Source organism: Phyllobates terribilis, unplaced genomic scaffold (genome assembly GCF_046119375.1).
Source record: "Phyllobates terribilis strain yellow unplaced genomic scaffold, ASM4611937v1 Scaffold_121__1_contigs__length_5197421, whole genome shotgun sequence".
Classification (NCBI taxonomy): Eukaryota; Metazoa; Chordata; class Amphibia; order Anura; family Dendrobatidae; genus Phyllobates; species Phyllobates terribilis.
The window spans coordinates 4615692-4687630 of record NW_027362881.1 but is presented as its reverse complement, the minus strand read 5'-3'; positions in this window follow the sequence as shown (position 1 = coordinate 4687630).

Below are 71939 nucleotides of genomic sequence, written 5' to 3'. Positions count from 1 at the left end.
CTACTGCGACCTCCACTGCTCTTCCAAGTGGCATTTAAACCATCTTGTTAATCTACTGCGACCTGCACGTCTCTTCCAAGGGGCATTTAAACCGTCTTGTTAAGCTAACGCAACCTGCACGTCCCTTCCAAGGGGCATTTAAACCGTCTTGTTTAGCTACTGCGAGCTTGACGTCTCTTCTAAGGGGCATTTAAGCCGTCTTATTAAGCTACTGCGACCTGCACGTCTCTTGCAAGGGGCATTTAAACTGTCTTGTTAAGCTACTGCGACCTCCACCGCTCTTCCAAGGGGCATTTAAACCGTCTTGTTAAGCTACTGCGACCTGCACGTGTCTTCCAAGGGGCATTTAAATCGTCTTGTTAAGCAACTGCGACTTGCACGTCTCTTCCAAGGGGCATTTAAACCGTCTTGTTAAGCTACTGTAACCTCCACCACTTTTCCAAGGGGCATTTAAACCGTCTTGTTAAGCTGCTGCGACCTGCATGACTCTTCCATGGGGCATTTAAACCGTCTTGTTAAGCTACTGCGACCTTCATGTCTCTACCAAGAGACATTTAAACCATCTTGTTAAGCTACTGCGACCTGCAAGTCTCTTCCAAGGGGCATTTAAACCGTCTTGGTAAGCTATTGCGACCTGCACGTCTCTTCTAAGGGGCATTTAAACCATCTTGTTAAGCTAATGCGACCTGCAAGCCTCTTCCAAGGGGCATTTAAACTGTCTTGTTAAGCTACTGCGACCTGCACGTCTCTTCCAAGGGGCATTTAAAGCGTCTTGTTAAGCTACTGCGACCTGCACGTCTCTTCCAAGCGGCATTTAAACCGTCTTATTAAGCTATTGCGACCTGCACGTCTCTTCCAAGTGGCATTTAAACCGTCTTTTTAACCTACTGCGACCTGTATGTCTCTTCCAAGCGGCATTTAAACCGTCTTGTTAAGCTGCTGCGACCTGCATGTCTCTTTCAAGGGGCATTTAAACCATCTTGTTAAGCTACTGCGACCTGCACGTCTCTTCCAAGGGGCATTTAAACCGTCTTGGTAATCTACTGTGACCTGCAATCCTATTCCAAGGGGCATGTAAACCCTCTTGTTAAGCTACTGCGACCTGCAAGTCTCTTCCAAGGCGCATTTAAACCGTCTTTTTAAGCTACTGCGACCTGCACGTCTCTTCCAAGGGGCATTTAAACAGTCTATTTAAGCTGCTGCGACCTGCACGTCTCCTCCAAGGGGCATTTAAAGAGTCTTGTTAAGCTACTGCGTCCTCCTCCACTCTTCCATGGGGCATTTAAATCATCTTGTTAAGCTACTGCGACCTGCACTTCTCTTCCAAGGGGCATTTAAACCGTCTTGGTAAGCTACTGCGACCTGCAAGCCTATTCCAAGGGGCTTTTATACACTTTTGTTAAGCAACTGCGACCTGCACGTCTCTTCCAAGGGGCATTTAAACCGTCTTGTTAAGCTACTGCGACCTGCATGTCTCTTCCAAGGGGCATTTAAACTGTCTTGTTAAGCTACTGCGACCTCCACCTCTCTTCCAAGGGGCATTTAAACCGTCTTATTAAGCTACTGCGACCTGCACATCTCTTCCAAGGGGCATATAAACCGTCTTATTAAGCTACTGTGACCTGCACTTCTCTTCCAAGGGGCATTTAAACTGTCTTTTTAAGCTACTGCGACCTCCACCGCTCTTCCAAAGGGCATTCAAACAGTCTTGTTAAGCTACTACGACCTGCACGTCTCTTCCAAGGGGCATTTAAACCGTCTTGGTAAGCTACTGTTACCTGCAAGCCGATTCCAAGGGACATTTAAACACTATTGTTAAGCTACTGCGACCTGCCCGTCTCTTCCAAGGGGGATTTAAACCATCTTGTTAAGCTACTGTGACCTGTATGTCTCTTCCAAGCGGCATTTAAACCGTCTTGTTAAGCTGCTGCGACCTGCATGTCTCTTTCAAGGGGCATTTAAACCATCTTGTTAAGCTACTGCGACCTGCACGTCTCTTCCAAGGGGCTTTTAAACCGTCTTGGTAATCTACTGTGACCTGCAATCCTATTCCAAGGGGCATTTAAACCCTCTTGTTAAGCTACTGCGACCTGCACGTCTCTTCCAAGGGGGATTTAAAAAGTCTTGTTAAGCTACTGCGACCTGCTCGTCTCTTCCAAGGGGCATTTAAACCATCTTGTTAAGCTACTGCGACCTGCTCATCTCTTCAATGGGGCATTTAAACCGTCTTGTTAAGCTACTGCGACCTGCACGTCTCTTCCAAGGCGCATTTAAACCGTCTTTTTAAGCTACTGCGACTTGCACGTCTCTTCCAAGGTCCATTTAAACGTCTTGTTAAGCTACTGCGACCTGCACGTCTCTTCCAAGGGGCATTTAAACAGTCTACTTAAGCTGCTGCGACATGCACGTCTCCTCCAAGGGGCATTTAAAGAGTCTTGTTAAGCTACTGCGTCCTCCTCCGCTCTTCCAAGGGGCATTTAAACCATCTAGTTAAGCTACTGCGACCTGCACGTCTCTTCCAAGGGGCATTTAAACCGTCTTGGTAAGCTACTGCGACCTGCAAGCCTATTCCAAGGGGCTTTTATACCCTTTTGTTAAGCTACTGCGACCTGCACGTCTCTTCCAAGGGGCATTTAAACCGTCTTGTTAAGCTACTGCGACCTGCACGTCTCTTCCAAGGGTCATTTAAACTGTCTCATTAAGCTACTGCGATCTGCATGTCTCTTGAAAGTGGCATTTAAACTGTCTTGTTAAGCTACTGCGACCTCCACCGCTCTTCCAAGGGGCATTTAAGCCGTCTTGTTAAGCTACTGCGACCTGAACGTCTCTTCCAAGGGGCATTTAAACCGTCTTGTTAAGCTACTGTGACCTGCACGTCTCTTCCAAGGGGCATTTAAACTGTCCTGTTAAGCTACTGCGACCTCCACCGCTCTTCCAAGGGGCATTTAAACCATCTTGTTAAGCTACTGCAACCTGCACGTCTCTTCCAAGGGGCATTTAAACTGTTTATTTAAGCTGCTGCGACCTGCATGTCCCCTCCAAGGGGCATTTAAACTATCTTGTTAAGCTACTGCGACCTCCTCCGCTCTTCCAAGGGGCATTTAAACCGTCTTGTTAAGCTACTGCGACCTGCACGTCTCTTCCAAGGGGCATTTAAACCGTCTTGGTAAGCTACTGCGACCTGCACGTCTCTTCCAAGGGGCATTTAAACCAACTTGTTAAGCTACTGTTACCTCCACCACTTTTCCAAGGGGCATTTAAACCATCTTGTTAAGCTACTGCGACCTGCAAGTCTCTTACATGGGGAATTTAAACCGTCTTGCTAAGCTACTGCGACCTGCACATCTCTTCCAAGGGGCATTTAAATCGTCTTGGTAAGCGACTGCGACCTGCAAGCCTCTTCCAAGGGGCATTTAAACTGTCTATTTAAGCTGCTGCGACCTGCATGTCTCCTCCAAGGGGCATTTAAACCGTCTTGTTAAGCTACTGCGACCTCCTCCGCTCTTCCAAGGGGCATTTAAACCGTCTTGTTAAGCTACTGCGACCTGCATGTCTCTACCAAGAGACATTTAAACCGTCTTGTTAAGCTAATGCGACCTGCACGCCTCTTCCAAGGGGCATTTAAACAGTCTTGTTAAGCTGCTGCGACCTGCATGTCTCTTCCAATGAGCATTTAAACTGTCTTGTTAATCTACTCCGACCTCCACCGCTCTTCCAAGGGGCATTTAAACTGTCTTGCTAAGCTACTGCGACCTGCACATCTCTTCCAAGGGGCATTTAAATCGTCTTGGTAAGCGACTGCGACCTGCAAGCCTCTTCCAAGGGGCATTTAAACTGTCTTGTTAAGCTACTGCGACCTGCAAGTTTCATCCAAGGGGCATTTAAACTGTCTTGTTAAGCTACTGCGACCTCCACCGCTCTTCCAAGGGGCATTTATACCATCTTGTTAAGCTACTGAGACCTGCACGTCTCTTCGTAGGGGCATTTATACTGTCTTGTAGGGCTATTGCGACCTGCACGTCTCTTCCAAGGCGCATTTAATCCGTCTTTTTAAGCTACTGCGTCTTGCACATCTCTTCCATGGCGCATTTAATCCGTCTTTTTAAGCTACTGCGACTTGCACGTCTCTTCCAAGGGGCATTTAAAGCGTCTTTTTAAGCTACTGCGTCTTGCACGTCTCTTCCAAGGGGCATTTAAACCGTCTTGTTAAGCTACTGTAACCTCCACCGCTTTTCCAAGGGGCATTTAAACCGTCATGTTAAGCTACTGCGACCTGCACGTCTCTTCCAAGGGGCATTTAAACCGTCTTGTTAAGCTACTGCGACCTGTATGTCTCTTCCAAGCGGCATTTAACCCGTCTTGTTAAGCTGCTGCGACCTGCATGTCTCTTCCAAGGGGCATTTAAACCATCTTGTTAAGCTACTGCGACCTGCTCGTCTCTTCCAAGGGGCATTTACACCGTCTTGGTAATCTACTGTGACCTGCAATCCTATTCCAAGGGGCATTTAAACCGTCTTGTTAAGCTACTGCGACCTGCACGTCTCTTCCAAGGCGCATTTAAACCGTCTTTTTAAGCTTCTGCCACTTGCACGTCACATCCAAGGTCCATTTAAACCATGTTTTTAAGCTACTGCGTCCTGCACGTCTCTTCCAAGGGGCATTTAAACAGTCTATTTAAGCTGCTGCGACCTGCACGTCTCCTCCAAGGGGCATTTAAAGAGTCTTGTTAAGCTACTGCGTCCTCCTCCGCTCTTCCAAGGGACATTTAAACCATCTTGTTAAGCTACTGCGACCTGCACGTCTCTTCCAAGGGGCATTTAAACCGTTTTGGTAAGCTACTGCGACCTGCAAGCCTATTCCAGGGGGCTTTTAAACCCTATTGTTAAGCTACAGCGACCTGCACGTCTCTTTCAAGGGGCATGTAAACCGTCTTGTTAAGCTACTGCGACCTGCACGTTTCTTCCAAGGGGGATTTAAACTGTCTTATTAAGCTACTGCGATCTGCATGTCTCTTCCAAGGGGCATTTAAACTGTCTTGTTAAGCTACTGCGACCTCCACCGCACTTCCAAGGGGCACTTAAGCCGTCTTGTTAAGCTACTGCGACCTGAACGTCTCTTCCAAGGGGCATTTAAACCGTCTTGTTAAGCTACTGCGACCTTCATGTCTCTTCCAAGGGGCATTTAAACGGTCTTGTTAAGCTACTGCGACCTCCACCGCTCTTCCAAGGGTCATTTAAACCATTTTGATAAGCTACTGCGACCTGCACGTCTCTTCCAAGCGGCATTTAAACCCGCTTGTTAAGCTCCTGCGACCTGCACATCCCTTGAAAGTGGCATTTAAACCATCTTGTTAAGCTACTGCGACCTGCACGTCTCTTCCAATGGGCATTTAAACTGTCTTGTTAAGCTACTGCGACCTCCACATCTCTTCCAAGGGGCATTTAAACCATCTTGTTAAGCTACTGCGACCTGCACGTCTCTTCCAAGGGGCATTTAAATCCTCTTGGTAAGCTACTGCGACCTGCAAGCCTATTCCAAGGGGCATTTAAACCTTCTTCTTAAGCTACTGCGACCTGCACGTCTCTTCAAAGGGGGATTTAATCCATCTTGTTAAGCTACTGCAATCTGCATGTCTCTTCCAAAGGGCATTTAAAGCGCCTTGTTAAGCTACTGCGACCTGCTCTTCTCTTCCAAGGGCCATTTAAACAGTCTTGTTAAGCTACTGCGACCTGCACGTCTCTTCCAAGGTGCATTTAAACCGTCTTTTTAAGCTACTGCGACTTGCACGTCTGTTCCAAGGGGCATTTAAACCATCTTGTTAAGCTACTGTAACTTCCACCACTTTTCCAAGGGGCATTTAAACCATCTTGTTAAGCTACTGCGACCTACACGTCTCTTCCAAGGGGCATTTAAACTGTCTTGTTAAGCTACTGTGACCTCCACCGCTCTTACAAGGGGCATTTAAACCATCTTGGTAAGCTACTGCAACCTGCACGTCTCTTCCAAGGGGCATTTAAACTGTCTTGTTAAGCTACTGCGACCTGCACGTCTCTTATAAGGGGTATTTAAACCGTCTTGTTAAGCTACTGCGACTTGCACGTCTCTTCCAAGTGGCATTTATACCGTCTTGTTAAGCTACTGTAACCTCCACCACTTTTCCAAGGGGCATTTAAACCGTCTTGTTAAGCTACTGCGACATGCACGTCTCTTCCAAGGGGCATTTAAAATGCTTTGTTAAGCTACTGCGACCTGCACGTCTCTTCCAAGGGGCATTTAGACCGTCTTGTTAAGCTACTGCGACCTGCACGTCTCTTCCAAGGGGCATTTAAACTGTCTTGTTAAGTTTCTGCGACCTGCATGTCTCTTCCAAGGGGCATTTAAACCGTTTTCTTAAACTACTGCGACATCCACCGCTCTTTCAAGGGGCATTTAAACAGTCTTGTGAAGCTACTGCGACCTGCACGTCTCTTCCAAGGGGCATTTAAACTGTCTTGTTAAGCTACTGCGACCTGCACGTCTCTTCCAAGGGGCATTTAAACCGTCTTATTAAGCTACTGCGACCTGCACATCTCTTCCAAGGGGCATTTAAACCGTCTTATTAAGCTACTGCGACCTGCACGTCTCTTCCAAGGGGCATTTAAACTGTCTTTTTAAGCTACTGCGTCCTCCACCGCTCTTCCAAAGTCCATTTAAACAGTCTTGTTAAGCTACTACGACCTGCACGTCTCTTCCAATGGGCATTTAAACCGTCTTGGTAAGCTACTGTGACCTGCAAGCCTATTCCAAGGGACATTTAAAACCTCTTGTTAAGCTACTGCGACCTGCACGTCTCTTCCAAGGGGGATTTAAACCATCTTGTTAAGCTACTGCGACCTGCATGTCTCTTCCAAGGGGCATTTAAACCGTCTTATTAAGCTACTGCGACCTGCACGTCTCTTCCAAGGGGCATTTAAACTGTCTTTTTAAGCTACTGCGTCCTCCACCGCTCTTCCAAAGTGCATTTAAACAGTCTTATTAAGCTACTGCGACCTGCACGTCTCTTCCAATGGGCATTTAAACCGTCTTGGTAAGCTACTGTGACCTGCAAGCCTATTCCAAGGGACATTTAAACCCTCTTGTTAAGCTACTGCGACCTGCACGTCTTTTCCAAGGGGGATTTAAACCATCTTGTTAAGCTACTGCGACCTGCATGTCTCTTCCAAGGGGCATTTAAACCGTCTTGTTAAGCTACTGCAACCTGCTCGTCTCTTCCAAGGGGCATTTAAACCGTCTTGTTAAGCTACTGCGACCTGCACGCCTCTTCCAAGGTGCATTTAAACGGTCTTTTTTAGCTACTGCGACTTGCATGTCTCTTCCAAGGGGCATTTAAACAGTCTTTTTAAGTTACTGTAACCTCCACCTCTTTTCCAAGGGGCATTTAAACCGTCTTGTTAAGCTACTGCGACCTGCACGTCTCTTCCAAGGGGCATTTAAACCGTCTTGTTAAGCTACTGCGAACTGCATGCCTGTTCCAAGGGGCATTTAAACCGTCTAGTTAAGCCACTGCAACCTGCACGTCTCTTCCAAGGGGCATTTAAACCGTCTTGTTAAGCAGCTGCGACCTGCATGTCTCTTCCAAGGGGCATTTAAACCATCTTGTTAAGCTACTGCGACCTCCACCGCTCTTCCAAGAGGCATTTAAACCATCTTGTTAAGCTACTGCGATCTGCACGTCTCTTCCAAGTGGCATTTAAACCATCTAGTTAAGCTACTGCGACCTGCACTTCTCTTCCAAAGAGCATTTAAACTGCCTTGTTAAGCTACTGAGACTTCCACCGCTCTTCCAAGGGTCATTTAAAATGTCTTATTAAGCTACTGCGACTTGCACATCTCTTCCAAGGGGCATTTAAACCGTCTTATTAAGCTACTGCGACCTGCTCGTCTCTTCCAAGGGGCATTTAAACTGTCTTTTTAAGCTACTGCGTCCTCCACCGCTCTTCCAAAGTGCATTTAAACAGTCTTGTTAAGCTACTACGACCTGCACGTCTCTTCCAATGGGCATTTAAACCGTCTTGGTAAGCTACTGTGACCTGCAAGCCTATTCCAAGGGACATTTAAACCCTCTTGTTAAGCTACTGCGACCTGCACGTCTCTTCCAAGGGGCATTTAAACCATCTTGTTAAGCTACTGCGACCTGCATGTCTCTTCCAAGGGGCATTTAAACCGTCTTGTTAAGCTACTGCGACCTGCTTGTCTCTTCCAAGGGGCATTTAAACTGTCTTGTTAAGCTACTGCGACCTCCACCGATCTTCCAAGGGGCATTTAAACCGTCTTGTTAAGCTACTGCGACCTGCACGTCTCTTCCAAGGGGCATTTAAACCGTCTTGTTAAGCTACTGCGACCTGCACGTCTCTTCCAAGGGGCATTTAAACCGTCTTGTTAAGCTACTGCGTCTTGCAAGTCTTTTCCAAGGGCCATTTAAACAGTTTTTTTAAGCTACTGTAACCTCCACCACTTTTCCAAGGGGCATTTAAACCGTCTTGTTAAGCTGCTGCGACCTGCATGTCTCTTACAAGGTGCATTTAAACCGCCTTGTTAAGCTCCTGCGACCTGCACGTCTCTTCCAAGGTGCATTTAAACCGCCTTGTTAAGCTACTGCGACCTGCACGTCTCTTCCAAGGTGCATTTAAACTGACTTTTTTAGCTACTGCGACTTGCATGTCTCATCCAAGGGGAATTTAAAACATCTTATTAAGCTACTTTAACCTCCACCACTTTTCCAAGGGGCATTTAATCGTTCTTGTTAAGCTATTGCGATCTGCACATCTCTTCCAAGGGCATTTAAACCGTCTTGTTAAGCTACTGCGACCTGCATGTCTCTTCCAAGGGGCATTTAAACCATCTTGTTAAGCCACTGCGACCTGCATGTCTCTTCCAAGGGGCATTTAAACCGTCTTTTTAAGCAGCTGAGACCTGCACGTCTCTTCCAAGGGGCATTTAATCCATCTTGTTAAGCTACTGCGACCTCCACCGCTCTTCCAAGGCGCATTTAAATCATCTTGTTTAGCTACTGCGACCTGCAAGTCTCTTCCAAGGGGCATTGAAACCGTCTTGGTAAGCTAATGCGACCTCCACCGCTCTTACAAGGGGAATTTAAACCGTCTTGTTAAGCTACTGCGACCTGCACGTCTCTTCTAAGGGGCATTTAAACCATCTTGTTAAGCTACTGCGACTTGCACTTCTCTTCCAAGGGGCATTTAAACCGTCTTGTTAAGCTACTGTAACCTCCACCACTTTTCCAAGAGGCATTTAAACCGTCTTGTTAAGATAGTGCGACCTGCATGGCTCTTCCAAGGGGCATTTAAAACGCTTTGTTAAGCTACTGCGACCTGCATGTCTCTTCCAAGGGGCATTTAAACCATCTTGGTAAGCTACTTTGACTTGCAAGCCTATTCCAAGGGGCATTTAAACCCTCTTGTTAAGCTACTGCGACCTGCACGTCTCTTCCAAGGGGCATTTAAACTGTCTTTTTAAGCTACTGCGTCCTCCACCGCTCTTCCAAAGTGCATTTAAACAGTCTTATTAAGCTACTGCGACCTGCACGTCTCTTCCAATGGGCATTTAAACCGTCTTGGTAAGCTACTGTGACCTGCAAGCCTATTCCAAGGGACATTTAAACCCTCTTGTTAAGCTACTGCGACCTGCACGTCTTTTCCAAGGGGGATTTAAACCATCTTGTTAAGCTACTGCGACCTGCATGTCTCTTCCAAGGGGCATTTAAACCGTCTTGTTAAGCTACTGCAACCTGCTCGTCTCTTCCAAGGGGCATTTAAACCGTCTTGTTAAGCTACTGCGACCTGCACGCCTCTTCCAAGGTGCATTTAAACGGTCTTTTTTAGCTACTGCGACTTGCATGTCTCTTCCAAGGGGCATTTAAACAGTCTTTTTAAGTTACTGTAACCTCCACCTCTTTTCCAAGGGGCATTTAAACCGTCTTGTTAAGCTACTGCGACCTGCACGTCTCTTCCAAGGGGCATTTAAACCGTCTTGTTAAGCTACTGCGAACTGCATGCCTGTTCCAAGGGGCATTTAAACCGTCTAGTTAAGCCACTGCAACCTGCACGTCTCTTCCAAGGGGCATTTAAACCGTCTTGTTAAGCAGCTGCGACCTGCATGTCTCTTCCAAGGGGCATTTAAACCATCTTGTTAAGCTACTGCGACCTCCACCGCTCTTCCAAGAGGCATTTAAACCATCTTGTTAAGCTACTGCGATCTGCACGTCTCTTCCAAGTGGCATTTAAACCGTCTAGTTAAGCTACTGCGACCTGCACTTCTCTTCCAAAGAGCATTTAAACTGCCTTGTTAAGCTACTGAGACTTCCACCGCTCTTCCAAGGGTCATTTAAAATGTCTTATTAAGCTACTGCGACTTGCACATCTCTTCCAAGGGGCATTTAAACCGTCTTATTAAGCTACTGCGACCTGCTCGTCTCTTCCAAGGGGCATTTAAACTGTCTTTTTAAGCTACTGCGTCCTCCACCGCTCTTCCAAAGTGCATTTAAACAGTCTTGTTAAGCTACTACGACCTGCACGTCTCTTCCAATGGGCATTTAAACCGTCTTGGTAAGCTACTGTGACCTGCAAGCCTATTCCAAGGGACATTTAAACCCTCTTGTTAAGCTACTGCGACCTGCACGTCTCTTCCAAGGGGCATTTAAACCATCTTGTTAAGCTACTGCGACCTGCATGTCTCTTCCAAGGGGCATTTAAACCGTCTTGTTAAGCTACTGCGACCTGCTTGTCTCTTCCAAGGGGCATTTAAACTGTCTTGTTAAGCTACTGCGACCTCCACCGATCTTCCAAGGGGCATTTAAACCGTCTTGTTAAGCTACTGCGACCTGCACGTCTCTTCCAAGGGGCATTTAAACCGTCTTGTTAAGCTACTGCGACCTGCACGTCTCTTCCAAGGGGCATTTAAACCGTCTTGTTAAGCTACTGCGTCTTGCAAGTCTTTTCCAAGGGCCATTTAAACAGTTTTTTTAAGCTACTGTAACCTCCACCACTTTTCCAAGGGGCATTTAAACCGTCTTGTTAAGCTGCTGCGACCTGCATGTCTCTTACAAGGTGCATTTAAACCGCCTTGTTAAGCTCCTGCGACCTGCACGTCTCTTCCAAGGTGCATTTAAACCGCCTTGTTAAGCTACTGCGACCTGCACGTCTCTTCCAAGGTGCATTTAAACTGACTTTTTTAGCTACTGCGACTTGCATGTCTCATCCAAGGGGAATTTAAAACATCTTATTAAGCTACTTTAACCTCCACCACTTTTCCAAGGGGCATTTAATCGTTCTTGTTAAGCTATTGCGATCTGCACATCTCTTCCAAGGGCATTTAAACCGTCTTGTTAAGCTACTGCGACCTGCATGTCTCTTCCAAGGGGCATTTAAACCATCTTGTTAAGCCACTGCGACCTGCATGTCTCTTCCAAGGGGCATTTAAACCGTCTTTTTAAGCAGCTGAGACCTGCACGTCTCTTCCAAGGGGCATTTAATCCATCTTGTTAAGCTACTGCGACCTCCACCGCTCTTCCAAGGCGCATTTAAATCATCTTGTTTAGCTACTGCGACCTGCAAGTCTCTTCCAAGGGGCATTGAAACCGTCTTGGTAAGCTAATGCGACCTCCACCGCTCTTACAAGGGGAATTTAAACCGTCTTGTTAAGCTACTGCGACCTGCACGTCTCTTCTAAGGGGCATTTAAACCATCTTGTTAAGCTACTGCGACTTGCACTTCTCTTCCAAGGGGCATTTAAACCGTCTTGTTAAGCTACTGTAACCTCCACCACTTTTCCAAGAGGCATTTAAACCGTCTTGTTAAGATAGTGCGACCTGCATGGCTCTTCCAAGGGGCATTTAAAACGCTTTGTTAAGCTACTGCGACCTGCATGTCTCTTCCAAGGGGCATTTAAACCATCTTGGTAAGCTACTTTGACTTGCAAGCCTATTCCAAGGGGCATTTAAACCCTCTTGTTAAGCTACTGCGACCTGCACGTCTCTTCCAAGGGGGATTTAAACCGTCTTGTTAAGCTACTGCGACCTGCACCTCTCTTTCAAGGTACATTTAAACCGTCTTGTTAAGCTCCTGCGGCCTGCACGTCTCTTCCAAGGGGCATTTAAACTGTCTTATTAAGCTACTGCGACCTGCAAGTCTCTTCCAAGGGGCATTTAAACTGTCTCGTTAAGCTACTGCGACCCCCACTGCTCTTCCAAGTGGCATTTAAACCATCTTGTTAAGCTACTGAGACCTGCACGTCTCTTCCAAGGGGCATTTAAACCGTCTTGTTAAGCTACTGCGACCTGCACGTCCCTTCCAAGGGGCATTTAAACCATCTTGTTTAGCTACTGCGACCTTGACGTCTCTTCTAAGGGGCATTTAAGCCGTCTTATTAAGCTACTGCGACCTGCACGTCTCTTGCAAGGGGCATTTAAACTGTCTTGTTAAGCTACTGCGACCTCCACCACTCTTCCAAGGGGCATTTAAGCCGTCTTGTTAAGCTACTGCGACCTGAACGTCTCTTCCAAGGGGAATTTAAACCGTCTTGTTAAGCTACTGCGACCTTCATGTCTCTTCCAAGGGGCATTTAAACGGTCTTGTTAAGCTACTGCGACCTCCACCGCTCTTCCAAGGGTCATTTAAACCATTTTGATAAGCTACTGCGACCTGCACTTCTCTTCCAAGGGGCATTTAAACCCGCTTGTTAAGCTCCTGCGACCTGCATATCCCTTGAAAGGGGCATTTAAACCCTCTTGTTAAGCTACTGCGACCTGCACGTCTCTTCTAAGGGGCATTTAAACCATCTTGTTAAGCTACTGCGACCTGCACGTCTCTTCCAAGGGGCATTTAAACCATCTTGTTAAGCTACTGTAACTTCCACCACTTTTCCAAGGGGCATTTAAACCATCTTGTTAAGCTACTGCGACCTACACGTCTCTTCCAAGGGGCATTTAAACTGTCTTGTTAAGCTACTGTGACCTCCACCGCTCTTACAAGGGGCATTTAAACCATCTTGGTAAGCTACTGCAACCTGCACGTCTCTTCCAAGGGGCATTTAAACTGTCTTGTTAAGCTACTGCGACCTGCACGTCTCTTATAAGGGGTATTTAAACCGTCTTGTTAAGCTACTGCGACTTGCACGTCTCTTCCAAGTGGCATTTATACCGTCTTGTTAAGCTACTGTAACCTCCACCACTTTTCCAAGGGGCATTTAAACCGTCTTGTTAAGCTACTGCGACATGCACGTCTCTTCCAAGGGGCATTTAAAATGCTTTGTTAAGCTACTGCGACCTGCACGTCTCTTCCAAGGGGCATTTAGACCGTCTTGTTAAGCTACTGCGACCTGCACGTCTCTTCCAAGGGGCATTTAAACTGTCTTGTTAAGTTTCTGCGACCTGCATGTCTCTTCCAAGGGGCATTTAAACCGTTTTCTTAAACTACTGCGACATCCACCGCTCTTTCAAGGGGCATTTAAACAGTCTTGTGAAGCTACTGCGACCTGCACGTCTCTTCCAAGGGGCATTTAAACTGTCTTGTTAAGCTACTGCGACCTGCACGTCTCTTCCAAGGGGCATTTAAACCGTCTTATTAAGCTACTGCGACCTGCACATCTCTTCCAAGGGGCATTTAAACCGTCTTATTAAGCTACTGCGACCTGCACGTCTCTTCCAAGGGGCATTTAAACTGTCTTTTTAAGCTACTGCGTCCTCCACCGCTCTTCCAAAGTCCATTTAAACAGTCTTGTTAAGCTACTACGACCTGCACGTCTCTTCCAATGGGCATTTAAACCGTCTTGGTAAGCTACTGTGACCTGCAAGCCTATTCCAAGGGACATTTAAAACCTCTTGTTAAGCTACTGCGACCTGCACGTCTCTTCCAAGGGGGATTTAAACCATCTTGTTAAGCTACTGCGACCTGCATGTCTCTTCCAAGGGGCATTTAAACCGTCTTATTAAGCTACTGCGACCTGCACGTCTCTTCCAAGGGGCATTTAAACTGTCTTTTTAAGCTACTGCGTCCTCCACCGCTCTTCCAAAGTGCATTTAAACAGTCTTATTAAGCTACTGCGACCTGCACGTCTCTTCCAATGGGCATTTAAACCGTCTTGGTAAGCTACTGTGACCTGCAAGCCTATTCCAAGGGACATTTAAACCCTCTTGTTAAGCTACTGCGACCTGCACGTCTTTTCCAAGGGGGATTTAAACCATCTTGTTAAGCTACTGCGACCTGCATGTCTCTTCCAAGGGGCATTTAAACCGTCTTGTTAAGCTACTGCAACCTGCTCGTCTCTTCCAAGGGGCATTTAAACCGTCTTGTTAAGCTACTGCGACCTGCACGCCTCTTCCAAGGTGCATTTAAACGGTCTTTTTTAGCTACTGCGACTTGCATGTCTCTTCCAAGGGGCATTTAAACAGTCTTTTTAAGTTACTGTAACCTCCACCTCTTTTCCAAGGGGCATTTAAACCGTCTTGTTAAGCTACTGCGACCTGCACGTCTCTTCCAAGGGGCATTTAAACCGTCTTGTTAAGCTACTGCGAACTGCATGCCTGTTCCAAGGGGCATTTAAACCGTCTAGTTAAGCCACTGCAACCTGCACGTCTCTTCCAAGGGGCATTTAAACCGTCTTGTTAAGCAGCTGCGACCTGCATGTCTCTTCCAAGGGGCATTTAAACCATCTTGTTAAGCTACTGCGACCTCCACCGCTCTTCCAAGAGGCATTTAAACCATCTTGTTAAGCTACTGCGATCTGCACGTCTCTTCCAAGTGGCATTTAAACCATCTAGTTAAGCTACTGCGACCTGCACTTCTCTTCCAAAGAGCATTTAAACTGCCTTGTTAAGCTACTGAGACTTCCACCGCTCTTCCAAGGGTCATTTAAAATGTCTTATTAAGCTACTGCGACTTGCACATCTCTTCCAAGGGGCATTTAAACCGTCTTATTAAGCTACTGCGACCTGCTCGTCTCTTCCAAGGGGCATTTAAACTGTCTTTTTAAGCTACTGCGTCCTCCACCGCTCTTCCAAAGTGCATTTAAACAGTCTTGTTAAGCTACTACGACCTGCACGTCTCTTCCAATGGGCATTTAAACCGTCTTGGTAAGCTACTGTGACCTGCAAGCCTATTCCAAGGGACATTTAAACCCTCTTGTTAAGCTACTGCGACCTGCACGTCTCTTCCAAGGGGCATTTAAACCATCTTGTTAAGCTACTGCGACCTGCATGTCTCTTCCAAGGGGCATTTAAACCGTCTTGTTAAGCTACTGCGACCTGCTTGTCTCTTCCAAGGGGCATTTAAACTGTCTTGTTAAGCTACTGCGACCTCCACCGATCTTCCAAGGGGCATTTAAACCGTCTTGTTAAGCTACTGCGACCTGCACGTCTCTTCCAAGGGGCATTTAAACCGTCTTGTTAAGCTACTGCGACCTGCACGTCTCTTCCAAGGGGCATTTAAACCGTCTTGTTAAGCTACTGCGTCTTGCAAGTCTTTTCCAAGGGCCATTTAAACAGTTTTTTTAAGCTACTGTAACCTCCACCACTTTTCCAAGGGGCATTTAAACCGTCTTGTTAAGCTGCTGCGACCTGCATGTCTCTTACAAGGTGCATTTAAACCGCCTTGTTAAGCTCCTGCGACCTGCACGTCTCTTCCAAGGTGCATTTAAACCGCCTTGTTAAGCTACTGCGACCTGCACGTCTCTTCCAAGGTGCATTTAAACTGACTTTTTTAGCTACTGCGACTTGCATGTCTCATCCAAGGGGAATTTAAAACATCTTATTAAGCTACTTTAACCTCCACCACTTTTCCAAGGGGCATTTAATCGTTCTTGTTAAGCTATTGCGATCTGCACATCTCTTCCAAGGGCATTTAAACCGTCTTGTTAAGCTACTGCGACCTGCATGTCTCTTCCAAGGGGCATTTAAACCATCTTGTTAAGCCACTGCGACCTGCATGTCTCTTCCAAGGGGCATTTAAACCGTCTTTTTAAGCAGCTGAGACCTGCACGTCTCTTCCAAGGGGCATTTAATCCATCTTGTTAAGCTACTGCGACCTCCACCGCTCTTCCAAGGCGCATTTAAATCATCTTGTTTAGCTACTGCGACCTGCAAGTCTCTTCCAAGGGGCATTGAAACCGTCTTGGTAAGCTAATGCGACCTCCACCGCTCTTACAAGGGGAATTTAAACCGTCTTGTTAAGCTACTGCGACCTGCACGTCTCTTCTAAGGGGCATTTAAACCATCTTGTTAAGCTACTGCGACTTGCACTTCTCTTCCAAGGGGCATTTAAACCGTCTTGTTAAGCTACTGTAACCTCCACCACTTTTCCAAGAGGCATTTAAACCGTCTTGTTAAGATAGTGCGACCTGCATGGCTCTTCCAAGGGGCATTTAAAACGCTTTGTTAAGCTACTGCGACCTGCATGTCTCTTCCAAGGGGCATTTAAACCATCTTGGTAAGCTACTTTGACTTGCAAGCCTATTCCAAGGGGCATTTAAACCCTCTTGTTAAGCTACTGCGACCTGCACGTCTCTTCCAAGGGGCATTTAAACTGTCTTTTTAAGCTACTGCGTCCTCCACCGCTCTTCCAAAGTGCATTTAAACAGTCTTATTAAGCTACTGCGACCTGCACGTCTCTTCCAATGGGCATTTAAACCGTCTTGGTAAGCTACTGTGACCTGCAAGCCTATTCCAAGGGACATTTAAACCCTCTTGTTAAGCTACTGCGACCTGCACGTCTTTTCCAAGGGGGATTTAAACCATCTTGTTAAGCTACTGCGACCTGCATGTCTCTTCCAAGGGGCATTTAAACCGTCTTGTTAAGCTACTGCAACCTGCTCGTCTCTTCCAAGGGGCATTTAAACCGTCTTGTTAAGCTACTGCGACCTGCACGCCTCTTCCAAGGTGCATTTAAACGGTCTTTTTTAGCTACTGCGACTTGCATGTCTCTTCCAAGGGGCATTTAAACAGTCTTTTTAAGTTACTGTAACCTCCACCTCTTTTCCAAGGGGCATTTAAACCGTCTTGTTAAGCTACTGCGACCTGCACGTCTCTTCCAAGGGGCATTTAAACCGTCTTGTTAAGCTACTGCGAACTGCATGCCTGTTCCAAGGGGCATTTAAACCGTCTAGTTAAGCCACTGCAACCTGCACGTCTCTTCCAAGGGGCATTTAAACCGTCTTGTTAAGCAGCTGCGACCTGCATGTCTCTTCCAAGGGGCATTTAAACCATCTTGTTAAGCTACTGCGACCTCCACCGCTCTTCCAAGAGGCATTTAAACCATCTTGTTAAGCTACTGCGATCTGCACGTCTCTTCCAAGTGGCATTTAAACCGTCTAGTTAAGCTACTGCGACCTGCACTTCTCTTCCAAAGAGCATTTAAACTGCCTTGTTAAGCTACTGAGACTTCCACCGCTCTTCCAAGGGTCATTTAAAATGTCTTATTAAGCTACTGCGACTTGCACATCTCTTCCAAGGGGCATTTAAACCGTCTTATTAAGCTACTGCGACCTGCTCGTCTCTTCCAAGGGGCATTTAAACTGTCTTTTTAAGCTACTGCGTCCTCCACCGCTCTTCCAAAGTGCATTTAAACAGTCTTGTTAAGCTACTACGACCTGCACGTCTCTTCCAATGGGCATTTAAACCGTCTTGGTAAGCTACTGTGACCTGCAAGCCTATTCCAAGGGACATTTAAACCCTCTTGTTAAGCTACTGCGACCTGCACGTCTCTTCCAAGGGGCATTTAAACCATCTTGTTAAGCTACTGCGACCTGCATGTCTCTTCCAAGGGGCATTTAAACCGTCTTGTTAAGCTACTGCGACCTGCTTGTCTCTTCCAAGGGGCATTTAAACTGTCTTGTTAAGCTACTGCGACCTCCACCGATCTTCCAAGGGGCATTTAAACCGTCTTGTTAAGCTACTGCGACCTGCACGTCTCTTCCAAGGGGCATTTAAACCGTCTTGTTAAGCTACTGCGACCTGCACGTCTCTTCCAAGGGGCATTTAAACCGTCTTGTTAAGCTACTGCGTCTTGCAAGTCTTTTCCAAGGGCCATTTAAACAGTTTTTTTAAGCTACTGTAACCTCCACCACTTTTCCAAGGGGCATTTAAACCGTCTTGTTAAGCTGCTGCGACCTGCATGTCTCTTACAAGGTGCATTTAAACCGCCTTGTTAAGCTCCTGCGACCTGCACGTCTCTTCCAAGGTGCATTTAAACCGCCTTGTTAAGCTACTGCGACCTGCACGTCTCTTCCAAGGTGCATTTAAACTGACTTTTTTAGCTACTGCGACTTGCATGTCTCATCCAAGGGGAATTTAAAACATCTTATTAAGCTACTTTAACCTCCACCACTTTTCCAAGGGGCATTTAATCGTTCTTGTTAAGCTATTGCGATCTGCACATCTCTTCCAAGGGCATTTAAACCGTCTTGTTAAGCTACTGCGACCTGCATGTCTCTTCCAAGGGGCATTTAAACCATCTTGTTAAGCCACTGCGACCTGCATGTCTCTTCCAAGGGGCATTTAAACCGTCTTTTTAAGCAGCTGAGACCTGCACGTCTCTTCCAAGGGGCATTTAATCCATCTTGTTAAGCTACTGCGACCTCCACCGCTCTTCCAAGGCGCATTTAAATCATCTTGTTTAGCTACTGCGACCTGCAAGTCTCTTCCAAGGGGCATTGAAACCGTCTTGGTAAGCTAATGCGACCTCCACCGCTCTTACAAGGGGAATTTAAACCGTCTTGTTAAGCTACTGCGACCTGCACGTCTCTTCTAAGGGGCATTTAAACCATCTTGTTAAGCTACTGCGACTTGCACTTCTCTTCCAAGGGGCATTTAAACCGTCTTGTTAAGCTACTGTAACCTCCACCACTTTTCCAAGAGGCATTTAAACCGTCTTGTTAAGATAGTGCGACCTGCATGGCTCTTCCAAGGGGCATTTAAAACGCTTTGTTAAGCTACTGCGACCTGCATGTCTCTTCCAAGGGGCATTTAAACCATCTTGGTAAGCTACTTTGACTTGCAAGCCTATTCCAAGGGGCATTTAAACCCTCTTGTTAAGCTACTGCGACCTGCACGTCTCTTCCAAGGGGGATTTAAACCGTCTTGTTAAGCTACTGCGACCTGCACCTCTCTTTCAAGGTACATTTAAACCGTCTTGTTAAGCTCCTGCGGCCTGCACGTCTCTTCCAAGGGGCATTTAAACTGTCTTATTAAGCTACTGCGACCTGCAAGTCTCTTCCAAGGGGCATTTAAACTGTCTCGTTAAGCTACTGCGACCCCCACTGCTCTTCCAAGTGGCATTTAAACCATCTTGTTAAGCTACTGAGACCTGCACGTCTCTTCCAAGGGGCATTTAAACCGTCTTGTTAAGCTACTGCGACCTGCACGTCCCTTCCAAGGGGCATTTAAACCATCTTGTTTAGCTACTGCGACCTTGACGTCTCTTCTAAGGGGCATTTAAGCCGTCTTATTAAGCTACTGCGACCTGCACGTCTCTTGCAAGGGGCATTTAAACTGTCTTGTTAAGCTACTGCGACCTCCACCACTCTTCCAAGGGGCATTTAAGCCGTCTTGTTAAGCTACTGCGACCTGAACGTCTCTTCCAAGGGGAATTTAAACCGTCTTGTTAAGCTACTGCGACCTTCATGTCTCTTCCAAGGGGCATTTAAACGGTCTTGTTAAGCTACTGCGACCTCCACCGCTCTTCCAAGGGTCATTTAAACCATTTTGATAAGCTACTGCGACCTGCACTTCTCTTCCAAGGGGCATTTAAACCCGCTTGTTAAGCTCCTGCGACCTGCATATCCCTTGAAAGGGGCATTTAAACCCTCTTGTTAAGCTACTGCGACCTGCACGTCTCTTCTAAGGGGCATTTAAACCATCTTGTTAAGCTACTGCGACCTGCACGTCTCTTCCAAGGGGCATTTAAATCCTCTTGGTAAGCTACTGCGACCTGCAAGCCTATTCCAAGGGGCATTTAAACCCTCTTCTTAAGCTACTGCGACCTGCACGTCTCTTCAAAGGGGGATTTAATCCATCTTGTTAAGCTACTGCAACCTGCATGTCTCTTCCAAAGGGCATTTAAAGCGCCTTGTTAAGCTACTGCGACCTGCTCTTCTCTTCCAAGGGCCATTTAAACAGTCTTGTTAAGCTACTGCGACCTGCACGTCTCTTCCAAGGTGCATTTAAACCGTCTTTTTAAGCTACTGCGACTTGCACGTCTGTTCCAAGGGGCATTTAAACCGTCTTGTTAAGCTACTGTAACTTCCACCACTTTTCCAAGGGGCATTTAAACCATCTTGTTAAGCTACTGCGACCTGCACGTCTCTTCCATGGGGCATTTAAACCGTCTTGTTAAGCTACTGCGACTTGCATGTCTCTACCAAGAGACATTTAAACCGTCTTGTTAAGCTACTGCGACCTGCACGCCTCTTCCAAGGGGCATTTAAACAGTCTTGTTAAGCTGCTGCGACCTGCATGTCTCTTCCAAGGAGCATTTAAACTGTCTTGTTAAGCTACTCCGACCTCCACCGCTCTTCCAAGGGGCATTTAAACTGTCTTGCTAAGCTACTGCGACCTGCACATCTCTTCCAAGGGGCATTTAAATCGTCTTGGTAAGCGACTGCGACCTGCAAGCCTCTTCCAAGGGGCATTTAAACTGTCCTGTTAAGCTACTGTGACCTGCAAGTTTCATCCAAGGGGCATTTAAACTGTCTTGTTAAGCTACTGCGACCTCCACCGCTCTTCCAAGGGACATTTAAACCATCTTGTTAAGCTACTGAGACCTGCACGTCTATTCCTAGGGGCATTTAAACTGTCTTGTAGGGCTATTGCGACCTGCACGTCTCTTCCAAGGCGCATTTAATCCGTCTTTTTAAGCTACTGCGTCTTGCACATCTCTTCCAAGGCGCATTTAATCCGTCTTTTTAAGCTACTGCGACTTGCACGTTTCTTCCAAGGGGCATTTAAAGCGTCTTTTTAAGCTACTGCGTCTTGCACGTCTCTTCCAAGGGGCATTTAAACCGTCTTGTTAAGCTACTGTAACCTCCACCTCTTTTCCAAGGGGCATTTAAACCGTCATGTTAAGCTACTGCGACCTGCACGTCTCTTCCAAGAGGCATGTAAACCGTCTTGTTAAGCTACTGCGACCTGTATGTCTCTTCCAAGCGGCATTTAACCCGTCTTGTTAAGCTGCTGCGACCTGCATGTCTCTTCCAAGGGGCATTTAAACCATCTTGTTAAGCTACTGCGACCTGCACGTCTCTTCCAAGGGGCATTTACACCGTCTTGGTAATCTACTGTGACCTGCAATCCTATTCCAAGGGGCATTTAAACCATCTTGGTAAGCTACTGCGACCTGCACGTCTCTTCCAAGGCGCATTTAAACCGTCTTTTTAAGCTACTGCCACTTGCACGTCTCTTCCAAGGTCCATTTAAACCATCTTGTTAAGCTACTGCGTCCTGCACGTCTCTTCCAAGGGGCATTTAAACAGTCTATTTAAGCTGCTGCGACCTGCACGTCTCCTCCAAGGGGCATTTAAAGAGTCTTGTTAAGCTACTGCGTCCTCCTCCGCTCTTCCAAGGGACATTTAAACCATCTTGTTAAGCTACTGCGACCTGCACGTCTCTTCCAAGGGGCATTTAAACCGTTTTGGTAAGCTACTGCGACCTGCAAGCCTATTCCAAGGGGCTTTTAAACCCTATTGTTAAGCTACTGCGACCTGCACGTCTCTTTCAGGGGGCATGTAAACCGTCTTGTTAAGCTACTGCTACCTGCACGTCTCTTCCAAGGGGCATTTAAACTGTCTTATTAAGCTACTGCGATCTGCATGTCTCTTCCAAGGGGCATTTAAACTGTCTTGTTAAGCTACTGCGACCTCCACCGCTCTTCCAAGGGGCATTTAAGCCGTCTTGTTAAGCTACTGCGACCTGAACGTCTCTTCCAAGGGGCATTTAAACCGTCTTGTTAAGCTACTGCGACCTTCATGTCTCTTCCAAGGGGCATTTAAACGGTCTTGTTAAGCTACTGCGACCTCCACCGCTCTTCCAAGGGTCATTTAAACCATTTTGATAAGCTACTGCGACCAGCACGTCTCTTCCAAGGGGCATTTAAACCCGCTTGTTAAGCTCCTGCGACCTGCACATCCCTTGAAACGGGCATTTAATCCCTCTTGTTAAGCTACTGCGACCTGCACTTCTCTTCCAAGGGGCATTTAAACCATCTTGTTAAGCTACTGCGACCTGCACGTCTCTTCCAAGGGGCATTTAAACCCTCTTGGTAAGCTACTGCGACCTGCAAGCCTATTCCAAGGGGCATTTAAACCCTCTTCTTAAGCTACTGCGACCTGCACGTCTCTTCCAAGGGGGATTTAATCCATCTTGTTAAGCTACTGCAACCTGCATGTCTGTTCCAAAGGGCATTTAAACCGCCTAGTTAAGCTACTGCGACCTGCTCTTCTCTTCCAAGGGCCATTTAAACAGTCTTGTTAAGCTACTGCGACCTGCACGTCTCTTCCAAGGTGTATTTAAACCGTCTTTTTAAGCTACTGCGACTTGCACGTCTGTTCCAAGGGGCATTTAAACCGTCTTGTTAAGCTACTGTAACTTCCACCACTTTTCCAAGGGGCATTTAAACCGTCTTGTTAAGCTACTGCGACCTACACGTCTCTTCCAAGAGGCATTTATACTGTCTTGTTAAGCTACTGCGACCTCCACCGCTCTTACAAGGGGCATTTAAACCATCTTGGTAAGCTACTGCAACCTGCACGTCTCTTCCAAGGGGCATTTAAACTGTCTTGTTAAGCTACTGCGACCTGCACGTCTCTTCTAAGGGGTATTTAAACCGTCTTGTTAAGCTACTGCGACTTGCACGTCTCTTCCAAGTGGCATTTATACCGTCTTGTTAAGCTACTGTAACCTCCACCACTTTTCCAAGGGGCATTTAAACTGTCTTGTTAAGCTACTGCGATATGCACGTCTCTTCCAAGGGGCATTTAAAATGCTTTGTTAAGCTACTGCGACCTGCACGTCTCTTCCAATGGGCATTTAGACCGTCTTGTTAAGCTACTGCGACCTGCACGTCTCTTCCAAGGGGCATTTAAACTGTCTTGTTAAGTTTCTGCGACCTGCATGTCTCTTCCAAGGGGCATTTAAACCGTTTTGTTAAACTACTGCGACATCCACCGCTCTTTCAAGGGGCATTTAAACAGTCTTGTGAAGCTACTGCGACCTGCACGTCTCTTCCAAGGGGCATTTAAACCGTCTTATTAAGCTACTGCGACCTGCACATCTCTTCCAAGGGGCATTTAAACCGTCTTATTAAGCTACTGCGACCTGCACGTCTCTTCCAAGGGGCATTTAAACTGTCTTTTTAAGCTACTGCGTCCTCCACCGCTCTTCCAAAGTGCATTTAAACAGTCTTGCAAAGCTACTACGACCTGCAAGTTTCTTCCAATGGGCATTTAAACCGTCTTGGTAAGCTACTTTGACCTGCAAGCCTATTCCAAGGGACATTTAAACCCTCTTGTTAAGCTACTGCGACCAGCACGTCTCTTCCAAGGGGGATTTAAACCATCTTCTTAAGCTACTGCGACCTGCATGTTTCTTCCAAGGGGCATTTAAACCGTCTTGGTAAGCTACTGTGACCTGCAAGCCTATTCCAAGGGACATTTAAACCCTCTTGTTAAGCTACTGCGACCTACACGTCTCTTCCAAGGGGGATTTAAACCATCTTGTTAAGCTACTGCGACCTGCATGTCTCTTCCAAGGGGCATTTAAACCGTCTTGTTAAGCTACTGCGACCTGCTCGTCTCTTCCAAGGGGCATTTAAACCGTCTTGTTAAGCTACTGCGACCTGCACGCCTCTTCCAAGGCGCATTTAAACGGTCTTTTTTAGCTACTGCGACTTGCACGTCTCTTCCAAGGGGCATTTAAACAGTCTTTTTAAGTTACTGTAACCTCCACCTCTTTTCCAAGGGGCATTTAAACCGTCTTGTTAAGCTACTGCGACCTGTACGTCTCTTCCAAGTTGCATTTAAACTGTCTTATTAAGCTACTGCGACCTCCACCGCTCTTACAAGGACCATTTGAACCATCATTTTAAGCTACTGCGACCTGCACGTCTCTTCCAAGGGGCATTTAAACTGTCTTGTTAAGCTACTGCGACCTACACGTCTCTTCAAGGGGCATTCAAACTGTCTTGTTAAGCTACTGCGACCTGCACGTCTCTTCCAAGGGGCATTTAAACTGTCTTGTTAAGCTACTGCAACCTCCACCTCTCTTCCAAGGGGCATTTAAACCACCTTGTTAAGCTACTGTGACCTGCACGTCTCTTCCAAGGGGCATTTAAACTGTCTTGGTAAGCTACTGCGACCTGCAAGCCTCTTCCAAGGGGCATTTAAACCGTCTTGTTAAGCTACTGCGACCTGCACGTCTCTTCCAAGGGGCATTTAAACTGTCTTGTTAAGCTACTGCGACCTCCACCGCTCTTCCAAGCAGCATTTGAACCATCATTTTAAGCTACTGAGACCTGCACGTTTCTTCCAAGGGGCATTTAAACTGTGTTGTTAAGCTACTGCGACCTGCACGTCTCTTCCAAGTGGCATTTAAACTGTCTTGTTAAGCTACTGCGACCTGCACGTCTCTTCCAAGGGGCATTTTAACCGTCTTGGTAAGCTACTGCGACCTGAACGTCTCTTCCAAGGGGCATTTAAACCGTCTTGTTAAGCTACTGCGACCTTCATGTCTCTTCCAAGGGGCATTTAAACGGTCTTGTTAAGCTACTGCGACCTCCACCGCTCTTCCAAGGGTCATTTAAACCATTTTGATAAGCTACTGCGACCTGCACGTCTCTTCCAAGGGGCATTTAAACCCGCTTGTTAAGCTCCTGCGACCTGCACATCCCTTGAAAGGGGCATTTAAACCCTCTTGTTAAGCTACTGCGACCTGCACGTCTCTTCCAATGGGCATTTAAACTGTCTTGTTAAGCTACTGCGACCTCCACATCTCTTCCAAGGGGCATTTAAACCATCTTGTTAAGCTACTGCGACCTGCACGTCTCTTCCAAGGGGCATTTAAATCCTCTTGGTAAGCTACTGCGACCTGCAAGCCTATTCCAAGGGGCATTTAAACCCTCTTCTTAAGCTACTGCGACCTGCACGTCTCTTCAAAGGGGGATTTAATCCATCTCGTTAAGCTACTGCAACCTGCATGTCTCTTCCAAAGGGCATTTAAAGCGCCTTGTTAAGCTACTGCGACCTGCTCTTCTCTTCCAAGGGCCATTTAAACAATCTTGTTAAGCTACTGCGACCTGCACGTCTCTTCCAAGGTGCATTTAAACCGTCTTTTTAAGCTACTGCGACTTGCACGTCTCTTCCAAGGGGCATTTAAAGCGTCTTGTTAAGCTACTGCGACCTGCACGTCTCTTCCAAGCGGCATTTAAACCGTCTTATTAAGCTATTGCGACCTGCACGTCTCTTCCAAGGGGCATTTAAACCGTCTTTTTAACCTACTGCGACCTGTATGTCTCTTCCAAGCGGCATTTAAACCGTCTTGTTAAGCTGCTGCGACCTGCATGTCTCTTTCAAGGGGCATTTAAACCATCTTGTTAAGCTACTGCGACCTGCACGTCTCTTCCAAGGGGCATTTAAACCGTCTTGGTAATCTACTGTGACCTGCAATCCTATTCCAAGGGGCATGTAAACCCTCTTGTTAAGCTACTGCGACCTGCAAGTCTCTTCTAAGGGGGATTTAATAAGTCTTGTTAAGCTACTGCGACCTGCTCGTCTCTTCCAAGGGGCATTTAAACCTTCGTGTTAAGCTACTGCGACCTGCACGTCTCTTCCAAGGCGCATTTAAACCGTCTTTTTAAGCTACTGCGACCTGCACGTCTCTTCCAAGGGGCATTTAAACAGTCTATTTAAGCTGCTGCGACCTGCACGTCTCCTCCAAGGGGCATTTAAAGAGTCTTGTTAAGCTACTGCGTCCTCCTCCACTCTTCCAAGGGGCATTTAAATCATCTTGTTAAGCTACTGCGACCTGCACTTCTCTTCCAAGGGGCATTTAAACCGTCTTGGTAAGCTACTGCGACCTGCAAGCCTATTCCAAGGGGCTTTTATACACTTTTGTTAAGCTACTGCGACCTGCACGTCTCTTCCAAGGGGCATTTAAACCGTCTTGTTAAGCTACTGCGACCTGCATGTCTCTTCCAAGGGGCATTTAAACTGTCTTGTTAAGCTACTGCGACCTCCACCTCTCTTCCAAGGGGCATTTAAACCGTCTTATTAAGCTACTGCGACCTGCACATCTCTTCCAAGGGGCATTTAAACCGTCTTATTAAGCTACTGCGACCTGCACTTCTCTTCCAAGGGGCATTTAAACTGTCTTTTTAAGCTACTGCGACCTCCACCACTCTTCCAAAGGGCATTCAAACAGTCTTGTTAAGCTACTACGACCTGCACGTCTCTTCCAAGGGGCATTTAAACCGTCTTGGTAAGCTACTGTTACCTGCAAGCCGATTCCAAGGGACATTTAAACACTATTGTTAAGCTACTGCGACCTGCCCGTCTCTTCCAAGGGGGATTTAAACCATCTTGTTAAGCTACTGTGACCTGTATGTCTCTTCCAAGCGGCATTTAAACCGTCTTGTTAAGCTGCTGCGACCTGCATGTCTCTTTCAAGGGGCATTTAAACCATCTTGTTAAGCTACTGCGACCTGCACGTCTCTTCCAAGGGGCTTTTAAAACGTCTTGGTAATCTACTGTGACCTGCAATCCTATTCCAAGGGGCATTTAAACCCTCTTGTTAAGCTACTGCGACCTGCACGTCTCTTCCAAGGGGGATTTAAAAAGTCTTGTTAAGCTACTGCGACCTGCTCGTCTCTTCCAAGGGGCATTTAAACCATCTTGTTAAGCTACTGCGACCTGCTCATCTCTTCAATGGGGCATTTAAACCGTCTTGTTAAGCTACTGCGACCTGCACGTCTCTTCCAAGGCGCATTTAAACCGTCTTTTTAAGCTACTGCGACTTGCACGTCTCTTCCAAGGTCCATTTAAACGTCTTGTTAAGCTACTGCGACCTGCACGTCTCTTCCAAGGGGCATTTAAACAGTCTACTTAAGCTGCTGCGACATGCACGTCTCCTCCAAGGGGCATTTAAAGAGTCTTGTTAAGCTACTGCGTCCTCCTCCGCTCTTCCAAGGGGCATTTAAACCATCTAGTTAAGCTACTGCGACCTGCACGTCTCTTCCAAGGGGCATTTAAACCGTCTTGGTAAGCTACTGCGACCTGCAAGCCTATTCCAAGGGGCTTTTATACCCTTTTGTTAAGCTACTGCGACCTGCACGTCTCTTCCAAGGGGCATTTAAACTGTCTCATTAAGCTACTGCGATCTGCATGTCTCTTCCAAGTGGCATTTAAACTGTCTTGTTAAGCTACTGCGACCTCCACCGCTCTTCCAAGGGGCATTTAAGCCGTCTTGTTAAGCTACTGCGACCTGAACGTCTCTTCCAAGGGGCATTTAAACCGTCTTGTTAAGCTACTGTGACCTGCACGTCTCTTCCAAGGGGCATTTAAACTGTCCTGTTAAGCTACTGCGACCTCCACCGCTCTTCCAAGGGGCATTTAAACCATCTTGTTAAGCTACTGCAACCTGCACGTCTCTTCCAAGGGGCATTTAAACTGTTTATTTAAGCTGCTGCGACCTGCATGTCTCCTCCAAGGGGCATTTAAACCATCTTGTTAAGCTACTGCGACCTCCTCCGCTCTTCCAAGGGGCATTTAAACCGTCTTGTTAAGCTACTGCGACCTGCACGTCTCTTCCAAGGGGCATTTAAACCGTCTTGGTAAGCTACTGCGACCTGCACGTCTCTTCCAAGGGGCATTTAAACCAACTTGTTAAGCTACTGTTACCTCCACCACTTTTCCAAGGGGCATTTAAACCATCTTGTTAAGCTACTGCGACCTGTACGTCTCTTACATGGGGAATTTAAACCGTCTTGCTAAGCTACTGCGACCTGCACATCTCTTCCAAGGGGCATTTAAATCGTCTTGGTAAGCGACTGCGACCTGCAAGCCTCTTCCAAGGGGCATTTAAACTGTCTATTTAAGCTGCTGCGACCTGCATGTCTCCTCCAAGGGGCATTTAAACCGTCTTGTTAAGCTACTGCGACCTCCTCCGCTCTTCCAAGGGGCATTTAAACCGTCTTGTTAAGCTACTGCGACCTGCATGTCTCTACCAAGAGACATTTAAACCGTCTTGTTAAGCTACTGCGACCTGCACGCCTCTTCCAAGGGGCATTTAAACAGTCTTGTTAAGCTGCTGCGACCTGCATGTCTCTTCCAATGAGCATTTAAACTGTCTTGTTAATCTACTCCGACCTCCACCGCTCTTCCAAGGGGCATTTAAACTGTCTTGCTAAGCTACTGCGACCTGCACATCTCTTCCAAGGGGCATTTAAATCGTCTTGGTAAGCGACTGCGACCTGCAAGCCTCTTCCAAGGGGCATTTAAACTGTCTTTTTAAGCTACTGCGACCTGCAAGTTTCATCCAAGGGGCATTTAAACTGTCTTGTTAAGCTACTGCGACCTCCACCGCTCTTCCAAGGGGCATTTATACCATCTTGTTAAGCTACTGAGACCTGCACGTCTCTTCGTAGGGGCATTTATACTGTCTTGTAGGGCTATTGCGACCTGCACGTCTCTTCCAAGGCGCATTTAATCCGTCTTTTTAAGCTACTGCGTCTTGCACATCTCTTCCATGGCGCATTTAATCCGTCTTTTTAAGCTACTGCGACTTGCACGTCTCTTCCAAGGGGCATTTAAAGCGTCTTTTTAAGCTACTGCGTCTTGCACGTCTCTTCCAAGGGGCATTTAAACCGTCTTGTTAAGCTACTGTAACCTCCACCGCTTTTCCAAGGGGCATTTAAACCGTCATGTTAAGCTACTGCGACCTGCACGTCTCTTCCAAGGGGCATTTAAACCGTCTTGTTAAGCTACTGCGACCTGTATGTCTCTTCCAAGCGGCATTTAACCCGTCTTGTTAAGCTGCTGCGACCTGCATGTCTCTTCCAAGGGGCATTTAAACCATCTTGTTAAGCTACTGCGACCTGCTCGTCTCTTCCAAGGGGCATTTACACCGTCTTGGTAATCTACTGTGACCTGCAATCCTATTCCAAGGGGCATTTAAACCGTCTTGTTAAGCTACTGCGACCTGCACGTCTCTTCCAAGGCGCATTTAAACCGTCTTTTTAAGCTTCTGCCACTTGCACGTCACATCCAAGGTCCATTTAAACCATGTTTTTAAGCTACTGCGTCCTGCACGTCTCTTCCAAGGGGCATTTAAACAGTCTATTTAAGCTGCTGCGACCTGCACGTCTCCTCCAAGGGGCATTTAAAGAGTCTTGTTAAGCTACTGCGTCCTCCTCCGCTCTTCCAAGGGACATTTAAACCATCTTGTTAAGCTACTGCGACCTGCACGTCTCTTCCAAGGGGCATTTAAACCGTTTTGGTAAGCTACTACGACCTGCAAGCCTATTCCAAGGGGCTTTTAAACCCTATTGTTAAGCTACAGCGACCTGCACGTCTCTTTCAAGGGGCATGTAAACCGTCTTGTTAAGCTACTGCGACCTGCACGTTTCTTCCAAGGGGGATTTAAACTGTCTTATTAAGCTACTGCGATCTGCATGTCTCTTCCAAGGGGCATTTAAACTGTCTTGTTAAGCTACTGCGACCTCCACCGCTCTTCCAAGGGGCATTTAAGCCGTCTTGTTAAGCTACTGCGACCTGAACGTCTCTTCCAAGGGGCATTTAAACCGTCTTGTTAAGCTACTGCGACCTTCATGTCTCTTCCAAGGGGCATTTAAACGGTCTTGTTAAGCTACTGCGACCTCCACCGCTCTTCCAAGGGTCATTTAAACCATTTTGATAAGCTACTGCGACCTGCACGTCTCTTCCAAGCGGCATTTAAACCCGCTTGTTAAGCTCCTGCGACCTGCACATCCCTTGAAAGTGGCATTTAAACCATCTTGTTAAGCTACTGCGACCTGCACGTCTCTTCCAATGGGCATTTAAACTGTCTTGTTAAGCTACTGCGACCTCCACATCTCTTCCAAGGGGCATTTAAACCATCTTGTTAAGCTACTGCGACCTGCACGTCTCTTCCAAGGGGCATTTAAATCCTCTTGGTAAGCTACTGCGACCTGCAAGCCTATTCCAAGGGGCATTTAAACCCTCTTCTTAAGCTACTGCGACCTGCACGTCTCTTCAAAGGGGGATTTAATCCATCTTGTTAAGCTACTGCAATCTGCATGTCTCTTCCAAAGGGCATTTAAAGCGCCTTGTTAAGCTACTGCGACCTGCTCTTCTCTTCCAAGGGCCATTTAAACAGTCTTGTTAAGCTACTGCGACCTGCACGTCTCTTCCAAGGTGCATTTAAACCGTCTTTTTAAGCTACTGCGACTTGCACGTCTGTTCCAAGGGGCATTTAAACCATCTTGTTAAGCTACTGTAACTTCCACCACTTTTCCAAGGGGCATTTAAACCATCTTGTTAAGCTACTGCGACCTACACGTCTCTTCCAAGGGGCATTTAAACTGTCTTGTTAAGCTACTGCGACCTCCACCGCTCTTACAAGGGGCATTTAAACCATCTTGGTAAGCTACTGCAACCTGCACGTCTCTTCCAAGGGGCATTTAAACCGTTTTCTTAAACTACTGCGACATCCACCGCTCTTTCAAGGGGCATTTAAACAGTCTTGTGAAGCTACTGCGACCTGCACGTCTCTTCCAAGGGGCATTTAAACTGTCTTGTTAAGCTACTGCGACCTGCACGTCTCTTCCAAGGGGCATTTAAACCGTCTTATTAAGCTACTGCGACCTGCACATCTCTTCCAAGGGGCATTTAAACCGTCTTATTAAGCTACTGCGACCTGCACGTCTCTTCCAAGGGGCATTTAAACTGTCTTTTTAAGCTACTGCGTCCTCCACCGCTCTTCCAAAGTCCATTTAAACAGTCTTGTTAAGCTACTACGACCTGCACGTCTCTTCCAATGGGCATTTAAACCGTCTTGGTAAGCTACTGTGACCTGCAAGCCTATTCCAAGGGACATTTAAAACCTCTTGTTAAGCTACTGCGACCTGCACGTCTCTTCCAAGGGGGATTTAAACCATCTTGTTAAGCTACTGCGACCTGCATGTCTCTTCCAAGGGGCATTTAAACCGTCTTATTAAGCTACTGCGACCTGCACGTCTCTTCCAAGGGGCATTTAAACTGTCTTTTTAAGCTACTGCGTCCTCCACCGCTCTTCCAAAGTGCATTTAAACAGTCTTATTAAGCTACTGCGACCTGCACGTCTCTTCCAATGGGCATTTAAACCGTCTTGGTAAGCTACTGTGACCTGCAAGCCTATTCCAAGGGACATTTAAACCCTCTTGTTAAGCTACTGCGACCTGCACGTCTTTTCCAAGGGGGATTTAAACCATCTTGTTAAGCTACTGCGACCTGCATGTCTCTTCCAAGGGGCATTTAAACCGTCTTGTTAAGCTACTGCAACCTGCTCGTCTCTTCCAAGGGGCATTTAAACCGTCTTGTTAAGCTACTGCGACCTGCACGCCTCTTCCAAGGTGCATTTAAACGGTCTTTTTTAGCTACTGCGACTTGCATGTCTCTTCCAAGGGGCATTTAAACAGTCTTTTTAAGTTACTGTAACCTCCACCTCTTTTCCAAGGGGCATTTAAACCGTCTTGTTAAGCTACTGCGACCTGCACGTCTCTTCCAAGGGGCATTTAAACCGTCTTGTTAAGCTACTGCGAACTGCATGCCTGTTCCAAGGGGCATTTAAACCGTCTAGTTAAGCCACTGCAACCTGCACGTCTCTTCCAAGGGGCATTTAAACCGTCTTGTTAAGCAGCTGCGACCTGCATGTCTCTTCCAAGGGGCATTTAAACCATCTTGTTAAGCTACTGCGACCTCCACCGCTCTTCCAAGAGGCATTTAAACCATCTTGTTAAGCTACTGCGATCTGCACGTCTCTTCCAAGTGGCATTTAAACCGTCTAGTTAAGCTACTGCGACCTGCACTTCTCTTCCAAAGAGCATTTAAACTGCCTTGTTAAGCTACTGAGACTTCCACCGCTCTTCCAAGGGTCATTTAAAATGTCTTATTAAGCTACTGCGACTTGCACATCTCTTCCAAGGGGCATTTAAACCGTCTTATTAAGCTACTGCGACCTGCTCGTCTCTTCCAAGGGGCATTTAAACTGTCTTTTTAAGCTACTGTGTCCTCCACCGCTCTTCCAAAGTGCATTTAAACAGTCTTGTTAAGCTACTACGACCTGCACGTCTCTTCCAATGGGCATTTAAACCGTCTTGGTAAGCTACTGTGACCTGCAAGCCTATTCCAAGGGACATTTAAACCCTCTTGTTAAGCTACTGCGACCTGCACGTCTCTTCCAAGGGGCATTTAAACCATCTTGTTAAGCTACTGCGACCTGCATGTCTCTTCCAAGGGGCATTTAAACCGTCTTGTTAAGCTACTGCGACCTGCTTGTCTCTTCCAAGGGGCATTTAAACTGTCTTGTTAAGCTACTGCGACCTCCACCGATCTTCCAAGGGGCATTTAAACCGTCTTGTTAAGCTACTGCGACCTGCACGTCTCTTCCAAGGGGCATTTAAACCGTCTTGTTAAGCTACTGCGACCTGCACGTCTCTTCCAAGGGGCATTTAAACCGTCTTGTTAAGCTACTGCGTCTTGCAAGTCTTTTCCAAGGGCCATTTAAACAGTTTTTTTAAGCTACTGTAACCTCCACCACTTTTCCAAGGGGCATTTAAACCGTCTTGTTAAGCTGCTGCGACCTGCATGTCTCTTACAAGGTGCATTTAAATCGCCTTGTTAAGCTCCTGCGACCTGCACGTCTCTTCCAAGGTGCATTTAAACCGCCTTGTTAAGCTACTGCGACCTGCACGTCTCTTCCAAGGTGCATTTAAACTGACTTTTTTAGCTACTGCGACTTGCATGTCTCATCCAAGGGGAATTTAAAACATCTTATTAAGCTACTTTAACCTCCACCACTTTTCCAAGGGGCATTTAATCGTTCTTGTTAAGCTATTGCGATCTGCACATCTCTTCCAAGGGCATTTAAACCGTCTTGTTAAGCTACTGCGACCTGCATGTCTCTTCCAAGGGGCATTTAAACCATCTTGTTAAGCCACTGCGACCTGCATGTCTCTTCCAAGGGGCATTTAAACCGTCTTTTTAAGCAGCTGAGACCTGCACGTCTCTTCCAAGGGGCATTTAATCCATCTTGTTAAGCTACTGCGACCTCCACCGCTCTTCCAAGGCGCATTTAAATCATCTTGTTTAGCTACTGCGACCTGCAAGTCTCTTCCAAGGGGCATTGAAACCGTCTTGGTAAGCTAATGCGACCTCCACCGCTCTTACAAGGGGAATTTAAACCCTCTTGTTAAGCTACTGCGACCTGCACGTCTCTTCTAAGGGGCATTTAAACCATCTTGTTAAGCTACTGCGACTTGCACTTCTCTTCCAAGGGGCATTTAAACCGTCTTGTTAAGCTACTGTAACCTCCACCACTTTTCCAAGAGGCATTTAAACCGTCTTGTTAAGATAGTGCGACCTGCATGGCTCTTCCAAGGGGCATTTAAAACGCTTTGTTAAGCTACTGCGACCTGCATGTCTCTTCCAAGGGGCATTTAAACCATCTTGGTAAGCTACTTTGACTTGCAAGCCTATTCCAAGGGGCATTTAAACCCTCTTGTTAAGCTACTGCGACCTGCACGTCTCTTCCAAGGGGGATTTAAACCGTCTTGTTAAGCTACTGCGACCTGCACCTCTCTTTCAAGGTACATTTAAACCGTCTTGTTAAGCTCCTGCGGCCTGCACGTCTCTTCCAAGGGGCATTTAAACTGTCTTATTAAGCTACTGCGACCTGCAAGTCTCTTCCAAGGGGCATTTAAACTGTCTCGTTAAGCTACTGCGACCCCCACTGCTCTTCCAAGTGGCATTTAAACCATCTTGTTAAGCTACTGAGACCTGCACGTCTCTTCCAAGGGGCATTTAAACCGTCTTGTTAAGCTACTGCGACCTGCACGTCCCTTCCAAGGGGCATTTAAACCATCTTGTTTAGCTACTGCGACCTTGACGTCTCTTCTAAGGGGCATTTAAGCCGTCTTATTAAGCTACTGCGACCTGCACGTCTCTTGCAAGGGGCATTTAAACTGTCTTGTTAAGCTACTGCGACCTCCACCACTCTTCCAAGGGGCATTTAAGCCGTCTTGTTAAGCTACTGCGACCTGAACGTCTCTTCCAAGGGGAATTTAAACCGTCTTGTTAAGCTACTGCGACCTTCATGTCTCTTCCAAGGGGCATTTAAACGGTCTTGTTAAGCTACTGCGACCTCCACCGCTCTTCCAAGGGTCATTTAAACCATTTTGATAAGCTACTGCGACCTGCACTTCTCTTCCAAGGGGCATTTAAACCCGCTTGTTAAGCTCCTGCGACCTGCATATCCCTTGAAAGGGGCATTTAAACCCTCTTGTTAAGCTACTGCGACCTGCACGTCTCTTCCAAGGGGCATTTAAACCATCTTGTTAAGCTACTGCGACCTGCACGTCTCTTCCAAGGGGCATTTAAATCCTCTTGGTAAGCTACTGCGACCTGCAAGCCTATTCCAAGGGGCATTTAAACCCTCTTCTTAAGCTACTGCGACCTGCACGTCTCTTCAAAGGGGGATTTAATCCATCTTGTTAAGCTACTGCAACCTGCATGTCTCTTCCAAAGGGCATTTAAAGCGCCTTGTTAAGCTACTGCGACCTGCTCTTCTCTTCCAAGGGCCATTTAAACAGTCTTGTTAAGCTACTGCGACCTGCACGTCTCTTCCAAGGTGCATTTAAACCGTCTTTTTAAGCTACTGCGACTTGCACGTCTGTTCCAAGGGGCATTTAAACCGTCTTGTTAAGCTACTGTAACTTCCACCACTTTTCCAAGGGGCATTTAAACCATCTTGTTAAGCTACTGCGACCTGCACGTCTCTTCCATGGGGCATTTAAACCGTCTTGTTAAGCTACTGCGACCTGCATGTCTCTACCAAGAGACATTTAAACCGTCTTGTTAAGCTACTGCGACCTGCACGCCTCTTCCAAGGGGCATTTAAACAGTCTTGTTAAGCTGCTGCGACCTGCATGTCTCTTCCAAGGAGCATTTAAACTGTCTTGTTAAGCTACTCCGACCTCCACCGCTCTTCCAAGGGGCATTTAAACTGTCTTGCTAAGCTACTGCGACCTGCACATCTCTTCCAAGGGGCATTTAAATCGTCTTAGTAAGCGACTGCGACCTGCAAGCCTCTTCCAAGGGGCATTTAAACTGTCCTGTTAAGCTACTGTGACCTGCAAGTTTCATCCAAGGGGCATTTAAACTGTCTTGTTAAGCTACTGCGACCTCCACCGCTCTTCCAAGGGACATTTAAACCATCTTGTTAAGCTACTGAGACCTGCACGTCTATTCCTAGGGGCATTTAAACTGTCTTGTAGGGCTATTGCGACCTGCACGTCTCTTCCAAGGCGCATTTAATCCGTCTTTTTAAGCTACTGCGTCTTGCACATCTCTTCCAAGGCGCATTTAATCCGTCTTTTTAAGCTACTGCGACTTGCACGTTTCTTCCAAGGGGCATTTAAAGCGTCTTTTTAAGCTACTGCGTCTTGCACGTCTCTTCCAAGGGGCATTTAAACCGTCTTGTTAAGCTACTGTAACCTCCACCTCTTTTCCAAGGGGCATTTAAACCGTCATGTTAAGCTACTGCGACCTGCACGTCTCTTCCAAGAGGCATGTAAACCGTCTTGTTAAGCTACTGCGACCTGTATGTCTCTTCCAAGCGGCATTTAACCCGTCTTGTTAAGCTGCTGCGACCTGCATGTCTCTTCCAAGGGGCATTTAAACCATCTTGTTAAGCTACTGCGACCTGCACGTCTCTTCCAAGGGGCATTTACACCGTCTTGGTAATATACTGTGACCTGCAATCCTATTCCAAGGGGCATTTAAACCATCTTGGTAAGCTACTGCGACCTGCACGTCTCTTCCAAGGCGCATTTAAACCGTCTTTTTAAGCTACTGCCACTTGCACGTCTCTTCCAAGGTCCATTTAAACCATCTTGTTAAGCTACTGCGTCCTGCACGTCTCTTCCAAGGGGCATTTAAACAGTCTATTTAAGCTGCTGCGACCTGCACGTCTCCTCCAAGGGGCATTTAAAGAGTCTTGTTAAGCTACTGCGTCCTCCTCCGCTCTTCCAAGGGACATTTAAACCATCTTGTTAAGCTACTGCGACCTGCACGTCTCTTCCAAGGGGCATTTAAACCGTTTTGGTAAGCTACTGCGACCTGCAAGCCTATTCCAAGGGGCTTTTAAACCCTATTGTTAAGCTACTGCGACCTGCACGTCTCTTTCAGGGGGCATGTAAACCGTCTTGTTAAGCTACTGCTACCTGCACGTCTCTTCCAAGGGGCATTTAAACTGTCTTATTAAGCTACTGCGATCTGCATGTCTCTTCCAAGGGGCATTTAAACTGTCTTGTTAAGCTACTGCGACCTCCACCGCTCTTCCAAGGGGCATTTAAGCCGTCTTGTTAAGCTACTGCGACCTGAACGTCTCTTCCAAGGGGCATTTAAACCGTCTTGTTAAGCTACTGCGACCTTCATGTCTCTTCCAAGGGGCATTTAAACGGTCTTGTTAAGCTACTGCGACCTCCACCGCTCTTCCAAGGGTCATTTAAACCATTTTGATAAGCTACTGCGACCAGCACGTCTCTTCCAAGGGGCATTTAAACCCGCTTGTTAAGCTCCTGCGACCTGCACATCCCTTGAAACGGGCATTTAATCCCTCTTGTTAAGCTACTGCGACCTGCACGTCTCTTCCAAGGGGCATTTAAACCATCTTGTTAAGCTACTGCGACCTGCACGTCTCTTCCAAGGGGCATTTAAACCCTCTTGGTAAGCTACTGCGACCTGCAAGCCTATTCCAAGGGGCATTTAAACCCTCTTCTTAAGCTACTGCGACCTGCACGTCTCTTCCAAGGGGGATTTAATCCATCTTGTTAAGCTACTGCAACCTGCATGTCTGTTCCAAAGGGCATTTAAACCGCCTAGTTAAGCTACTGCGACCTGCTCTTCTCTTCCAAGGGCCATTTAAACAGTCTTGTTAAGCTACTGCGACCTGCACGTCTCTTCCAAGGTGTATTTAAACCGTCTTTTTAAGCTACTGCGACTTGCACGTCTGTTCCAAGGGGCATTTAAACCGTCTTGTTAAGCTACTGTAACTTCCACCACTTTTCCAAGGGGCATTTAAACCGTCTTGTTAAGCTACTGCGACCTACACGTCTCTTCCAAGAGGCATTTATACTGTCTTGTTAAGCTACTGCGACCTCCACCGCTCTTACAAGGGGCATTTAAACCATCTTGGTAAGCTACTGCAACCTGCACGTCTCTTCCAAGGGGCATTTAAACTGTCTTGTTAAGCTACTGCGACCTGCACGTCTCTTCTAAGGGGTATTTAAACCGTCTTGTTAAGCTACTGCGACTTGCACGTCTCTTCCAAGTGGCATTTATACCGTCTTGTTAAGCTACTGTAACCTCCACCACTTTTCCAAGGGGCATTTAAACTGTCTTGTTAAGCTACTGCGATATGCACGTCTCTTCCAAGGGGCATTTAAAATGCTTTGTTAAGCTACTGCGACCTGCACGTCTCTTCCAATGGGCATTTAGACCGTCTTGTTAAGCTACTGCGACCTGCACGTCTCTTCCAAGGGGCATTTAAACTGTCTTGTTAAGTTTCTGCGACCTGCATGTCTCTTCCAAGGGGCATTTAAACGGTTTTGTTAAACTACTGCGACATCCACCGCTCTTTCAAGGGGCATTTAAACAGTCTTGTGAAGCTACTGCGACCTGCACGTCTCTTCCAAGGGGCATTTAAACCGTCTTATTAAGCTACTGCGACCTGCACATCTCTTCCAAGGGGCATTTAAACCGTCTTATTAAGCTACTGCGACCTGCACGTCTCTTCCAAGGGGCATTTAAACTGTCTTTTTAAGCTACTGCGTCCTCCACCGCTCTTCCAAAGTGCATTTAAACAGTCTTGCAAAGCTACTACGACCTGCAAGTTTCTTCCAATGGGCATTTAAACCGTCTTGGTAAGCTACTTTGACCTGCAAGCCTATTCCAAGGGACATTTAAACCCTCTTGTTAAGCTACTGCGACCAGCACGTCTCTTCCAAGGGGGATTTAAACCATCTTCTTAAGCTACTGCGACCTGCATGTTTCTTCCAAGGGGCATTTAAACCGTCTTGGTAAGCTACTGTGACCTGCAAGCCTATTCCAAGGGACATTTAAACCCTCTTGTTAAGCTACTGCGACCTACACGTCTCTTCCAAGGGGGATTTAAACCATCTTGTTAAGCTACTGCGACCTGCATGTCTCTTCCAAGGGGCATTTAAACCGTCTTGTTAAGCTACTGCGACCTGCTCGTCTCTTCCAAGGGGCATTTAAACCGTCTTGTTAAGCTACTGCGACCTGCACGCCTCTTCCAAGGCGCATTTAAACGGTCTTTTTTAGCTACTGCGACTTGCACGTCTCTTCCAAGGGGCATTTAAACAGTCTTTTTAAGTTACTGTAACCTCCACCTCTTTTCCAAGGGGCATTTAAACCGTCTTGTTAAGATACTGCGACCTGCACGTCTCTTCCAAGGGGCATTTAAACCGTCTTGTTAAGCTACTGCGAACTGCATGTCTCTTCCAAGGGGCATTTAAACCGTCTAGTTAAGCCACTGCAACCTGCACGTCTCTTCCAAGGGGCATTTAAACCGTCTTGTTAAGCTGCTGCGACCTGCATGTCTCTTCCAAGGGGCATTTAAAAAATCTTGTTAAGCTACTGCGACCTCAACCGCTCTTGCAAGAGGCATTTAAACCATCTTGTTAAGCTACTGCGATCTGCACGTCTCATCCAAGTGGCATTTAAACCGTCTAGTTAAGCTACTGCGACCTGCACTTCTCTTCCAAAGAGCATTTAAACTGCCTTGTTAAGCTACTGAGACTTCCACCGCTCTTCCTAGGGTCATTTAAAACGTCTTATTAAGCTACTGCGACTTGCACGTCTCTTCCAACGGGCATTTAAACCGTCTTATTAAGCTACTGCGAGCTGCACGTCTCTTCCAATGGGCATTTAAACCGTCTTGGTAAGCTACTGAGACCTGCAAGCCTATTCCAAGGGACATTTAAACCCTCTTGTTAAGCTACTGCGACCTGCACGTCTCTTCCAAGGGGGATTTAAACCATCTTGTTAAGCTACTGCGACCTGCATGTCTCTTCCAAGGGGCATTTAAACCGTCTTAGTAAGCTACTGCGACCTGCACGTCTCTTCCAAGGGGCATTTAAACTGTCTTTTTAAGCTACTGCGTCCTCCACCGCTCTTCCAAAGTGCATTTAAACAGTCTTGTTAAGCTACTACGACCTGCACGTCTCTTCCAAGGGGCATTTAAACCGTCTTGTTAAGCTACTGCGACCTGCACGCCTCTTCCAAGGCGCATTTAAACGGTCTTTTTTAGCTACTGCGACTTGCACGTCTCTTCCAAGGGGCATTTAAACAGTCTTTTTAAGTTACTGTAACCTCCACCTCTTTTCCAAGGGGCATTTAAACCGTCTTGTTAAGCTACTGCGAACTGCATGTCTCTTCCAAGGGGCATTTAATCCGTCTAGTTAAGCCACTGCAACCTGCACGTCTCTTCCAAGAGGCATTTAAACCGTCTTGTTAAGCTGCTGCGACCTGCATGTCTCTTCCAAGGAGCATTTAAACCGTCTTGTTAAGCTACTGCGACCTCCACCGCTCTTCCAAGAGGCATTTAAACCATCTTGTTAAGCTACTGCGATCTGCACGTCTCTTCCAAGTGGCATTTAAACCGTCTAATTAAGCTACTGCGACCTGCACTTCTCTTCCAAAGAGCATTTAAACTGCCTTGTTAAGCTACTGAGACTTCCACCGCTCTTCCAAGGGTCATTTAAAACATCTTATTAAGCTACTGCGACTTGCACATCTCTTCCAAGGGGCATTTAAACCGTCTTATTAAGCTACTGCGACCTCCACCACCCTTCCAAGGGGCATTTAAACCGTCTTGTTAAGCTACTGCGACCTGTACGTCTCTTCCAAGTTGCATTTAAACTGTCTTATTAAGCTACTGCGACCTCCACCGCTCTTACAAGGACCATTTGAACCATCATTTTAAGCTACTGCGACCTGCACGTCTCTTCCAAGGGGCATTTAAACTGTCTTGTTAAGCTACTGCGACCTACACGTCTCTTCAAGGGGCATTCAAACTGTCTTGTTAAGCTACTGCGACCTGCACGTCTCTTCCAAGGGGCATTTAAACTGTCTTGTTAAGCTACTGCAACCTCCACCTCTCTTCCAAGGGGCATTTAAACCGTCTTGTTAAGCTACTGCAACCTGCACGTCTCTTCCAAGGGGCATTTAAACTGTCTTGTTAAGCTACTGCAACCTCCACCTCTCTTCCAAGGGGCATTTAAACCGTCTTGTTAAGCTACTGCAACCTGCAAGCCTCTTCCAAGGGGCATTTAAACCGTCTTGTTAAGCTACTGCGACCTGCACGTCTCTTCCAAGGGGCATTTAAACTGTCTTGTTAAGCTACTGCGACCTCCACCGCTCTTCCAAGCAGCATTTGAACCATCATTTTAAGCTACTGAGACCTGCACGTTTCTTCCAAGGGGCATTTAAACTGTGTTGTTAAGCTACTGCGACCTGCACGTCTCTTCCAAGTGGCATTTAAACTGTCTTGTTAAGCTACTGCGACCTGCACGTCTCTTCCAAGGGGCATTTTAACCGTCTTGGTAAGCTACTGCGACCTGCAAGCCTCTTTCAAGGGGCATTTAAACCGTCTTGTTAAGCTACTGCGACCTGAACGTCTCTTCCAAGGGGCATTTAAACCGTCTTGTTAAGCTACTGCGACCTTCATGTCTCTTCCAAGGGGCATTTAAACGGTCTTGTTAAGCTACTGCGACCTCCACCGCTCTTCCAAGGGTCATTTAAACCATTTTGATAAGCTACTGCGACCTGCACGTCTCTTCCAAGGGGCATTTAAACCCGCTTGTTAAGCTCCTGCGACCTGCACATCCCTTGAAAGGGGCATTTATACCCTCTTGTTAAGCTACTGCGACCTGCACGTCTCTTCCAATGGGCATTTAAACTGTCTTGTTAAGCTACTGCGACCTCCACATCTCTTCCAAGGGGCATTTAAACCATCTTGTTAAGCTACTGCGACCTGCACGTCTCTTCCAAGGGGCATTTAAATCCTCTTGGTAAGCTACTGCGACCTGCAAGCCTATTCCAAGGGGCATTTAAACCCTCTTCTTAAGCTACTGCGACCTGTACGTCTCTTCAAAGGGGGATTTAATCCATCTCGTTAAGCTACTGCAACCTGCATGTCTCTTCCAAAGGGCATTTAAAGCGCCTTGTTAAGCTACTGCGACCTGCTCTTCTCTTCCAAGGGCCATTTAAACAATCTTGTTAAGCTACTGCGACCTGCACGTCTCTTCCAAGGTGCATTTAAACCGTCTTTTTAAGCTACTGCGACTTGCACGTCTCTTCCAAGGGGCATTTAAAGCGTCTTGTTAAGCTACTGCGACCTGCACGTCTCTTCCAAGCGGCATTTAAACCGTCTTATTAAGCTATTGCGACCTGCACGTCTCTTCCAAGGGGCATTTAAACCGTCTTTTTAACCTACTGCGACCTGTATGTCTCTTCCAAGCGGCATTTAAACCGTCTTGTTAAGCTGCTGCGACCTGCATGTCTCTTTCAAGGGGCATTTAAACCATCTTGTTAAGCTACTGCGACCTGCACGTCTCTTCCAAGGGGCATTTAAACCGTCTTGGTAATCTACTGTGACCTGCAATCCTATTCCAAGGGGCATGTAAACCCTCTTGTTAAGCTACTGCGACCTGCAAGTCTCTTCTAAGGGGGATTTAATAAGTCTTGTTAAGCTACTGCGACCTGCTCGTCTCTTCCAAGGGGCATTTAAACCTTCGTGTTAAGCTACTGCGACCTGCACGTCTCTTCCAAGGCGCATTTAAACCGTCTTTTTAAGCTACTGCGACCTGCACGTCTCTTCCAAGGGGCATTTAAACAGTCTATTTAAGCTGCTGCGACCTGCACGTCTCCTCCAAGGGGCATTTAAAGAGTCTTGTTAAGCTACTGCGTCCTCCTCCACTCTTCCAAGGGGCATTTAAATCATCTTGTTAAGCTACTGCGACCTGCACTTCTCTTCCAAGGGGCATTTAAACCGTCTTGGTAAGCTACTGCGACCTGCAAGCCTATTCCAAGGGGCTTTTATACACTTTTGTTAAGCTACTGCGACCTGCACGTCTCTTCCAAGGGGCATTTAAACCGTCTTGTTAAGCTACTGCGACCTGCATGTCTCTTCCAAGGGGCATTTAAACTGTCTTGTTAAGCTACTGCGACCTCCACCTCTCTTCCAAGGGGCATTTAAACCGTCTTATTAAGCTACTGCGACCTGCACATCTCTTCCAAGGGGCATTTAAACCGTCTTATTAAGCTACTGCGACCTGCACTTCTCTTCCAAGGGGCATTTAAACTGTCTTTTTAAGCTACTGCGACCTCCACCACTCTTCCAAAGGGCATTCAAACAGTCTTGTTAAGCTACTACGACCTGCACGTCTCTTCCAAGGGGCATTTAAACCGTCTTGGTAAGCTACTGTTACCTGCAAGCCGATTCCAAGGGACATTTAAACACTATTGTTAAGCTACTGCGACCTGCCCGTCTCTTCCAAGGGGGATTTAAACCATCTTGTTAAGCTACTGTGACCTGTATGTCTCTTCCAAGCGGCATTTAAACCGTCTTGTTAAGCTGCTGCGACCTGCATGTCTCTTTCAAGGGGCATTTAAACCATCTTGTTAAGCTACTGCGACCTGCACGTCTCTTCCAAGGGGCTTTTAAAACGTCTTGGTAATCTACTGTGACCTGCAATCCTATTCCAAGGGGCATTTAAACCCTCTTGTTAAGCTACTGCGACCTGCACGTCTCTTCCAAGGGGGATTTAAAAAGTCTTGTTAAGCTACTGCGACCTGCTCGTCTCTTCCAAGGGGCATTTAAACCATCTTGTTAAGCTACTGCGACCTGCTCATCTCTTCAATGGGGCATTTAAACCGTCTTGTTAAGCTACTGCGACCTGCACGTCTCTTCCAAGGCGCATTTAAACCGTCTTTTTAAGCTACTGCGACTTGCACGTCTCTTCCAAGGTCCATTTAAACGTCTTGTTAAGCTACTGCGACCTGCACGTCTCTTCCAAGGGGCATTTAAACAGTCTACTTAAGCTGCTGCGACATGCACGTCTCCTCCAAGGGGCATTTAAAGAGTCTTGTTAAGCTACTGCGTCCTCCTCCGCTCTTCCAAGGGGCATTTAAACCATCTAGTTAAGCTACTGCGACCTGCACGTCTCTTCCAAGGGGCATTTAAACCGTCTTGGTAAGCTACTGCGACCTGCAAGCCTATTCCAAGGGGCTTTTATACCCTTTTGTTAAGCTACTGCGACCTGCACGTCTCTTCCAAGGGGCATTTAAACTGTCTCATTAAGCTACTGCGATCTGCATGTCTCTTCCAAGTGGCATTTAAACTGTCTTGTTAAGCTACTGCGACCTCCACCGCTCTTCCAAGGGGCATTTAAGCCGTCTTGTTAAGCTACTGCGACCTGAACGTCTCTTCCAAGGGGCATTTAAACCGTCTTGTTAAGCTACTGTGACCTGCACGTCTCTTCCAAGGGGCATTTAAACTGTCCTGTTAAGCTACTGCGACCTCCACCGCTCTTCCAAGGGGCATTTAAACCATCTTGTTAAGCTACTGCAACCTGCACGTCTCTTCCAAGGGGCATTTAAACTGTTTATTTAAGCTGCTGCGACCTGCATGTCTCCTCCAAGGGGCATTTAAACCATCTTGTTAAGCTACTGCGACCTCCTCCGCTCTTCCAAGGGGCATTTAAACCGTCTTGTTAAGCTACTGCGACCTGCACGTCTCTTCCAAGGGGCATTTAAACCGTCTTGGTAAGCTACTGCGACCTGCACGTCTCTTCCAAGGGGCATTTAAACCAACTTGTTAAGCTACTGTTACCTCCACCACTTTTCCAAGGGGCATTTAAACCATCTTGTTAAGCTACTGCGACCTGTACGTCTCTTACATGGGGAATTTAAACCGTCTTGCTAAGCTACTGCGACCTGCACATCTCTTCCAAGGGGCATTTAAATCGTCTTGGTAAGCGACTGCGACCTGCAAGCCTCTTCCAAGGGGCATTTAAACTGTCTATTTAAGCTGCTGCGACCTGCATGTCTCCTCCAAGGGGCATTTAAACCGTCTTGTTAAGCTACTGCGACCTCCTCCGCTCTTCCAAGGGGCATTTAAACCGTCTTGTTAAGCTACTGCGACCTGCATGTCTCTACCAAGAGACATTTAAACCGTCTTGTTAAGCTACTGCGACCTGCACGCCTCTTCCAAGGGGCATTTAAACAGTCTTGTTAAGCTGCTGCGACCTGCATGTCTCTTCCAATGAGCATTTAAACTGTCTTGTTAATCTACTCCGACCTCCACCGCTCTTCCAAGGGGCATTTAAACTGTCTTGCTAAGCTACTGCGACCTGCACATCTCTTCCAAGGGGCATTTAAATCGTCTTGGTAAGCGACTGCGACCTGCAAGCCTCTTCCAAGGGGCATTTAAACTGTCTTTTTAAGCTACTGCGACCTGCAAGTTTCATCCAAGGGGCATTTAAACTGTCTTGTTAAGCTACTGCGACCTCCACCGCTCTTCCAAGGGGCATTTATACCATCTTGTTAAGCTACTGAGACCTGCACGTCTCTTCGTAGGGGCATTTATACTGTCTTGTAGGGCTATTGCGACCTGCACGTCTCTTCCAAGGGGCATTTAAAGCGTCTTTTTAAGCTACTGCGTCTTGCACGTCTCTTCCAAGGGGCATTTAAACCGTCTTGTTAAGCTACTGTAACCTCCACCTCTTTTCCAAGGGGCATTTAAACCGTCATGTTAAGCTACTGCGACCTGCACGTCTCTTCCAAGGGGCATTTAAACCGTCTTGTTAAGCTACTGCGACCTGTATGTCTCTTCCAAGCGGCATTTAACCCGTCTTGTTAAGCTGCTGCGACCTGCATGTATCTTCCAAGGGGCATTTAAACCATCTTGTTAAGCTACTGCGACCTGCTCGTCTCTTCCAAGGGGCATTTACACCGTCTTGGTAATCTACTGTGACCTGCAATCCTATTCCAAGGGGCATTTAAACCGTCTTGTTAAGCTACTGCGACCTGCACGTCTCTTCCAAGGCGCATTTAAACCGTCTTTTTAAGCTACTGCCACTTGCACGTCACATCCAAGGTCCATTTAAACCATGTTTTTAAGCTACTGCGTCCTGCACGTCTCTTCCAAGGGGCATTTAAACAGTCTATTTAAGCTGCTGCGACCTGCACGTCTCCTCCAAGGGGCATTTAAAGAGTCTTGTTAAGCTACTGCGTCCTCCTCCGCTCTTCCAAGGGACATTTAAACCATCTTGTTAAGCTACTGCGACCTGCACGTCTCTTCCAAGGGGCATTTAAACCGTTTTGGTAAGCTACTGCGACCTGCAAGCCTATTCCAAGGGGCTTTTAAACCCTATTGTTAAGCTACAGCGACCTGCACGTCTCTTTCAAGGGGCATGTAAACCGTCTTGTTAAGCTACTGCGATCTGCATGTCTCTTCCAAGGGGCATTTAAACTGTCTTGTTAAGCTACTGCGACCTCCACCGCTCTTCCAAGGGGCATTTAAGCCGTCTTGTTAAGCTACTGCGACCTGAACGTCTCTTCCAAGGGGCATTTAAACCGTCTTGTTAAGCTACTGCGACCTTCATGTCTCTTCCAAGGGGCATTTAAACGGTCTTGTTAAGCTACTGCGACCTCCACCGCTCTTCCAAGGGTCATTTAAACCATTTTGATAAGCTACTGCGACCTGCACGTCTCTTCCAAGCGGCATTTAAACCCGCTTGTTAAGCTCCTGCGACCTGCACATCCCTTGAAAGGGGCATTTAAACCCTCTTGTTAAGCTACTGCGACCTGCACGTCTCTTCCAATGGGCATTTAAACTGTCTTGTTAAGCTACTGCGACCTCCACATCTCTTCCAAGGGGCATTTAAACCATCTTGTTAAGCTACTGCGACCTGCACGTCTCTTCCAAGGGGCATTTAAATCCTCTTGGTAAGCTACTGCGACCTGCAAGCCTATTCCAAGGGGCATTTAAACCCTCTTCTTAAGCTACTGCGACCTGCACGTCTCTTCAAAGGGGGATTTAATCCATCTTGTTAAGCTACTGCAACCTGCATGTCTCTTCCAAAGGGCATTTAAAGCGCCTTGTTAAGCTACTGCGACCTGCTCTTCTCTTCCAAGGGCCATTTAAACAGTCTTGTTAAGCTACTGCGACCTGCACGTCTCTTCCAAGGTGCATTTAAACCGTCTTTTTAAGCTACTGCGACTTGCACGTCTGTTCCAAGGGGCATTTAAACCGTCTTGTTAAGCTACTGTAACTTCCACCACTTTTCCAAGGGGCATTTAAACCGTCTTGTTAAGCTACTGCGACCTACACGTCTCTTCCAAGGGGCATTTAAACTGTCTTGTTAAGCTACTGCGACCTCCACCGCTCTTACAAGGGGCATTTAAACCATCTTGGTAAGCTACTGCAACCTGCACGTCTCTTCCAAGGGGCATTTAAACTGTCTTGTTAAGCTACTGCGACCTGCACGTCTCTTCTAAGGGGTATTTAAACCGTCTTGTTAAGCTACTGCGACTTGCACGTCTCTTCCAAGTGGCATTTATACCGTCTTGTTAAGCTACTGTAACCTCCACCACTTTTCCAAGGGGCATTTAAACCGTCTTGTTAAGCTACTGCGACATGCACGTCTCTTCCAAGGGGCATTTAAAATGCTTTGTTAAGCTACTGCGACCTGCACGTCTCTTCCAAGGGGCATTTAGACCGTCTTGTTAAGCTACTGCGACCTGCACGTCTCTTCCAAGGGGCATTTAAACTGTCTTGTTAAGTTTCTGCGACCTGCATGTCTCTTCCAAGGGGCATTTAAACCGTTTTGTTAAACTACTGCGACATCCACCGCTCTTTCAAGGGGCATTTAAACAGTCTTGTGAAGCTACTGCGACCTGCACGTCTCTTCCAAGGGGCATTTAAACTGTCTTGTTAAGCTACTGCGACCTGCACGTCTCTTCCAAGGGGCATTTAAACCGTCTTATTAAGCTACTGCGACCTGCACATCTCTTCCAAGGGGCATTTAAACCGTCTTATTAAGCTACTGCGACCTGCACGTCTCTTCCAAGGGGCATTTAAACTGTCTTTTTAAGCTACTGCGTCCTCCACCGCTCTTCCAACGTCCATTTAAATAGTCTTGTTAAGCTACTACGACCTGCACGTCTCTTCCAATGGGCATTTAAACCGTCTTGGTAAGCTACTGTGACCTGCAAGCCTATTCCAAGGGACATTTAAACCCTCTTGTTAAGCTACTGCGACCTGCACGTCTCTTCCAAGGGGGATTTAAACCATCTTGTTAAGCTACTGCGACCTGCATGTCTCTTCCAAGGGGCATTTAAACCGTCTTATTAAGCTACTGCGACCTGCACGTCTCTTCCAAGGGGCATTTAAACTGTCTTTTTAAGCTACTGCGTCCTCCACCGCTCTTCCAAAGTGCATTTAAACAGTCTTATTAAGCTACTACGACCTGCACGTCTCTTCCAATGGGTATTTAAACCGTCTTGGTAAGCTACTGTGACCTGCAAGCCTATTCCAAGGGACATTTAAACCCTCTTGTTAAGCTACTGCGACCTGCACGTCTTTTCCAAGGGGGATTTAAACCATCTTGTTAAGCTACTGCGACCTGCATGTCTCTTCCAAGGGGCATTTAAACCGTCTTGTTAAGCTACTGCAACCTGCTCGTCTCTTCCAAGGGGCATTTAAACCGTCTTGTTAAGCTACTGCGACCTGCACGCCTCTTCCAAGGCGCATTTAAACGGTCTTTTTTAGCTACTGCGACTTGCATGTCTCTTCCAAGGGGCATTTAAACAGTCTTTTTAAGTTACTGTAACCTCCACCTCTTTTCCAAGGGGCATTTAAACCGTCTTGTTAAGCTACTGCGACCTGCACGTCTCTTCCAAGGGGCATTTAAACCGTCTTGTTAAGCTACTGCGAACTGCATGCCTGTTCCAAGGGGCATTTAATCCGTCTAGTTAAGCCACTGCAACCTGCACGTCTCTTCCAAGGGGCATTTAAACCGTCTTGTTAAGCAGCTGCGACCTGCATGTCTCTTCCAAGGGGCATTTAAACCATCTTGTTAAGCTACTGCGACCTCCACCGCTCTTCCAAGAGGCATTTAAACCATCTTGTTAAGCTACTGCGATCTGCACGTCTCTTCCAAGTGGCATTTAAACCGTCTAGTTAAGCTACTGCGACCTGCACTTCTCTTCCAAAGAGCATTTAAACTGCCTTGTTAAGCTACTGAGACTTCCACCGCTCTTCCAAGGGTCATTTAAAATGTCTTATTAAGCTACTGCGACTTGCACATCTCTTCCAAGGGGCATTTAAACCGTCTTATTAAGCTACTGCGACCTGCACGTCTCTTCCAAGGGGCATTTAAACTGTCTTTTTAAGCTACTGCGTCCTCCACCGCTCTTCCAAAGTGCATTTAAACAGTCTTGTTAAGCTACTACGACCTGCACGTCTCTTCCAATGGGCATTTAAACCGTCTTGGTAAGCTACTGTGACCTGCAAGCCTATTCCAAGGGACATTTAAACCCTCTTGTTAAGCTACTGCGACCTGCACGTCTCTTCCAAGGGGGATTTAAACCATCTTGTTAAGCTACTGCGACCTGCATGTCTCTTCCAAGGGGCATTTAAACCGTCTTGTTAAGCTACTGCGACCTGCTTGTCTCTTCCAAGGGGCATTTAAACTGTCTTGTTAAGCTACTGCGACCTCCACCGATCTTCCAAGGGGCATTTAAACCGTCTTGTTAAGCTACTGCGACCTGCACATCTCTTCCAAGGGGCATTTAAACCGTCTTGTTAAGCTACTGCGACCTGCACGTCTCTTCCAAGGGGCATTTAAACCGTCTTGTTAAGCTACTGCGTCTTGCAAGTCTTTTCCAAGGGCCATTTAAACAGTCTTTTTAAGCTACTGTAACCTCCACCACTTTTCCAAGGGGCATTTAAGCCGTCTTATTAAGCTACTGCGACCTGCACGTCTCTTGCAAGGGGCATTTAAACTGTCTTGTTAAGCTACTGCGACCTCCACCGCTCTTCCAAGGGGCATTTAAGCCGTCTTGTTAAGCTACTGCGACCTGAACGTCTCTTCCAAGGGGAATTTAAACCGTCTTGTTAAGCTACTGCGACCTTCATGTCTCTTCCAAGGGGCATTTAAACGGTGTTGTTAAGCTACTGCGACCTCCACCGCTCTTCCAAGGGTCATTTAAACCATTTTGATAAGCTACTGCGACCTGCACTTCTCTTCCAAGGGGCATTTAAACCCGCTTGTTAAGCTCCTGCGACCTGCACATCCCTTGAAAGGGGCATTTAAACCCTCTTGTTAAGCTACTGCGACCTGCACGTCTCTTCCAATGGGCATTTAAACTGTCTTGTTAAGCTACTGCGACCTCCACATCTCTTCCAAGGGGCATTTAAACCATCTTGTTAAGCTACTGCGACCTGCACGTCTCTTCCAAGGGGCATTTAAATCCTCTTGGTAAGCTACTGCGACCTGCAAGCCTATTCCAAGGGGCATTTAAACCCTCTTCTTAAGCTACTGCGACCTGCACGTCTCTTCAAAGGGGAATTTAATCCATCTTGTTAAGCTACTGCAACCTGCATGTCTCTCCCAAAGGGCATTTAAAGCGCCTTGTTAAGCTACTGCGACCTGCTCTTCTCTTCCAAGGGCCATTTAAACAGTCTTGTTAAGCTACTGCGACCTGCACGTCTCTTCCAAGTTGCATTTAAACCGTCTTTTTAAGCTACTGCGACTTGCACGTCTGTTCCAAGGGGCATTTAAACCGTCTTGTTAAGCTACTGTAACTTCCACCACTTTTCCAAGGGGCATTTAAACCATCTTGTTAAGCTACTGCGACCTGCACGTCTCTTCCATGAGGCATTTAAACCGTCTTGTTAAGCTACTGCGACCTGCATGTCTCTACCAAGAGACATTTAAACCGTCTTGTTAAGCTACTGCGACCTGCACGCCTCTTCCAAGGGGCATTTAAACAGTCTTGTTAAGCTGCTGCGACCTGCATGTCTCTTCCAAGGAGCATTTAAACTGTCTTGTTAAGCTACTCCGACCTCCACCGCTCTTCCAAGGGGCATTTAAACTGTCTTGCTAAGCTACTGCGACCTGCACATCTCTTCCAAGGGGCATTTAAACTGTCTTGGTAAGCTACTGCGACCTGCAAGTTTCATCCAAGGGGCATTTAAACTGTCTTGTTAAGCTACTGCGACCTCCACCGCTCTTCCAAGGGGCATTTATACCATCTTGTTAAGCTACTGAGACCTGCACGTCTATTCCTAGGGGCATTTAAAGTGTCTTGTAGGGCTATTGCGACCTGCACGTCTCTTCCAAGGCGCATTTAATCCGTCTTTTTAAGCTACTGCGTCTTGCACATCTCTTCCAAGGCGCATTTAATCCGTCTTTTTAAGCTACTGCGACTTGCACGTTTCTTCCAAGGGGCATTTAAAGCGTCTTTTTAAGCTACTGCGTCTTGCACGTCTCTTCCAAGGGGCATTTAAACCGTCTTGTTAAGCTACTGTAACCTCCACCTCTTTTCCAAGGGGCATTTAAACCGTCATGTTAAGCTACTGCGACCTGCACGTCTCTTCCAAGGGGCATTTAAACTGTCTTGTTAAGCTACTGCGACCTGTATGTCTCTTCCAAGCGGCATTTAACCCGTCTTGTTAAGCTGCTGCGACCTGCATGTCTCTTCCAAGGGGCATTTAAACCATCTTGTTAAGCTACTGCGACCTGCACGTCTCTTCCAAGGGGCATTTACACCGTCTTGGTAATCTACTGTGACCTGCAATCCTATTCCAAGGGGCATTTAAACCATCTTGGTAAGCTACTGCGACCTGCACGTCTCTTCCAAGGCGCATTTAAACCGTCTTTTTAAGCTACTGCCACTTGCACGTCTCTTCCAAGGTCCATTTAAACCATCTTGTTAAGCTACTGCGTCCTGCACGTCTCTTCCAAGGGGCATTTAAACAGTCTATTTAAGCTGCTGCGACCTGTACGTCTCCTCCAAGGGGCATTTAAAGAGTCTTGTTAAGCTACTGCGTCCTCCTCCGCTCTTCCAAGGGACATTTAAACCATCTTGTTAAGCTACTGCGACCTGCACGTCTCTTCCAAGGGGCATTTAAACCCTCTTGTTAAGCTACTGCGACCTGCACGTCTCTTTCAGGGGGCATGTAAACCGTCTTGTTAAGCTACTGCGACCTGCACGTCTCTTCCAAGGGGCATTTAAACTGTCTTATTAAGCTACTGCGATCTGCATGTCTCTTCCAAGGGGCATTTAAACTGTCTTGTTAAGCTACTGCGACCTCCACCGCTCTTCCAAGGGGCATTTAAGCCGTCTTGTTAAGCTACTGCGACCTGAACGTCTCTTCCAAGGGGCATTTAAACCGTCTTGTTAAGCTACTGCGACCTTCATGTCTCTTCCAAGGGGCATTTAAACGGTCTTGTTAAGCTACTGCGACCTCCACCGCTCTTCCAAGGGTCATTTAAACCATTTTGATAAGCTACTGCGACCAGCACGTCTCTTCCAAGGGGCATTTAAACCCGCTTGTTAAGCTCCTGCGACCTGCACATCCCTTGAAACGGGCATTTAAACCCTCTTGTTAAGCTACTGCGACCTGCACGTCTCTTCCAAGGGGCATTTAAACCATCTTGTTAAGCTACTGCGACCTGCACGTCTCTTCCAAGGGGCATTTAAACCCTCTTGGTAAGCTACTGCGACCTGCAAGCCTATTCCAAGGGGCATTTAAACCCTCTTCTTAAGCTACTGCGACCTGCACGTCTCTTCCAAGGGGGATTTAATCCATCTTGTTAAGCTACTGCAACCTGCATGTCTGTTCCAAAGGGCATTTAAACCGCCTTGTTAAGCTACTGCGACCTGCTCTTCTCTTCCAAGGGCCATTTAAACAGTCTTGTTAAGCTACTGCGACCTGCACGTCTCTTCCAAGGTGTATTTAAACCGTCTTTTTAAGCTACTGCGACTTGCACGTCTGTTCCAAGGGGCATTTAAACCGTCTTGTTAAGCTACTGTAACTTCCACCACTTTTCCAAGGGGCATTTAAACCGTCTTGTTAAGCTACTGCGACCTACACGTCTCTTCCAAGGGGCATTTATACTGTCTTGTTAAGCTACTGCGACCTCCACCGCTCTTACAAGGGGCATTTAAACCATCTTGGTAAGCTACTGCAACCTGCACGTATCTTCCAAGGGGCATTTAAACTGTCTTGTTAAGCTACTGCGACCTGCACGTCTCTTCTAAGGGGTATTTAAACCGTCTTGTTAAGCTACTGCGACTTGCACGTCTCTTCCAAGTGACATTTATACCGTCTTGTTAAGCTACTGTAACCTCCACCACTTTTCCAAGGGGCATTTAAACCGTCTTGTTAAGCTACTGCTATATGCACGTCTCTTCCAAGGGGCATTTAAAATGCTTTGTTAAGCTACTGCGACCTGCACGTCTCTTCCAATGGGCATTTAGACCGCCTTGTTAAGCTACTGCGACCTGCACGTCTCTTCCAAGGGGCATTTAAACTGTCTTGTTAAGTTTCTGCGACCTGCATGTCTCTTCCAAGGGGCATTTAAACCGTTTTGTTAAACTACTGCGACATCCACCGCTCTTTCAAGGGGCATTTAAACAGTCTTGTGAAGCTACTGCGACCTGCACGTCTCTTCCAATGGGCATTTAAACCGTCTTATTAAGCTACTGCGACCTGCTCATCTCTTCCAAGGGGCATTTAAACCGTCTTATTAAGCTACTGCGACCTGCACGTCTCTTCCAAGGGGCATTTAAACTGTCTTTTTAAGCTACTGCGTCCTCCACCGCTCTTCCAAAGTGCATTTAAACAGTCTTGCTGAGCTACTACGACCTGCAAGTCTCTTCCAATGGGCATTTAAACCGTCTTGGTAAGCTACTTTGACCTGCAAGCTGTGATGAACCTGTAGCCGCCATCTTGGTAATGATAAATCATATCCAGGGATGGCCACACTTCAGCAGCCCCCACCCTTGGGACCTTCTGTTAAAACGTCAACTAGATAGTTTCCCCCCATCCAGGCTCCTGTAAGATAAGAAGCCCCGGGGCCTACTTAACACTTGAATGCTAGGAGCTTCAAAGACTTCGAGAGGAAACACAGCCAGCAGGGGGGGGTGCTTCGTCTATCTGTACCTGACCATTTGTCCCATAGGACTAGTTTCTTTGTCTGTCACAAGCATGGAGGCATAAGATATAGAAACATGAAAAGTACACGCATGTTGCATGGGATGGGCCAATAAAAAAATATCACGGCGTCCCGGAGCCATTGCGCACACAAGCCTCCGCGGTAGACGTTTGTACGTGCTCTGGAAGCCAAGATATAGCGCGGAGCCATTCCTGAGGACCGTATGGTATCATAATTGATATCAAAAGGTCGGTTACGGCGGCCCGAATCCATGGGAACCCCTGGGGGTATCATGAGACCATCCCAGAAGAAGTTATTGGGTTCCATAGAATTTGGGCTTCTGATCGAAGTTAGACCTGAGGGTGGAGACTGAGCCAGCTGACCTCACCAGCAGTGGGCGGGACGGGGCAGGTAAGATAGCAGGACAGACAAGAGATAAGTCAGTCTTGACCCAAGAGTGGGGTGCTGAACATCTGAGCACCAGCTGAGGCCACCAAGGGGAGGAGCAGTTTGACCATGCGGTGGTAGGCCTCAGCCTGTAACAAAGAACCGTGCCTGCGACCGCAGAATCCTCTCCCTGCGTCACAAGAAAATCAAGAAACCGGTAACTGATATGCTGTGGTGATTCTGTGTGTTGTATTCCATTGTTGTATAGTTTAGCCTGACCTTATACCTGTGTATATTTAGTTGTATATCGTGTATCTAGTGTATTATTATAATCAATTACCTCAAGTAATTGTGGGCCTGCCTTTTATTCTGCATAACGAACGCACGTCCGTGTGAGCTCGGCTCAAGCCAAAACGCTACCCAGGGTTGGTTCCTGACCCGATATAGGCCCATTCACGGACTGGGCGTATATCTAAAATAGGGACTGGTGGCAGCATACCAACTGGGGATTGGGGAAGGCTGGTAGTGACGGTCGGAGGTTCAGATATATATATTCCTGGCGCGGCCAAGGAAGATATATATACCGCCCTCACTACAGAGGGCCCCGATACCCAGTAGGTTACAGGACAGTCTCCCTGGCGACCGCTTATCCTAGGTGCAGTTCCTTGACTGACCTGAGGCTAAGAGGGCGCTAGCGAGTTGTGCTGTGTAGTGACGTTACGGTTTAGTGACGTTGAAGGGATAACACACTACCGTGTTCCCTGCGCTGGTTGCAGCTTCCTGGCACTACTTTCTCTAGGTGCAGTACCTTGACTGACCTGAGAGGTAAGGGGGCGCCAGAGAGCTGCACCCACCGGCCGGCTTTCATCACATTGGTGGCAGAGCGGTGGGATTGCAGAATAATAGTGTTGTGGGACCCCTACTCCCAGGCACTAAAGACTGCCAGTGGTAACTTCCACTGCTGGAGTCTTAAGGTCAGCCCAACATTAGACGGTCAGGCTAAAAGTATAACAAGGTGTGTGCAAACTCAGGGTTGCAGCGGTGTCGGTTACCAAGATGGCAGACGGCACCAGGAGCAAGACCCTGCAGGAGGCTAATGCTACGGTCCGTGTGGCAGGAGGGGAGGACATTGTTACTCATGGCGAGGAGGAGTCCAGCCCGGGCACCTCAGGGAGCCAGTCCCCAGTATACGGTCCCGCAGTGGGCTGCCCACCACCTACCCAGCCCAGCCTGTCCAGATCACAAGCCCTTTTACAAGCGGCTATGGCAAGTCTCCAGTCTCATGGCGATGCCGTCTACAAAACCCTCCTGGCAGCATCAGAGAAGGCAGCGGAGGAGGAGCGCGAAGCTGCGGAGCGCCGGGAGGCTGCGGAGCGTGCAGAGCGGGCTGCAGAGCGCCGGGAGGCTGCGGAGCGTGAAGCTGCAGAGCGCCGGGAGGCTGCGGAGCGTGCAGAGCGAGCTGCGGAGCGCCAGCACCAACTGGACCTGGCCCAGCGGGGGCTTCCGCTAGAGCAACCAACCCATCAGGAGACCAAGTCGTCCAAAGTCCGAGCTGAGGACTTCCCTCTACTGGAGAAGGATGGGGACCTGGACTCCTTTCTGGTGGCATTTGAACGGACCTGTCTTCAGCACCATCTGGCCCGGGATCAGTGGGCCAGATACCTGACCCCCCGTTTGAGGGGTAAGTCCCTGGATGCCTTGGGGGACTTACCTGCCGGGGAGGTACAGAACTACGACTGCATCAAGCGGGCCCTGATCCGGCAGTACAACCTCACTCCCGAGTCGTACCGCCAGAAGTTCCGGAGCCTGCTGCGTGGCCCCAAGGACACCTGGACCGATCATATGCGGGCGCTGTTGAGAGCCGCAGAGCACTGGACCTCGGGTCTAGCGCTTACTACCCGCCAGGAGGTCCAGGAACTGTTCGTCACGGAGCAGTTCTTGTGGAACTGCCCAGAGGACCTCCGACAGTTCCTCCGTGACCGAAAACCAACAGGGGCTTCTGCTACAGCCGCCCTGGCAGACGAGTATGCCAATAACAGGGCGCCTGAGCTGAAGAAGTCTGCCAGCAGCACCTGGAGAGGGGGTAAGCCCAATCATGCCCCTGTTTCCCCGGCCCCTAGAACACAAGGGGTGTATCCCCCTGTTGCCCTCTCCAGGCAAGGACCAGACGTAAGACGTTGTCATCTATGCAACAAACCAGGACACTTTAGGGCTGAGTGTCCCCAGCGCCAAAAGACCCCATCCCAGTCCCAGAGAGCGCCCAATGTTTTGTGTGTGGGAGGGGGTGGTGGTAGGTCCCTGGACAACATCCAACCCGTCACCATAGGCCGTTCTGCGGTCATGGGACTGCGGGACACGGGCGCTGAACGAACACTGGTACGGCCTGAGGTGGTGTCCCCCCAGGACTTGGTACCAGGAAAGACTCTTTCCGTCTCCGGGGTTGGAGGCGTGGAGCCGGCACTTCCCGTTGCCATGGTGTATTTGGACTGGGGTGCCGGAAGGGGGATGCGGGAGGTGGGAGTAACGCCAAATATTCCCGCAAATGTTTTATTAGGGACCGACTTGGGGCGTCTAGTATCGCAGTATGTACCCTCTGAACCCCCAAGTTCGGCCCCCCAAGAGTGTATTGATTTGTCTGCTGCTAATGCCAACCATGTTGTATGTAGTGTGTGTCCTGCTGAGGAGGAGGGAGTGAAACCTGAGGGTAACACCTGCACAGACACAACACAAACAGGGTTAGTGAAAGCAGGTGGGGAGTGTGGGGATGCCCGCAGAGGTGCTCAGCCGGAGTGCCGTGACCTCTTGTCCTCCGGTGAGGGAGGGGGCGGGCAGGATTCTGTAGAGGGAAGCTCAGGGATGGAGAGGGGGGCAGCTACCGGCAGTGTAGGGCTCCCAGGGGTATCCAGGCTGCTGAGTATAGGCCCACTGCAGGGGGAGGAACAGGCCATGGGAGGTGGGGGTGTCCCAAGAGAGGAGCCGCCAGGTAAGACCCCAGGGCAGGAGTTCCCCACATCCGAGATGTCCAAAGGCCTAGGAAGCCTGCCTGATCGGGCGGCTTGGTCAGAAACAGAGGGGAAGCAGGCACTACCCACGGTCACAGCGGTCATAGCCGCTGTCACCAGGAGTGGGAGCGCCGGAGCCCAAGGAGCCTTGCAGAGGTCCGACGGCTTCCCCACTTCTGACCAAGTGTCTGCCGGGTCAGACAGCGGCCAGGTGACATGCCCGGAGGGGCTGACGGAGGATGTGGCAGTTTCGTCGATTCTGGCCACATCAAGTCAGGAATTTCAGGCTGCGTTGGAAGCAGACGACAGCCTGAAAGCTCTCAAGGAACAGGCGGCACAGCCTCCCATGGAGTCAGACTGCGAGCGTGTGGTCTGGGACCAGGGACGGCTGTACCGGGTAACGGTCCAGCAGGGTTCACCGGAGGCGTGGCCCAGGGACCGACAGTTAGTGGTACCCTATCCGTTCAGGGCGGAATTGTTGCGGATCGCACACGAGATTCCGATGGCCGGACACCTAGGGATCGCTAAAACCAAGGCCAGGATAGCTCAGCATTTCTACTGGCCTGGGATGGGAGCCGCGGTGGGTGCCTACTGCCGTTCGTGTGACACCTGTCAGAGGGTGGGGAAGGCGGGGCCGCGCCCCAAAGCCTCACTGGTAACTCTGCCAATCATCGAAGAGCCTTTCTCGAGGGTCGCTGTGGATCTTATTGGACCTCTGTCCACTCCCAGCCACTCCGGGAAATGCTTCATACTCACGGTAGTGGACTATGCCACCCGGTACCCGGAAGCGGTAGCTTTGTCGTCCATTCGGGCCGACAAGGTGGCTACCGCCTTACTGGAGATCTTCTCCAGAGTGGGTTTCCCCCAAGAAATGCTCACCGACCGAGGGACCCAGTTCATGTCGCGGCTGATGGAGTCCCTCTGTAAGCAAATGCAGGTGCAACATCTGGTGGCCAGCCCGTATCACCCACAGACTAATGGCCTGTGTGAGCGGTTCAATGGCACCTTAAAGCAGATGCTTAAGATGTTGGTCGACTCCCACGGGAGAGACTGGGAGCGTTACCTCCCACACCTCCTATTTGCTTACCGGGAGGTTCCGCAGGCCTCAACGGGGTTCTCCCCCTTTGAGCTCCTGTACGGGCGACGGGTACGGGGCCCCCTGGCTCTGGTGAAGGAAGCATGGGAAGGGGATTTGGCCACCCCCGAGGTGTCGGTCATCGAGTATGTCGTGCGCCACCGGGACAGGATGATGGCCTTGGCAAAGCTGGTGCAGGACAATATGGCCCAGGCCCAGGCCGACCAGAAGCGGTGGTACGACCAGAATGCTTGTGAGAGGACCTACCAGGTGGGTCAAAAGGTGTGGGTACTGGTCCCCGTACCACAGAACAAGCTTCAGGCAGCCTGGGAAGGTCCCTACTTCGTGCACCAGAAACTCAATGCCGTCACCTATCTGGTCACCCTGGATCACGCCCGTGGAAGGAGGAAGGCCTTCCACGTGAACATGATGAAGGCTCATCATGAGCGGGAAGCGACTGCCCACCCAGTGTGCAACCTTCCCGAGGAAGGAGAGGTAGAAACCCTCCTGGATCTGCTCACCCAAGCCAAGGCGGGTGGGTCCATCGAGGATGTGGGGGTTGGCCACCAGCTCACGGAGGACCAACGGTCCCAGCTGGGGACCACCCTGCACCCCTTCCGGGGGCTGTTCAGCAGCCTGCCCGGAAGGACTGAGATGGCTGTCCACGACGTGGACACTGGCGATCACCCGCCGATCCGGCGTTCAGCATATCGGGTCTCTTTCGAGGTGCAGGGAAACATGCGCCAAGAGATAGACGAGATGCTGAAGCTGGGGGTGATCCAGGCATCCAGCAGCGCGTGGGCCTCGCCTGTAGTCCTCGTACCAAAGAAGGACCGAACTACACGGTTCTGCATGGACTACCGGGGGCTCAACGCTGTAACGGCCACCGATGCGTTCCCCATACCACGCATCGATGACCTGCTCGATCGGATGGCCGGGGCTAAGTACCTGACCATCATGGATCTGAGCCGGGGGTACTGGCAGATTCCTCTGACCCCCGCGGCAAGGGAACGCTCTGCCTTTATCACCCCTTTTGGACTGTACGAGTCCACAGTGATGCCATTCGGCATGAAGAATGCCCCTGCCACTTTTCAGCGGATGGTCAATACGCTGCTTGAGGGACTTGAAGGGTACGCGGCTGCGTACTTGGACGATATTGCAGTCTTCAGTCCCACTTGGGAGGATCACCTAGAGCACCTGCGGCAGGTGCTCGGTCGGATCCACCGGGCAGGCTTGACCATCAAGCCGGAAAAGTGCCAGCTGGGCATGAGTGAGGTCCTCTACCTGGGTCACCGGGTAGGCGGGGGGGTTCTGAAGCCAGAACCGGGGAAAGTGGATGCCATCGCATCCTGGCCCACTCCTAGGACCAAAAAGCAGGTGATGTCCTTCTTGGGGACCGCCGGGTACTATAGGAGGTTCGTCCCACACTATAGCACCCTGGCCAAGCCCCTGACGGACCTCACCAAGAAGAAGCTGCCCGTCGCAGTCGACTGGACAGTCGCCTGCGAGACAGCTTTCGGGGCACTCAAGGCCGCCCTAAGTAGCTCCCCTGTACTGCAAGCTGCCGACTTCGACCGGCCGTTTGTGGTACAGACCGACGCCAGTGACTTTGGCCTCGGTGCTGTGCTAAGTCAGGTCAACACGACAGGCCAGGAACATCCTGTCTTGTACCTGAGCAGGAAGCTACTGCCCCGGGAGGTGGCTTACTCCACGGTGGAAAAAGAATGCCTGGCAATTGTATGGGCCCTGCAGCGTCTGCAGCCCTACTTGTACGGGAGCCATTTCACCGTGGAGACGGACCACAACCCCCTCAGCTGGTTACACACGGTCTCTGGGTCGAATGGCAGGTTGCTACGCTGGAGCCTCGCTCTCCAGCAGTACCACTTCTCCATTCGCCACAGAAGAGGCCGTGACCACGGTAACGCTGACGGGTTATCCCGGCAAGGGGAGGGTGCAGAAGGACGCACGGGGGAACACAGGAATGTGCTACCCCCTCGCGCCCTCGTATAGGGGGAGGTGTGATGAACCTGTAGCCGCCATCTTGGTAATGATAAATCATATCCAGGGATGGCCACACTTCAGCAGCCCCCACCCTTGGGACCTTCTGTTAAAACGTCAACTAGATAGTTTCCCCCCATCCAGGCTCCTGTAAGATAAGAAGCCCCGGGGCCTACTTAACACTTGAATGCTAGGAGCTTCAAAGACTTCGAGAGGAAACACAGCCAGCAGGGGGGGGTGCTTCGTCTATCTGTACCTGACCATTTGTCCCATAGGACTAGTTTCTTTGTCTGTCACAAGCATGGAGGCATAAGATATAGAAACATGAAAAGTACACGCATGTTGCATGGGATGGGCCAATAAAAAAATATCACGGCGTCCCGGAGCCATTGCGCACACAAGCCTCCGCGGTAGACGTTTGTACGTGCTCTGGAAGCCAAGATATAGCGCGGAGCCATTCCTGAGGACCGTATGGTATCATAATTGATATCAAAAGGTCGGTTACGGCGGCCCGAATCCATGGGAACCCCTGGGGGTATCATGAGACCATCCCAGAAGAAGTTATTGGGTTCCATAGAATTTGGGCTTCTGATCGAAGTTAGACCTGAGGGTGGAGACTGAGCCAGCTGACCTCACCAGCAGTGGGCGGGACGGGGCAGGTAAGATAGCAGGACAGACAAGAGATAAGTCAGTCTTGACCCAAGAGTGGGGTGCTGAACATCTGAGCACCAGCTGAGGCCACCAAGGGGAGGAGCAGTTTGACCATGCGGTGGTAGGCCTCAGCCTGTAACAAAGAACCGTGCCTGCGACCGCAGAATCCTCTCCCTGCGTCACAAGAAAATCAAGAAACCGGTAACTGATATGCTGTGGTGATTCTGTGTGTTGTATTCCATTGTTGTATAGTTTAGCCTGACCTTATACCTGTGTATATTTAGTTGTATATCGTGTATCTAGTGTATTATTATAATCAATTACCTCAAGTAATTGTGGGCCTGCCTTTTATTCTGCATAACGAACGCACGTCCGTGTGAGCTCGGCTCAAGCCAAAACGCTACCCAGGGTTGGTTCCTGACCCGATATAGGCCCATTCACGGACTGGGCGTATATCTAAAATAGGGACTGGTGGCAGCATACCAACTGGGGATTGGGGAAGGCTGGTAGTGACGGTCGGAGGTTCAGATATATATATTCCTGGCGCGGCCAAGGAAGATATATATACCGCCCTCACTACAGAGGGCCCCGATACCCAGTAGGTTACAGGACAGTCTCCCTGGCGACCGCTTATCCTAGGTGCAGTTCCTTGACTGACCTGAGGCTAAGAGGGCGCTAGCGAGTTGTGCTGTGTAGTGACGTTACGGTTTAGTGACGTTGAAGGGATAACACACTACCGTGTTCCCTGCGCTGGTTGCAGCTTCCTGGCACTACTTTCTCTAGGTGCAGTACCTTGACTGACCTGAGAGGTAAGGGGGCGCCAGAGAGCTGCACCCACCGGCCGGCTTTCATCACACAAGCCTATTCCAAGGGACATTTAAACCCTCTTGTTAAGCTACTGCGACCAGCACGTCTCTTCCAAGGGGGATTTAAACCATCTTCTTAAGCTACTGCGACCTGCATGTTTCTTCCAAGGGGCATTTAAACCGTCTTATTAAGCTACTACGACCTGCAAGTCTCTTCCAATGGGCATTTAAACCGTCTTGGTAAGCTACTTTGACCTGCAAGCCTATTCCAAGGGACATTTAAACCCTCTTGTTAAGCTACTGCGACCAGCACGTCTCTTCCAAGGGGCATTTAAACCATCTTCTTAAGCTACTGCGACCTGCACGTCTCTTCCCAAGGGGCATTTAAACTGTCTTTTTAAGCTACTGCGTCCTCCACCGCTCTACCAAAGTGCATTTAAACAGTCTTGTTAAGCTACTACGACCTGCACGTCTCTTCCAATGGGCATTTAAACCGTCTTGGTAAGCTACTGTGACCTGCAAGCCTATTCCAAGGGACATTTAAACCCTCTTGTTAAGCTACTGCGACCTGCACGTCTCTTCCAAGGGGGATTTAAACCATCTTCTAAGCTACTGCGACCTGCATGTCTCTTCCAAGGGGCATTTAAACCGTCTTGTTAAGCTACTGCGACCTGCTCGTCTCTTCCAAGGGTCATTTAAACCGTCTTGTTAAGCTACTGCGACCTGCACGCCTCTTCCAAGGCGCATTTAAACGGTCTTTTTTAGCTACTGCGACTTGCACGTCTCTTCCAAGGGGCACTTAAACAGTCTTTTTAAGTTGCTGTAACCTCCACCTCTTTTCCAAGGGGCATTTAAACCGTCTTGTTAAGCTACTGCGACCTGCACGTCTCTTCCAAGGGGCATTTAAACCGTCTTGTTAAGCTACTGCGAACTGCATGTCTCTTCCAAGGGGCATTTAAACCGTCTAGTTAAGCCACTGCAACCTGCACGTCTCTTCCAAGGGGCATTTAAACCGTCTTGTTAAGCTGCTGCGACCTGCATGTCTCTTCCAAGGGGCATTTAAACCGTCTTGTTAAGCTACTGCGAACTCAACCGCTCTTGCAAGAGGCATTTAAACCATCTTGTTAAGCTACTGCGATCTGCACGTCTCATCCAAGTGGCATTTAAACCGTCTAGTTAAGCTACTGCCACCTGCACTTCTCTTCCAAAGAACATTTAAACTGCCTTGTTAAGCTACTGAGACTTCCACCGCTCTTCCAAGGGTCATTTAAAACGTCTTATTAAGCTACTGCGACTTGCACATCTCTTCCAAGGGGCATTTAAACCGTCTTATTAAGCTACTGCGACCTGCACGTCTCTTCCAAGGGGCATTTAAACTGTCTTTTTAAGCTACTGCGTCCTCCACCGCTCTTCCAAAGTGCATTTAAACAGTCTTGTCAAGCTACTACGACCTGCACGTCTCTTCCAATGGGCATTTAAACCGTCTTGGTAAGCTACTGTGACCTGCAAGCCTATTCCAAGGGACATTTAAACCCTCTTGTTAAGCTACTGCGACCTGCACGTCTCTTCCAAGGGGGATTTAAACCATCTTGTTAAGCTACTGCGACCTGCATGTCTCTTCCAAGGGGCATTTAAACCGTCTTATTAAGCTACTGCGACCTGCACGTCTCTTCCAAGGGGCATTTAAACTGTCTTTTTAAGCTACTGCGTCCTCCACCGCTCTTCCAAAGTGCATTTAAACAGTCTTGTTAAGCTACTACGACCTGCACGTCTCTTCCAAGGGGCATTTAAACCGTCTTGTTAAGCTACTGCGACCTGCACGCCTCTTCCAAGGCGCATTTAAACGGTCTTTTTTAGCTACTGCGACTTGCACGTCTCTTCCAAGGGGCATTTAAACAGTCTTTTTAAGTTACTGTAACCTCCACCTCTTTTCCAAGGGGCATTTAAACCGTCTTGTTAAGCTACTGCGACTTGCACGTCTCTTCCAAGGGGCATTTAAACCGTCTTGTTAAGCTACTGCGAACTGCATGTCTCTTCCAAGGGGCATTTAATCCGTCTAGTTAAGCCACTGCAACCTGCACGTCTCTTCCAAGGGGCATTTAAACCGTCTTGTTAAGCTGCTGCGACCTGCATGTCTCTTCCAAGGAGCATTTAAACCGTCTTGTTAAGCTACTGCGACCTGCACGTCTCTTCCAAGGGGCATTTAAATCCTCTTGGTAAGCTACTGCGACCTGCAAGCCTATTCCAAGGGGCATTTAAACCCTCTTCTTAAGCTACTGCGACCTGCACGTCTCTTCAAAGGGGGATTTAATCCATCTTGTTAAGCTACTGCAACCTGCATGTCTCTTCCAAAGGGCATTTAAAGCGCCTTGTTAAGCTACTGCGACCTGCTCTTCTCTTCCAAGGGCCATTTAAACAGTCTTGTTAAGCTACTGCGACCTGCACGTCTCTTCCAAGGTGCATTTAAACCGTCTTTTTAAGCTACTGCGACTTGCACGTCTGTTCCAAGGGGCATTTAAACCGTCTTGTTAAGCTACTGTAACTTCCACCACTTTTCCAAGGGGCATTTAAACCATCTTGTTAAGCTACTGCGACCTACACGTCTCTTCCAAGGGGCATTTAAACTGTCTTGTTAAGCTACTGCGACCTCCACCGCTCTTACAAGGGGCATTTAAACCATCTTGGTAAGCTACTGCAACCTGCACGTCTCTTCCAAGGGGCATTTAAACTGTCTTGTTAAGCTACTGCGACCTGCACGTCTCTTCTAAGGGGTATTTAAACCGTCTTGTTAAGCTACTGCGACTTGCACGTCTCTTCCAAGTGGCATTTATACCGTCTTGTTAAGCTACTGTAACCTCCACCACTTTTCCAAGGGGCATTTAAACCGTCTTGTTAAGCTACTGCGACATGCACGTCTCTTCCAAGGGGCATTTAAAATGCTTTGTTAAGCTACTGCGACCTGCACGTCTCTTCCAAGGGGCATTTAGACCGTCTTGTTAAGCTACTGCGACCTGCACGTCTCTTCCAAGGGGCATTTAAACTGTCTTGTTAAGTTTCTGCGACCTGCATGTCTCTTCCAAGGGGCATTTAAACCATCTTGTTAAGCTACTTCAACCTCCACCGCACTTCCAAGGGGCATTTAAACCGTCTTGTTAAGCTACTGCGACCTGCACGTCTCTTTCAAGGGGCATCTTTAACTGTCTTGTTAAGCTACTGCGACCTGCACGTCTCTTCCAAGTGGCATTTAAACCATCTTGATAAGCTACTGCGACCTGCACGTCTCTTCAACGGGGCTTTTAAACTGTCTTGTTAAGCTACTGCGACCTCCACCTCTCTTCCAAGGGCGTTTAAACCGTCTTATTAAGCTACTGCAACCTGCACATCTCTTCAAAGGGGCATTTAAACCGTGTTATTAAACTACTGCGACCTGCACGTGTCTTCCAAGGGGCATTTAAACTGTCTTGTTAAGCTACTGTGACCTCCACCGCTCTTCCAAGGGTCATTTAAACTGTCTTGTTAAGCTACTGCGACCTGCATGTCTCTTCCAAGGGGCATTTAAATCGTCTTGGTAAGCTACTGCGACCTGCAAGCCTCTTCCAAGGGGCATTTAAACCGTCATGTTAAGCTATTGCGACCTGCACGTCTCTTCCAAGGGGCATTTAAACTGTCTTGTTAAGCTACTGCGACCTCCACCGCTCTTCAAAGGGTCATTTAAACTGTCTTGTTAAGCTACTGCGACCTGCACGTCTCTTCCAAGGGGCATTTAAATCGTCTTGGTAAGCTTCTGCGACCTGCAAGCCTCATCCAAGGGGCATTTAAACCGTCATGTTAAGCTACTGCGACCTGCACATCTCTTCAAAAGGGCATTTAAACAGTCTTATTAAGCTACTGCGACCTGCACGTCCCTTCCAAGGGGCATTAAACCATCTTGTTAAGCTACTGCGACCTGCACGTCTCTTCCAAGGGGCATTTAAACTGTCTTGTTAAGCAACTGTGACCTGAACGTCTCTTCCAAGGGGCATTTAAATCTTCTTGGTAATCTACTGCCACCTGCACGTTTCTTCCAAGGGGCATTTAAATCTTAGTGGTAATCTACTGCGACCTGCATGTCTCTTCCAAGGGGCATTTAAACCGACTTCTTAAGCTACTGCAACCTCCACCACTTTTCCAAGGGGCATTTAAACCGTCTTGTTAAGCTAATGCGACATGCATGTCTCTTTCAAGGGGCATTTAAAATGCTTTGTTAAGCTACTGCGACCTCCACGTCTCTTCCAAGGGGCATTTAAACCGTATTGTTAAGCTACTGTGACCTGCATGTCTCTTCCAAGGGGCATTTAAACCGTCTTGTTAAGGTTCTGCGACCTGCATGTCTCTTCCAAGGGGCATTTAAACCGTCTTGTTAAGGTTCTGCGACCTGCATGTCTCTTCCAAGGGGCATTTAAACCGTCTTGTTAAGCTACTGCGACCTCCACCGCACTTCCAAGGGGCATTTAAACAGTCTTGTGAAGATACTGCGACCTGCACGTCTCTTTCAAGGGGCATTTAAACTGTCTTGTTAAGCTACTGCGACCTCCACCGCTCTTCCAAGGAGCATTTAAACTGTCTTGTTAAGCTACTGCGAACTGCACGTCTCTTCCAAGTGGCATTTAAACCGTCTTGATAAGCTACTGAGACCTGCACGTCTCTTCCACGGGGCTTTTAAACTGTCTTGTTAAGCTACTGCGATCTCCACCTCTCTTCCAAGGGCATTTAAACCGTCTTATTAAGCTACTGCGACCTGCACATCTCTTCCAAGGGGCATTCAAACCGTCTTATTAAGCTACTGCGACCTGCATGTCTCTTCCAAGGGGCATTTAATACGTCTTGTTAAGCTACTGCGAACGGCACGTCTCTTCCAAGGGGCATTTAAACCGTCTTGTTAAGCTGCTGCGACCTGCATGTCTCTTCCAAGGGGCATTTAAACCATCTTGTTAAGCTACTTCAACCTCCACCGCTCTTCCAAGGGGCATTTAAACCGTCTTGTTAAGCTACTGCGACCTGCACGTCTCTTTCAAGGGGCATCTAAACTGTCTTGTTAAGCTACTGCGACCTCAACCGCTCTTCCAAGGGGCATTCAAACCGTCTTGTTAAGCTACTGCGACCTGCACGTCTCTTCCAATGGGCGTTTAAATCGTCTTGGTAAGCTACTGCGACCTGCAAGCCTCTTCCAAGGGGTATTTAAACCGTCATGTTAAGATAATGCGACCTGCGCGTCTTTCCAAGGGGCATTTAAACTGTCTGGTTAAGCTACTGCGACCTGCTCGTCTCCTCCAAGGGGCATTTAAACTGTCTTGTTAAGCTACTGCGACCTCCACCGCTCTTCCAAGTGGCATTTAAACCATCTTGTTAAGCTACTGTGACCTGCACGTCTCTTCCAAGGGACATTTAAACTGTCTTGTTAAGCTACTGCGACCTGCACGTCTCTTCTAAGGGGCATTTAAACCGTCTTGTTAAGCTACTGCGACTTGCACGTCTCTTCCAAGTGGCATTTAAAACGCTTTGTTAAGATACTGCGACCTGCACGTCTCTTCCAAGGGGCATTTAAACCGTCTTGTTAAGCTACTGCGACCTGCAAGTCTCTTCCAAGGGGCATTTAAACTGTCTTGTTAAGCTACTGCGACCTGCACGTCTCTTCCAACGGGCATTTAAACTGTCTTGTTAAGCTACTGCGACCTCCACCGCTCTTCCAAGTGGCATTTAAACCATCTTGTTAAGCTACTGTGACCTGCGCGTCTCTTCCAAGGGGCATTTAAACTGTCTTGTTAAGCTACTGCGACCTGCACGTCTCTTCCAAGTGGCATTTAAAACGCTTTGTTAAGCTACTGCGACCTGCATGTCTCTTCCAAGGGGCATTTAAACCGTCTTGTTAAGCTACTGCGACCTGCACGTCTCTTCCAAGAGGCATTTATGCAATCTTGTTTAGCTGCTGCGACCTGCATGTCTCTTCCAAGGGGCATTTAAACCGACTTGTTAAGCTACTGCGACCTGCACGTCTCTTTCAAGGGGCATTTAAACTGTCTTTTTAAGCTACTGCGTCCTCCACCGCTCTTCCAAAGTGCATTTAAACAGTCTTGTTAAGCTACTACGACCTGCACGTCTCTTCCAAGGGGCATTTAAACCGTCTTGTTAAGCTACTGCGACCTGCACGCCTCTTCCAAGGCGCATTTAAACGGTCTTTTTTAGGTACTGCGACTTGCACGTCTCTTCCAAGGGGCATTTAAACAGTCTTTTTAAGTTACTGTAACCTCCACCTCTTTTCCAAGGGGCATTTAAACCGTCTTGTTAAGCTACTGCGACTTGCACGTCTCTTCCAAGGGGCATTTAAACCGTCTTGTTAAGCTACTGCGAACTGCATGTCTCTTCCAAGGGGCATTTAATCCGTCTAGTTAAGCCACTGCAACCTGCACGTCTCTTCCAAGGGGCATTTAAACCGTCTTGTTAAGCTGCTGCGACCTGCATGTCTCTTCCAAGGAGCATTTAAACCGTCTTGTTAAGCTACTGCGACCTGCACGTCTCTTCCAAGGGGCATTTAAATCCTCTTGGTAAGCTACTGCGACCTGCAAGCCTATTCCAAGGGGCATTTAAACCCTCTTCTTAAGCTACTGCGACCTGCACGTCTCTTCAAAGGGGGATTTAATCCATCTTGTTAAGCTACTGCAACCTGCATGTCTCTTCCAAAGGGCATTTAAAGCGCCTTGTTAAGCTACTGCGACCTGCTCTTCTCTTCCAAGGGCCATTTAAACAGTCTTGTTAAGCTACTGCGACCTGCACGTCTCTTCCAAGGTGCATTTAAACCGTCTTTTTAAGCTACTGCGACTTGCACGTCTGTTCCAAGGGGCATTTAAACCGTCTTGTTAAGCTACTGTAACTTCCACCACTTTTCCAAGGGGCATTTAAACCATCTTGTTAAGCTACTGCGACCTACACGTCTCTTCCAAGGGGCATTTAAACTGTCTTGTTAAGCTACTGCGACCTCCACCGCTCTTACAAGGGGCATTTAAACCATCTTGGTAAGCTACTGCAACCTGCACGTCTCTTCCAAGGGGCATTTAAACTGTCTTGTTAAGCTACTGCGACCTGCACGTCTCTTCTAAGGGGTATTTAAACCGTCTTGTTAAGCTACTGCGACTTGCACGTCTCTTCCAAGTGGCATTTATACCGTCTTGTTAAGCTACTGTAACCTCCACCACTTTTCCAAGGGGCATTTAAACCGTCTTGTTAAGCTACTGCGACATGCACGTCTCTTCCAAGGGGCATTTAGACCGTCTTGTTAAGCTACTGCGACCTGCACGTCTCTTCCAAGGGGCATTTAAACTGTCTTGTTAAGTTTCTGCGACCTGCATGTCTCTTCCAAGGGGCATTTAAACCATCTTGTTAAGCTACTTCAACCTCCACCGCACTTCCAAGGGGCATTTAAACCGTCTTGTTAAGCTACTGCGACCTGCACGTCTCTTTCAAGGGGCATCTTTAACTGTCTTGTTAAGCTACTGCGACCTGCACGTCTCTTCCAAGTGGCATTTAAACCATCTTGATAAGCTACTGCGACCTGCACGTCTCTTCAACGGGGCTTTTAAACTGTCTTGTTAAGCTACTGCGACCTCCACCTCTCTTCCAAGGGCGTTTAAACCGTCTTATTAAGCTACTGCAACCTGCACATCTCTTCAAAGGGGCATTTAAACCGTGTTATTAAGCTACTGCGACCTGCACGTCTCTTCCAAGGGGCATTTAAACTGTCTTGTTAAGCTACTGTGACCTCCACCGCTCTTCCAAGGGTCATTTAAACTGTCTTGTTAAGCTACTGCGACCTGCATGTCTCTTCCAAGGGGCATTTAAATCGTCTTGGTAAGCTACTGCGACCTGCAAGCCTCTTCCAAGGGGCATTTAAACCGTCATGTTAAGCTATTGCGACCTGCACGTCTCTTCCAAGGGGCATTTAAACTGTCTTGTTAAGCTACTGCGACCTCCACCGCTCTTCAAAGGGTCATTTAAACTGTCTTGTTAAGCTACTGCGACCTGCACGTCTCTTCCAAGGGGCATTTAAATCGTCTTGGTAAGCTTCTGCGACCTGCAAGCCTCATCCAAGGGGCATTTAAACCGTCATGTTAAGCTACTGCGACCTGCACATCTCTTCAAAAGGGCATTTAAACAGTCTTATTAAGCTACTGCGACCTGCACGTCTCTTCCAAGGGGCATTAAACCATCTTGTTAAGCTACTGCGACCTGCACGTCTCTTCCAAGGGGCATTTAAACTGTCTTGTTAAGCAACTGTGACCTGAACGTCTCTTCCAAGGGGCATTTAAATCTTCTTGGTAATCTACTGCCACCTGCACGTTTCTTCCAAGGGGCATTTAAATCTTAGTGGTAATCTACTGCGTCCTGCACGTCTCTTCCAAGGGGCATTTAAACTGTCTTGTTAAGCTACTGCGACCTGCATGTCTCTTCCAAGGGGCATTTAACCGACTTCTTAAGCTACTGCAACCTCCACCACTTTTCCAAGGGGCATTTAAACCGTCTTGTTAAGCTAATGCGACATGCATGTCTCTTTCAAGGGGCATTTAAAATGCTTTGTTAAGCTACTGCGACCTCCACGTCTCTTCCAAGGGGCATTTAAACCGTATTGTTAAGCTACTGTGACCTGCACGTCTCTTCTAAGGGGCATTTAAACCGTCTTGTTAAGGTTCTGCGACCTGCATGTCTCTTCCAAGGGGCATTTAAACCGTCTTGTTAAGCTACTGCGACCTCCACCGCACTTCCAAGGGGCATTTAAACAGTCTTGTGAAGATACTGCGACCTGCACGTCTCTTTCAAGGGGCATTTAAACTGTCTTGTTAAGCTACTGCGACCTCCACCGCTCTTCCAAGGAGCATTTAAACTGTCTTGTTAAGCTACTGCGAACTGCACGTCTCTTCCAAGTGGCATTTAAACCGTCTTGATAAGCTACTGAGACCTGCACGTCTCTTCCACGGGGCTTTTAAACTGTCTTGTTAAGCTACTGCGATCTCCACCTCTCTTCCAAGGGCATTTAAACCGTCTTATTAAGCTACTGCGACCTGCACATCTCTTCCAAGGGGCATTCAAACCGTCTTATTAAGCTACTGCGACCTGCATGTCTCTTCCAAGGGGCATTTAATACGTCTTGTTAAGCTACTGCGAACGGCACGTCTCTTCCAAGGGGCATTTAAACCGTCTTGTTAAGCTGCTGCGACCTGCATGTCTCTTCCAAGGGGCATTTAAACCATCTTGTTAAGCTACTTCAACCTCCACCGCTCTTCCAAGGGGCATTTAAACCGTCTTGTTAAGCTACTGCGACCTGCACGTCTCTTTCAAGGGGCATCTAAACTGTCTTGTTAAGCTACTGCGACCTCAACCGCTCTTCCAAGGGGCATTCAAACCGTCTTGTTAAGCTACTGCGACCTGCACGTCTCTTCCAATGGGCGTTTAAATCGTCTTGGTAAGCTACTGCGACCTGCAAGCCTCTTCCAAGGGGTATTTAAACCGTCATGTTAAGATAATGCGACCTGCGCGTCTTTCCAAGGGGCATTTAAACTGTCTGGTTAAGCTACTGCGACCTGCTCGTCTCCTCCAAGGGGCATTTAAACTGTCTTGTTAAGCTACTGCGACCTCCACCGCTCTTCCAAGTGGCATTTAAACCATCTTGTTAAGCTACTGTGACCTGCACGTCTCTTCCAAGGGACATTTAAACTGTCTTGTTAAGCTACTGCGACCTGCACGTCTCTTCTAAGGGGCATTTAAACCGTCTTGTTAAGCTACTGCGACTTGCACGTCTCTTCCAAGTGGCATTTAAAACGCTTTGTTAAGATACTGCGACCTGCACGTCTCTTCCAAGGGGCATTTAAACCGTCTTGTTAAGCTACTGCGACCTGCAAGTCTCTTCCAAGGGGCATTTAAACTGTCTTGTTAAGCTACTGCGACCTGCACGTCTCTTCCAACGGGCATTTAAACTGTCTTGTTAAGCTACTGCGACCTCCACCGCTCTTCCAAGTGGCATTTAAACCATCTTGTTAAGCTACTGTGACCTGCGCGTCTCTTCCAAGGGGCATTTAAACTGTCTTGTTAAGCTACTGCGACCTGCACGTCTCTTCCAAGTGGCATTTAAAACGCTTTGTTAAGCTACTGCGACCTGCATGTCTCTTCCAAGGGGCATTTAAACCGTCTTGTTAAGCTACTGCGACCTGCACGTCTCTTTCAAGGGGCATTTAAACTGTCTTTTTAAACTACTGCGACCTCCACCCCCCTTCCAAGGGGCATTTAAACCGACTTGTTAAGCTACTGCGACCTGCACGTCTCTTCCAAGTGGCATTTAAACCTTCTTGTTAAGCTACTACGACCGGCACGTCTCTTCCAAGGGGCATTTAAACTGTCTTTTTAAGCTACTGCGACCTCCACCTCTTTTCCAATGGGCATTTAAACTGTCTTGTTAAGC